Source organism: Ranitomeya variabilis, chromosome 1 (genome assembly GCF_051348905.1).
Source record: "Ranitomeya variabilis isolate aRanVar5 chromosome 1, aRanVar5.hap1, whole genome shotgun sequence".
Classification (NCBI taxonomy): Eukaryota; Metazoa; Chordata; class Amphibia; order Anura; family Dendrobatidae; genus Ranitomeya; species Ranitomeya variabilis.
Window position 1 is genome coordinate 659136356 of NC_135232.1, and position 72089 is coordinate 659208444.

A 72089-nucleotide genomic window follows, 5' to 3' on the forward strand; every position below is an offset into this window, starting at 1 on the left:
ATTTTATTTAATTCCCAGTATCAAAAAATAACACAAAAACAAATACATACATGACAGAATACATAAAAAAAATTCCAACATGTGGAAAGGAGGAAAAGCCAACCAGTACACTGAAGGTAGGGCACACATCCGTAGTATGACCTGGGTGAGTATTAAAGGTCCCCAAATTACCAATAATCCTACAATGAGGAATCATCCCTTAGAGACCAAAGCCCCATGTTAACATACAAGCCAATATGTCCCATGTTCATACATATCACTGAGGCAGCATAAACTTAGCCATAAGTCAGGACTCCTGTGTGGCCTTCCCACAGCCCCTGACGCGCGTTTCTCAAAGGGGAGTCCAGGAAAATCCAGGACATAGTAACATAGCAAGGCCGAAAAAAGACATTTGTCCATCCAGTTAAGCCTATATTCTGTCAGAATAAATCCCCAGATCCACGTCCTTCTAAAGAACCTAATAACTGCAAGACACAATATTGTTACTCTCCAGGAAGACATCCAGGCCTCTCTTGAACCCCTCGACTGAGTTTGCCATCACCACCTCCTCATACAAGGAATTCCAGATTCTCACTGCCCTAACAGTAAGGCTATGTGCACACGTCAGGATTTCTTGCAGAAAATTCCTGAGGAAAACCTGAAATTTTCTGCAAGAAATCTGCATGCGTTTTTGCCGCGGTTTTGACGCGTTTTTGCCACGGTTTTGACGCGTTTTTTCCGGACATTTCCCAATGCATTTTATAGTGGGAAATCCACAAAAAAAACCGCAAAATTAATGAACATGCTGCGTTTTTTACCGCGATGCGTTTTTTTCGCGGAAAAAAAGCATCATGTGCACAAAACATGCGGAATTCATTCTAAATGATGGGATGCATATTGTATGCTGTTTTTTTGCGGTTTTATAGCATTTTTATCGCGAAAAAAACTAAAAAAATCAGCAACGTGTGCACACAGCCTAAAGAATCCTCTTCTGTGTTGGTGGAAAAACCTTCTCTCCTCCAGACGCAGAGAATGCCCCCTTGTGACCATCACCTTCCTTTGTATAAACAGATCCTCGGAGAGATATTTGTATTGTCCCCTTATATACTTATACATGGTTATTAGATCGCCCCCTCAGCCGGCTTTTTTCTAGACCAAGGGTGGGGAACCTCAGGCCCCAGGGCCATTGCTGGCCCTCGATGACCTTTTATCAGGCCCCCAGGCAGATTCTCAGGGACCGCATTCTTGGGCAGGGAGGTGTATTTTGATTTCCACCAGCTCATTAATTTCTTCTTGCTCTGTTAGCACACACATGGTGTTCACTAATGAACACTGAAGGGCATGCAATGAAAGATTACATCCTGACACCAGTGCCAGAGTGAGGATGTACTTTGTGGGCAGAGTTTGTACGGCCCCAGGATGGTATATATATCCAAATGGCCCTTGGAAGAAAACAGATTCACCACCCCTGTTCTAGACTAAATAATCCTAATTTTGCTAATCTCTCTGGGTATTGTAATTCCCCCATCCCCTTTATTAATTTTGTTGCCCTCCTTTGTACTCGCTCTAGTTCCATTATATCCTTCCTGAGCACATGGGCTACAAGTGTCGCATTCCTTGTGTCAAGCCATGACTAGTGTTGAGCATTCCGATACCGCAAGTATCGGGTATCGGCCGATACTTGCGGGTATCGGAATTCCGATACCGAGATCCGATACTTTTGTGGTATCGGGAATCGGTATCGGGATTAATATCAATGTGTAAAATAAAGAATTAAAATAAAAAATAGGGATATACTCACCTCTCCGGCGGCTCCTGGACTTTACCGCCGTAACCGGGAGCCGTTGTACCTAAGAATGCGCGCTTGAAGGGCCTTAGATGAGGTCACTGCGCTCTGATTGGTCCGTAGCGGTCGCGTGACCGCTACGCGACCAATCACAAAGCAGTGACGTCACCTAAGGTCTTTCAAGCGCTTGAAATACCTTAGAAGACGTCACTGCTTTGTGATTGGTCGCGTAGCGGTCACGCGACCGCTACGCGACCAATCAGAAGCTGCGGACGTCTTCTAAGGTATTTCAAGCGCTTGAAAGACCTTAGGTGACGTCACTGCTTTGTGATTGGTCGCGTAGCGGTCACGCGACCGCTATGGACCAATCAGAGCGCAGTGACCTCATCTAAGGCCCTTCAAGCGCGCATTCTTAGGTACAACGGCTCCCGGTTACGGCGGTAAAGTCCAGGCTGCGTCGGAGGGTGAGTATATCCCTATTTTTTATTTTAATTCTTTCTTTTACACATTGATATGGATCCCAGGGCCTGAAGGAGAGTTTCCTCTCCTTCAGACCCTGGGAACCATACAGGATACCGTCCGATACTTGGTGTCCCATTGACTTGTATGGGTATCGGTATCGGATTAGATCCGATACTTTGCCGGTATCGGCCGATACTTTCCGATACCGATACTTTCAAGTATCGGACGGTATCGCTCAACACTAGCCATGACCAATAGACAACACCAGAAGCATCTTACCTGGGCCAAGGAGAAAAAGAACTGGACTGGACTGTTGCTCAGTGGGCCAAGGTGTTGTTTTCAGATGAAAGTAAATTTTGCATTTTCATTTGGAAGCCAAGGTCCCAGTAATACCCCACCATCCCAAGAAACGCCCTCACTTGCTTCTTGAAGAGAGGTTGCGGCCACTCCTGAATCGCCTCTATCTACCGTATATTAATACATTTAGTGTTTTAGTTGATGAGTGTATGCACTGTATCCCTGCTTTTTTAGTTTTTAGTATATACTGATTTTATTGCATACTGCATCATTTAATAAAGATTATTTATAGTTTAACATACTCTGTGGTATCCTGGGCCTAATTATGTCTGTGATCTTGTGATAATATTGCTACATTTGAGTTTTTGACCACATCGTTAATATGGCTCCACATGGGAGATGGTTGTACCTAGTAAGAAATCTACAGTAGAAAGGCAAAATTGTAGCATGAATGCAAAGGTGTGAAATCCACAGAAAAAACCTTCTGGGTTCTCGGCTGATGCCTCCTTACTTGCACTGATCTGTTGTAGCTAGTTATTAGGACAAGCGATTTGTTGCTATGTGAGTTGTAGATAAAGCTGTGCCGGTATACTGGGCTCGTCACACCGTACTGCATAATCTACGTGTCTTGTGTCATCAACGACTAATTAGTTTTGTTCATTTAGGGTCTCGTGTTTCCCAACCAAAATTACCCCATGTACTCAATCACATGATCCGGGCAGAAGGCATGTTGCTAAAATGACAAATTGACAGTTCATTGATTCTCTAATAAGACCAATGGGGAATTCCAGAACCTACCCTTTAATTTTATCACAATATGATACTTGTAGAAATAAGATTAATATTCCTCGCTTTTCATATTTGTGATGAGGTTCTGCTCTGTTGTTGTCCTACAGTAAACAATGACCCAAGGGGTGATCTAATAATGAAGGGCATAGAGCAGTCACCAGGAGACCCTCCATCCACTGTTTACAGACAGAAGAGGCCCCTGTGCAAGAGTATAAGGGTCCCATGTGGCCCAATATGCCATCATAGTGCACAATTCCACCTGCTTTGGAGGTGGCAGTGGCCCCGTCACTTCTCGGGCCAGGTTGCATCAATCATATGTCCGCCCCTGCCCCAATCACTAATAATTTAAATAGCAATCATGCTTTCAGACCACTCAAGATCATTGTCCTTGGTTGCACGCCTTGTGGGGTGACCCTTATAGCTTCCCATAAATTAGGTGACAAACTAGGAAGTCACCCCTTCATGAAATGTTGTAACTACTGGAACTTCTAGTCTCAATCATATTATAACTCATGTCATAGTTGATTTTGGATTACATTTGAAGGGATTGTGCTCAGGACATACAAATATACAGGTGCTTCTCACAAAATTAGAATATCATCAAAAAGTTAATGTATTTCCGTTCTTCAATAGAAAAAGTGAAACACACAGACTGATCTATTCCAATTGTTTATTTCTGTTAATGTTGATGATTATGGCTTACAGCCAATGAAACCCCCAAAGTCATTATCTCAGTAAATTAGAATACTTTATAACACCAGCTTGAAAAATGATTTTAAAATCCGAAATGTTGGCCTACTGAAATGTATGTTCAGTAAATGCACTCAATACTTGGTCGGGGCTTCTTTTGCATTAATTACTGCATCAATGCGGCGTGGCATGGAGGCAATCAGCCTGTGGCACTGCTGAGGTGTTATGGAAGCCCAGGTTGCTTTGATAGCAGTCTTCAGCTCGTCTGCATTGTTGGGTCTGGTGTCTCATCTTTCTCTTGACAGGCGAGTGTGCTGGCCAATCAAGCACAGATACTGTTGTTTTTAAACCTGGTATTGGTACTTTTGGCAGTGTGGACAGGTGCCAAGACCTGCTGAATTAAATTTTCATCTCCAAAAAGCTCGTCGGTAGAGGGAAGTATGAAGTGCTCTAACATTTCCTGGTAGATGGCTTTGCTGACTTTGGTCTTAATAAAACACAGTGGACCTACGCCAACAGATAACATGGCTCCCCAAACCAAAGGCAAATAAAATAATGGGATGTATTAAAAGAGGCATAGATGCTCATGAGGAGAACATAATTTTACCTCTATACAAGTCACTAGTGCGACCACACTTAGAATACTGTGCACAGTTCTGGTCTCCGGTGTATAAGAAAGACATAGCTGAACTGGAGCGGGTGCAGAGAAAAGCGACCAAGGTTATTAGAGGACTGGGGGGTCTGCAATACCAAGATAGGTTATTACACTTGGGGCTGTTTAGTTTGGAAAAACAAAGACTAAGGGGTGATCTTATTTTAATGTATAAATATATGAGGGGACAGTACAAAGACCTTTCTGATGATCTTTTTAATCATAGACCTGAGGCAGGGACAAGAGGGCATCCTCTACGTCTGGAGGAAAGAAGGTTTAAGCATAATAACAGACGCGGATTCTTTACTGTAAGAGCAGTGAGACTATGGAACTCTCTGCCGTATGATGATGTAATGAGTGATTCATTACTTAAATTTAAGAGGGGACTGGATGCCTTTCTGGAAAAGTATAATGTTACAGGTTATATATACTAGATTCCTTGATAGGGCGTTGATCCAGGGAACTAGTCTGATTGCCGTATGCGGAGTCGGGAAGGAATTTCTTTTCCCCAATGTGGAGCTTACTGTTTGCCACATGGGTTTTTTTTTTGCCTTTCTCTGGATCAACATGTTAGGTTAGGCTATGGGTTGAACTAGATGGACTTAAAGTCTTCAACCTTATTAACTATATTACTATGTAACTGTCACTGATTGTGGAAACTTCACACTAGACCTCAAGCAGCTTGGATTGTGGCCTCTCCACTCCAGACTCTGGGACCTTGAATTCCAAATGAAATGCAAAATTTACTTTCATCTGAAAACAACACCTTGGACCACTGAGCCAGAGTCCAGTTCTTTATCTCCTTGGCCCAGGTAAGATGCTTCTGGCTTTGTCTATTAATCCTGAGTGGCTTGAAACAAGGAATGTGACACTAGTAGCCCATGTCCTGGATACGTCTGTGTGTGATGGCTCTTGAAGTATTGACTCCAGCAGCAGTTCACTCCTTGTAAATCTCCCCCAAATTTTTGAATTGCCCTTTCTTAACAATCCTTTTAAGGCTATGTTCACACTTTGCGTTTTTTGCTGTTGATCCGCAGCAGTTTTCCATGCAGGGTACAGTACAATGTTTCCCTATGGAAAACAAAAACCGCTGTGCCCACATTGCGGAAAATCCCTTTAAAAACAGCGCGGAATTGCTGCGGGAAAAAAGGAGCATGTCACTTCTTTCTGCGGATTCCGCAGCGGTTTTCAACATGCACCAATAGGAAAGTGCTGTTGAAAACCCGCAGAGGAATCCGCAGATGAAAACGCAGGAAAATCCGCAGTGAAAACCGCAGCGGTTTTTGCACTGCGGTTTTTCCATATCCGCTGCGGAAAAATCCGCAGCAAAATCTGCAAAGTGTGAACATGCCCTAAGGCTGCAGTTATCCCGGTTGCTTGTGCACCTTTTTCTACCACACTTTTTCCTTCCACTCAACTTTCCATTAATATGCTTGGATACAGCACTCTGTGAACAGCCAGCTTCTTTAGCAATGACCTTTTGTGGCTCACCCTCCTTGTGGAGTGTCAATGACTGCCTTCTGGACATGTGTCAAGTCAGCAGTCTTCCCCATCATTGTGGAGCCTACTGAAACAGACTAAAGGTACCGTTACACTAAACGACTTACCAGCGATACGACCTGGCCGTGATCGTTGGTAAGTCGTTGTGTGGTCGCTGGGGAGCTGTCACACAGACAGCTCTCTCCAGCGACCAACGATCAGGGGAACGACTTCGGCATCGTTGAAACTGTCTTCAATGATGCCGAAGTCCCCCTGCAGCACCCGGGTAACCAGGGTAAACATCGGGTTACTAAGTGCAGGGCCGCGCTTAGTAACCCGATATTTACCCTGGTTACCATTGTAAAAGTTAAAAAAATAAACAGTACATACTCACATTCTGATGTCTGTCACGTCCCCCGGCGTCCACAGGGATACGTGCTGCTGCTCAGAGCTTCCTGCACTGAATGTGTCAGCACCGGCAGTAAAGCAGAGCACAGCGGTGACGTCACCGCTGTGCTCTGCTTTATGGCCGGCGCTGACAGTCAGTGCAGGAAGCTCTGAGCAGCAGCGCGTATCCCTGTGGACGCCGGGGGATGTGACAGACATCAGAATGTGAGTATGTACTGTTTATTTTTTTTACTTTTACAATGGTAACCAGGGTAAATATCGGGTTACTAAGCGCGGCCCTGCGCTTAGTAACCCATATATTTACCCTGGTTACAAGTGAACACATCGCTGGATCGGTGTCACACACGCCGATCCAGCGATGACAGCGGGTGATCAGCGACTAAATAAAGTTCTGGCCTTCTAGCTCCGACCAGCGATATCACAGCGGGATCCAGATCGCTGCTGAGGTGTCAAACACAACGAGATCGCTATCCAGGACGCTGCAACATCACGGATCGTCGTAGTTCTCGCAGCAAAGTCGCTTAGTGTGAAGGTACTTTAAGGGACTTTGTTAAATGCTTATGAAGCCTTTGCTGGTGTTTTTTGTTATTCTAATTTACGGAGATAATGACTTTTAGGTTTTCATTGGCTGTAAACCATAATCATCAACATTAACAGAAATAAACACTTGACATAGATCACTGTTTGTAATGACTATATAATATATGAGTTTCAGTTTTTATATTGAAAAACTGAAATAAATTACCTTTTTGATGATATTCTAAATTTGTGAGAAGAACCTGTATGTTTTCTGCACGAATACATTTGGCTCTTTTGGACTATTTGTTCTTTGTTTTCTGGAATGGGTATCTTGTTGGTAAAGGATTAGTCCTGCTACTCTCAAGTCCACACTGAGGAGTAACCAGAGCAGGTGAAGAGTCATGTCTACTGCTACCTACTGTTGCACGTGCACAAGTGGCAGGTATTAAGCAACTTTTCCCATTTTTATAATTTTTTATTTTTTTAAATATCTAGGCTGGGCAGCTGCTGCTCTTTTTTTATATTTTACTCCTGATATTATTTAAGAAGAAATTATTTTCTAATACATGTAATATATGTAACCTCCTGCTGCCATCTATTGGCCACTGTGAGAGTTGTACAATTCAGGCAATTGTCACATTTTTGTTATGTTTCTAAATTATTTTTAAACATGCTTTAGTACTTTATAGTATGGTGTACATATTTTTTATATGTATACTGAAAGTGTAAAAAACAAACAAAAACCCTCAATTTTCAAATTTGTGTTAAAAAGAAAGTGCTATTCTTGATATGCTATTCTCCACAGTAAACAGCATAAATAATAATAACCTAAAGTTTACATTTCTAAAGTTTTCTTTAGTGGGTATTGAACGATAGCATTGAATACAATGGTTGAGAAAGGAGCCCTCCACTTAGCCTATGTATCTGAGGCTCAACGCAGCAGCTAGACAGAGCTAGGGCCAGCATATTGTGTATACATGAAATGGTCGATCATACTGTGTGTGTGGGGGCATTAGGCCGGAGACACACTGGTGCGAGATATACACAATACATTAGTTCCCCAGCTGTCCAACCCATTGTATATAAGATGGTGGGGCATCATACTGTATGTGAGGCAGTTAGGGAACTAGTGTATTATGTGCATACAAGAGTTGTAGGGCTCAGGCTGGGCCCACACAGCCTCCCCCATGGCCAGCACATGAGCCCCACACTGGCTCCCCCATGGCCAGCACATGAGCCAAACACTGGCTCCCCTATGGCCAGCACATGAGCCCCACACTGGCTCCCCCATGGCCAGCACGAGCCAAACACTGGCTCTCCCATGGCCAGCACATGAGCCCCACACTGGCTCCCCCATGGCCACCACATGAGCCCCACAATGGCTCTCCCATGGCTCCCCGTTTGCCAGCACATGAGCACTACACAGCCACCCCATGGAAAGCACATGAGCCCCACAGAGCCTCCCCCATGGCCAGCATATGAGCCCCACACAGCCTCCCCATGGCCAGCACATGAACCCAATACTGACTCCCCATGGCCAGCATGATAGCCCCACTTTATTTTGTGTGGTTAATTAAATAACATTTTCCACATATCTACTTGATGTAAAGCACCATGTTTTAAACATTCTTTTTGTTAGGAAGTTAGAAGGGTTAAAAGTTGACCAGCGATTTCTTGATTTTCCCAACAAAACGTACATTTTGTTTAGGGACCACATCACATTTGAAGTGACTTTGAGGGGCCTATATGAAAGAAAATACCCCAAAGTGACACCATTCTAAAAACTGTACCTCTCAACGGGCTCAAAACCACATTCAAGAAGCGTATTAACCCATCAGATGCTTCTCAGGAATTAATGGAATGTGGAAGGAAAATAAAATGATAATTTTACTTTTCACAAATTTTGCTTTAGCTCCAGATTTTTTACTATCATAAGGGTAACAGTAGAAAATGGACCCCAACATTTGTTGTTCAATTTCTCCTGAGTACGCCAATACCTCATATCTGGAGGAAAACTACTATTCGGGTGCATGGCGCATCCAAGAAGGGAAGCAGCAGTTTGACTTTTTGAACACAAAAATGTCTGGAATTGATAACGGACACCATGTCACAGTTGGAGAGCCCCTAATGTGCCTAAACAGCGGAAACCCCCCAGAAGTGACCCCATTTTGGAAACTAGATTCTCCTCAAGGATTTTAAACCCAAAAGTACTAGACAGAATTTGGTAACATTAGGTTGTCATATTGAATATGGTCATTATTAGTGTTAAGCTTAAGTGCTTGCTCCTGAAGTTTGCATCGGGATGCTCGGGTATGCACTGAGTATTGCAGGTGCTCAAGCGACCCTGATGCAAACTCAAATAGCGAGCGCTTGAGCTCAACGCTAGTAGTTTTTATTTATTTTGAAAAAAAAACAAAACAAAACAAAAAAAAACGTAATGGCAAAGAATGAAAGAAATAAAAATTATAAGATAAAAAAAAGTAAACTAATTATTGGCTTTGGATCACTGATTGGGTCTATCATAGTGATCAAAAAGAAATAAACCAGTAGGAAAAATCCCTGATGTTGCAGGCCGATCTGCGTCAGCTTTTTTTTTTTTTTCAGGAAGAGGAGGGCTGGAGCTGGAGGGACCGGGGGCTAGCAGAGGTACAACATGTCAGTAGAGAGAATGTTTTTAATAGCTTGCACACTTTTTTTTTTCCCTTAAGTGATCGCTGTTATTCAATAAATGACAGCGATCACATGATTGGGGACCGGAAAAAACAGCCCTGATAGTGTTCTCCAGGGCGTCAGCTACACCACCCGGTAGCTGAAATCCTAGAGATTGTCCGACTCTAGGGGGAAACATTCTTATTCCGTCACTGCAGCTTTAACATTTCGATCAGGAATAAGGCCCCTTAGTGGCCACCATTTTAATGCTTATCCGTGGTTGTTAAACCAAGATTTCAGACTTACTGCTGTGTTTTGGTGACAAATCCTAAACCATTAAGTGGTTGTCCACTTTTAGAAAAGTTCTGTTCAGCTATAAATAAAAATAATACCATTCCTTTGTTTCCAATTGGCCACCAGCTTATGTTGCTCCAGCTCGATTTCCGGCGTTGGGCCTGTAGTCAGTGCTGTGTATGAAGGCGATTGGTTCACTACTAATTTCAGTAGCCAAGTCACTTCTGTGTCACAGCCAATGCATAAAGGAGGGAGGAGGCTGGCTTTACCATTAATAATCCATCACCACATGTTTGCTACCCTTTGAGAGCAGCATGATGTAGGGAAGCAGACACTCCAATTCCAGCGATGTGTCACTTACTGGGCTGCTTGCTATCATTTTGATAATATCCCTGTTTTCTCTGCTGCAGATCTAGCAGTTCCCTGAATGCTGAGCTCTGTATAACCCCACCCACACCATGGATTGGCAGCTTTCTGCGTGTGCACTGTGTATAGGCAGAAAGCTGCCAATCCATGGTGTGGGGTTATACAGAGCTCAGGAATATGGAGGACTACATGGCAGCAGGTTTAGTAGTCCTCTAGGTATGTTATGCTGATAAAAGCAAATTTATCAAAACTACACTAAGCAGACCAGTAATTGACATTACTGGAGTCAGGATCTGTGTCCCTACATTGTGCTGCTTCAGATTAGGTCACAAAATCCCTTTGGAACCGACTGACTAGTCATTTTATTCCCAGCCTCGCTCTTAGCGGCTCTTCTTCTGGCCAATACTGGGAGTCAAATGCACGTTATTAAGTTTAATATATTTACATTAGCGACACTAGAACAGAATATTAATGTGTACAATGTATCTCTCAACCGTGTGTTGCTCATTTCTCAATACATTTAAATAAGTAATTAAAATCGGCAAAATAAATATTGTACACGATTTTAAGAAAATTTTGTTTTCAAAGTTTAATCAACCAAAAGCAGAAATAGGAATACAGAACAGATCAAAATTGGACAAACTTGCTTTGAACTACTTTCCCTAGTTTCTAAGCACAAGAGCAAACAAGATCGCTTAACAAATCATCAAATGAAATAAAAATGTAAAGTTACAAAAGTCTAATGAGAAAAAACAACAAAAAAAAAGGTCCTTGAAATTTAGAAAGATCTAAACAAAGCTGGAAATTCTACATTTTGTATTATTAATAGAGGTTTTAGCCTTCACACGCACAACTACTAATGAAGCCAATAAAATGAGACGAATCAAAACCTAGGCTTTGGCTGTAAATAAATGACCTCAATCTGTAACAATGACACCTAACTGATGTAACATGCGCTATTACACCGCTTATGATTTCGTTTCCATATATTTTCACTGATACTTACATTTTCCTGGCAAGAACAATGTAAGTTATAAAGAATAGGATAATAATAGGGCAGTATGTGATGTCAATGACCATATTGACTCCATAAATCTACGTACATAGCTTAATTTAATTTATAAACAAGTCAGAAAATATATCATCAGGCATGCTTCACTCATCTACACGGTGAAACATGGTGAACAGGGCGAGTTGTATTACTCCTGCCAATCCCCTGGTCTAGGCAGAAAAGCCAGATCGAATATTTACAAAAAACAAAACAAAAAAGCATTAGGACACCTTTTAATGCCGGATTACTTTACAGGCGCTTTGGTTACATAAAACAGTGAAAACCTTTCATCCCCAGCATCTTCCTCTTGGGGCACATAACCTTCATTCAGCATTTCGACATCTACCAGGCGTCAGATTAACCGCGGCTCTCAGCTGAACTGGATCGGGACTGGCGTTTGGGGGAGCTCTGGGAGGGTTCACCGCTGGATTTCTGGCTGTATTTCTTTTCAGGCGTACGGCTAGGAGAACGAGATCTGCTTGCTGACCTAGAAGATCCACGGGACTTGGACTTGCTGCGTGATCTGGAATAGCTGCGGGATTTGGATCTACTTCTGGAGGAGAAAACAGAAAGTCAGTACAAAATGCAAGCGCTGGTTACAGCATGTCTGAACCCGGACGAAACCTGCAAAACTTTGTCATGGAGAAATCCGATGCCTTATATTTTAGAGTTTCAATGTAATCTGAATAAACTGGGTGTCAATCAGCAAAGCGCCTGTCCTTCTGGGGTGCACTTATATAATGTTGGGCATCTCACAGATGTAGTGCAGTGCCCGGTGCCCTATACAGGCCTCGTGTGCATTTATATACTAGGCACCCACCCCCCTCCATGAACGGTCGGCGTGCGAGTGGTTGTTCTATTAATATTGTGCACCTATGCTGCCTCCTCCTTTATCATGGGGGTCTGCTACATACATCCAGTATTGCATTAGTACTGTGACCTGGCGTTGATAAATGGCCTTTTCGGTGAGTCATCTTCAATAGGTGCAAGGTTGGCACAAATTAAAAAAATGGTGCCAAATCTGAGTGAAAGCAGAAAGACGAGAGAAAAAGACTGAAAGAATAGAAATTCCTTAGATGACATTTTCCACGTACCTGTGTTTTTTGCGATCTTCAATCAGTTTTATTTTGCGACCGCTCAGTTCCATGCCATCCAACTTGTCTAAAGCGCTCTTCATATCACTGTAGGATGCAAACTCCACAACCCTTAGAAATTTAAAAAAAAAAAAAAAAAAAAAAAAAAAAAGGTCTTAAAACTCAATTTAAAGGGAAGGTACCGCATTTGTAATCATTAATAAATCAATGTAATGTAACATAACATGCTGTTATAACCAAGTTTTGATTGCATTTGAAACATACTGTGTGTTATAGGAGTTTAAAGAAGGCACTGGAGGCTAACATCTTGCTTTCACAGTAGCAGCACGACACTTTCAGTGTCATCAAACGGCACCCCATGGTCATAGGAGATAACAGAGGGCCCCCATCCTATCTATTGTAATAGAACTGTCACTGCTATGAACTGGGCATGAATCTGTGGGCTGCACAATTCACAGTAGTGGGAGTGTTCTGCTGCCATATTCATGGAGCCCGCGGATCTGCTAACATAAGCAGTACTGCTTCTAGCAGAACAGATCCTAGATTGACGGCTGATGGGAGTAAAATGCAGGAGAAAGACATGGACAGAATAGTAGAGACATCAAGGAGGAACAGTGTATGATCAGCATTATCCCAGCAGGAGCTGTCAGCTGCTGGGCAGGAGCTGTGACTCATCCCTCAGTAAAGATAAGGAGCTGCTGGCCTGCAGTGAACTTGTGGAGGGGGGTGAGAGAATCATGTAATCTGGGTGAGAGGGACTGATGGTAGAGAGACAGTAAGGGTACCGTCACACAGTGCCATTTTCATCGCTACGACGGCACGATTCGTGACGTTGCAGCGTCGTATGATTATCGCTCCAGCGTCGTAGACTGCGGTCACACGTTGCAATACACGGCGCTGGAGCGATAATTTCATGACGTATTTGCGATGTAGAAGCCGTTGGTTACTGTGCGCACACGATGCAATCATGCCGCCACAGCGGGACACTAGACGACGAAAGAAAGTTTCAAACGATCTGCTACGACGTACGATTCTCAGCAAGAATCCGGATCGCAGTAGCGTGTCAGACACAACAATATCGTAACGATATCGCTAGAACGTCACGAATCGTGCCGTCGTAGCGATGAAAATGGCACTGTGTGACGGTACCCTTACTGCTGGTGATAGCAGATCACAGGGCAGTCACCCACAAAATGGCGCTGCCTTGTGATGCTACTCTTCATTCTGCCCCAGGAGTACAAGAACACCCAAAAGGGGAGGGAAATGGTGCTGTCAGCAGTTACCAGCTTTACTGTTAGCAGCAAAACTGGGGCAGTAAGTCTTACTATAGCTGCTTGAGGTCTAAAACGGAAAATGCTCTCCCTAGTGGTAAATATATATATTTGTAAGAAAATATATAATATTTTTCATAGAGAAATGTTTGCAAACAGTGCAAACATGGCATTAATACATTTAATTACTATTTTAAGCTTAATTTCACAAAAAACAAGCTACAAGAAAACTGGTGCCACCTTCCCCTTTAAGCAAATCTCTCATCCCCCCAAATACCTCCCTTGAACACAACATGCGCTTTCGGTAACAGAATGACAAATCTGAAATCCAAGTGTTTGGACCATTGGCAGCATTTCCCTTATGAAAGCGTCGATCAGGTCGTACCCTTCGTTTCTGTTACTCCTGTGGGCATCCACATATGTCACCTCTCCAGCTTTTCTCATGAAGTCTTTCAGATCCTGAAACAAGAAAGGTTGGTTAACGTTTATCTAATCTGCCCCTTGACAAAGACGAACTGTACGCAACGTATAAAATACTGATCCTGCGCTGAGAAGACCTGAGCTAAAACGTTTATGATAAATCAGTGTTAGTGTCATGTATGGAAGCTGAGCTACATAATATGCAGATACATTAAGTGATGTGTAACATTAAGCATTTTTACACAAAGTCTACTAATGTTGTTACAGTAGGATCGGGAGCATATGTGGTTATAGGGCGATATTACTCTATATGTAACCACTTCACTGCTACATATGCTTAACTGTTCTGACTATTACTTGGTGTTATATTATTTCAAACCCAAGTTACTTACCACAGAATATAACCAGTGGTCGGAGGTACCTTAAGCAAAGAGTCGCTTGTCCATAACCTAGATGACCTTGTGAGCAACTCACTTACATGAGAAGGGTGGAAGGCGGCAGGGGAGCACCAGAGTCTCAGTAAGTGAGTGACGTTAAACCTGAAACCACTGGATGCAATCACTGGAAGTGGCTAGAGAACCTGAGGCTGACCTGAGCTAGCCACTCTTGCTCAAATCTGGGCAAACCAAGATCTAGATCGGCAAAGCGGGAGGGTGATAGGAACCAAAAGGAAACTTCAGAACAGGCCCAGCCCTAGAATTTCAGCCATTAGCAAACCAAAAACTCTTGGGCACTCCTCCACACAAGAGAAACGAGGCTTAACCCAAAGAAAGGCTGTTAAAAGAGGTTCAAAATGCACGTGGTTAGAAATATGTCTGTAAAAAAATATTTACTACAACACAGGATGGAGCAATATCAGTTTAGTACTAATAATAAAAAGTAGATGTGCAACTTAACAGAAAAAAAACAAACAAAAACAAAACACAACCACACACTTAAGGTGTCATTATGCATGGCTCTAATACAGTGCCATCCACAGACCACATTTTCTGAACAGTGATTTAGTTACATTTCTCAAACATTGGCACATTTTACACTATAGAATAGATAGAGCAACAGAGAAAGCATGTGTGTCCCATAAAACTCCAGAACTTCTGAACTTTTCCAAACCTCAGCAGCCTGACAGACGCTGTCACGTTAGGACATCTACGATGTGTCCGCGGTATGTTCACAACCCAATATAAGTAATTGTAAAGGATTTTTACAAATGTGCACAATCCTGCAAATGAAACCAACAGCTGCACATAATATGGGAACTGTCTGCTGCAGGCCCAGGAGCCGAGCACGCAGCCTCAATATCCAGGAGGCACATTGGCCACTTAGCCCACTGCTCTTGTAATCGGAGCCAGCCCTCCTGATGACACAATCATACTTCTTTCAGTTAGCGTATATAGGTTTGACCTGACTAGTAGGACACATGGACACGGGCGTGGAAATAAATGCAAGTCATGTCACCAGCACTTTCTGACATTTCCAGTGTGGAAGTAAAGCACCTGACAAAATCTCTTCTGCATCTTTAACTGTATCAGCTTGCTGTGAAAGGGGTGGTCCAAAAATAAAATGCATTTTAATCCTACATGCCTATCGATATAATGTCAATCTACATCTCTTTTCTAATATACTGTTTAATTAAAAAGTCCCCACCGTTCCCTCACTACTCTAATTGCTTTATTTTATTTATTTACTTTATTATTTCCTTAATATGTTTTGTTTGAGAATCCACAGTGCATGCTGGCATAGTCAAACGAGTTGTCATCAGCGGGCAGGGGTTACCTCTGCAGCCTCGGCCCCCACCCTGAAATATTCATCAGTGACGCCGGTTTCAGGGCTAAGTAGGCTAGTCCCTGCTGTGAGAATGTGGCCAGTGTCAACTCCAATGGATGCTCAGTAGGTTCTCATCACTGCAATATGCACAGTGACAGTGCGCTCCCTCGCCGGCTTGGATCAGGAATGACGAGCCGGCAAGAGAGTGCACTGTCAGCATGTGTTTTAAGACGAATACCTGGCGTGCAGTAAAAGCAGAGACCAACCTTGCCCATGCAAGCAGCTTCACGTTTGACTATTCCAGGATGCAGTGTGGATTCTTAAAGGAAGTGTCAAAGAAGAAGTAGTAAAAAATTAAGTAGTTAGAGCAGCGAGAACGAGAAGAACTTTTTATTTAAAAGTAAATTAGAGAAGAGATTAGTACATTAAATAGATAAAGAATTAGGATTAAAATACATTTTAGTATATGACCACCACCTTATGCAATCTATCCCTAGTTTCTCAGAGAACCCTCTAATTCCAGTTTGTCCACATTAGCTCCTTTCAGAGACAACGGCTGTATTGCTCCAAGAAATGGCTATATAACAAACAAGTCATGGTGATCTGTCCATACACACACAATGTATGAGCAACACAAGGAGCAGATGTATACTATTGTGCAGGAGAGGCAGCAATGGATGAATACGCATGGTGACAACAGTATCCGTTCTTTAGCAAACTCCTCAGTCAGCCACATAGCTCCACTACATCTAGTACCGTCCAGCAGTCTCTGCCTTGATCAGATATCCTGTTAACACTGAGCTCGTGGGTCAATAATAACCTGAGTGATGCGTCAAAACTCCAACTGAGTGACCGTAAGGGGAAAGTCAAATGACCATATTGCAGCCATATTTACTAGTCTGTATTATGGTTGCAATTCCAGGTTCAACTAGAGCGCTCATGACCTATCTACCTGGCTCACATATGCCTGTGGTTTGGTTAGATGGGCTCACGAGACCCATGGTTGAACTGAATTGCAGCCGTGTGAATTAGGGTGCATGTCCATCTCACTATTCCGTGCCCATTTTACAAACTGTCAGCAGATGATGTATCCACATACAGTGCACATATTTCCAAATGAGCCCAGTAGGGCACCTAGCTTTGTGGTGTAGGGGCAACTGTAAGATGCCATGTTACAGTATGTGTGTCACGCTCTCTACCTAATCATTACATAAGCCAAGACACAGCCACAAAAGCATCACAAGTAGCAGACAAGGCTTTAACCACAGCACACACTAATAAACGGTCACAGGGATCCTTTATCACACCTTCCTTCTGATTAACCCCCATCCGTACAGTTGGGTGCTGGAGAACATGCAGTGCCAATAACTTCCATATAAGAAAAAGCCCCACTCAGCGGCAGCACTTACAGAAACCTTAGTTATGAACTGTGTGTGGATGGTCAGGTACAGAGTGACAGCATCCTTGGCATTGCTGTGACCATTTACACTAATACTTAACCTTATGGCAATCTATACATGAATTCATAGTAGAAGATATAAAAATGCCCACCTGCCAGCTGACCCGCGAGGAGAGGTTTTCCACAATAATTCTATGCTCGGTGCGCACTGGGGGTCCATACCTACTGAAAAATACAAATGGTAAGTGAAAAACAACATTAAAGATCGGATACTTCTCTTTCTGCAGCAGAGAATAGCAGTATTGGGATGAAAGAACATTGCCAAACTTACAAAAGTGAACGGGAAGAAGAAAATATTTTACTAAAAAGTCAAAACTAGGGTTGAGCGAAACGGGTCGGCCATTTTCAGAAGTCGCAGACTTTTGGCAAAGTCGGGTTTCATGAAACCCGACCCAACCCCTGTGTGGGGTCGGCCATGAGGTCGGCGATCTTCTGAATCTGGTATCAGAATTCCGATACCGAGTTCCGATATGTTTGCGATATCGGAAATCGGTATCGGAATCCACATTTAAGTGTAAAATAAAGAATTAAAATAAAAAATATTGATATACTCACCTCTCCGGAGGCCCCTGGACATTGCCGCTGGTAACCGGCAGCGTTCTTTGCTTAAAATGAGCGCGTTTACGGCCTTCCATGACGTCACGGCTTCTGATTGGTCGCGTGCCGCTCATGTGACCACCACGCGACCAATCACAAGCCGTGACGTAATTCTCAGGTCCTAAATTCCTAATTCTAGGAATTTAGGACCTGAGAATTACGTCACGGCTTGTGATTGGTCGCGTGAGCGGTCACATGGGCGGCCGCGACCAATCACAAGCCGTGACGTCATCTAAGGCCCTGAACGCGCTCATTCTTAAGAAGGAAGGCTGCCGGAAAGAAGCAGGGCGCGTTCGAGGGTGAGTATATACCTAATAGGAATATACTCACCCTCGGCTTCTTTCCGGCAGCCTTCCTTCCTAAGAATGAGCGCGTTCAGGGCCTTAGATTATGTCACGGCTTGTGATTGTTCGCGGCCGCCCATGTGACCGCCACGCGACCAATCACAAGCCATGACGTAATTCTCAGGTCCTAAATTCCTAGAATTAGGAATTTAGGACCTGAGAATTACGTCACGGCTTGTGATTGGTCGCGTGGCGGTCACATGAGCGGCACGCGACCAATCAGAAGTCGTGACGTCATGGAAGGCCCTGAACGCGCTCATTTTAAGCAAAGAAGGCTGCCGGTTACCAGCGGTAAGGTCCAGGCTGCGTCGGAGAGGTGAGTATATCAATATTTTTTATTTTAATTCTTTATTTTACACATTAATATGGATCCCAGGGCCTGAAGGAGAGTTTCCTCTCCTTCAGACCCTGGGAACCATAGTATCCCATTGCACTGCATTGGGCTTCGTGTTTCGGCCGACCCCGACTTTTTTATAGGATCGGCCGATTTCACTCGACCCGACTTTTGAGAAAGTCGGGTTTCGTGAAACCCGACCCGATCCTATAAAAATAAAAGTCGCTCAACCCTAGTCAAAACATTTTACAGTGGCCAACACATCCGGATTACTATGTCCAGACACCTCTATACAGTGACTGACAGTGATACAGATATTGCCGTCATACACAGCCCACCTAAGTCCAGAATTAGAGGCGTGAATGAAATACTACACCGAGACCCCAAAACATCAAGACTAGTGGGATGCTTTAAGTGTAATCTCTGGGGAATCGTAGCCCAAATCTTTGCCCACAAGCCTAGGACAAGCCGCTCAGCTCTTGTTGCTCCATCACATCCTGACCGCAGGACTAGAGCCCAAAGGGTCCGAAACCTATAAGCACTAAATAAGGGTCTGCTTCTGAATGATCATTAGGTGAAGATTGGTGGGACCGGCAGACTATATTATGTCATCATGCCCATGGCAATGTAAGGGAACTGAAGGATAGGACATGTGGGAGATCAAATGGGCCAATTCTCTTTTCCAATGGGAGACAAGTCATAATGAGTGACATATTCCCCTCTCCCCATTGAAAAGACAAGAGTACTTGGTTGTATATTAAAGGGAACCTGTCACCCCCAAAATCGATGGTGAGGTAAGCCCACCGTCATCAGGGGCTTATCTACAGCATTCTAGAATGCTGTAGATAAGCCCCCGATGTATCCTGAAAGAGGAGAAAAAGACATTAGCTCCGATGGGCGTCTCAGGTCCGCTCCGGCGCCTCCCATCTTCATAGGATGACTTCCTCTTCACGCTGCGGCTCCGGCGTACTTTGTCTACCCTGTTGAGGGCAGAGCAAAGTACTGCAGTGCGCAGGTGCCGGAGCCGCGGCATGAAGAAGACCAGAAGAGGACGTCATGGAATAAAGATAGGAGGGAGCGGACCTGAGACGCCCATCGGACCGGACCGCAGCGGGACCGCCCCTGGGTGAGTATAATCTAACCTCTTTTTCTCCTCTTTCAGGTAACATCGGGGGCTTATCTACAGCATTACAGAATGCTGTAGATAAGCCCCTGATGACGGTGGGCTTACCTAATCATCGATTTTGGGGGTGACAGGTTCCCTTTAAAATATTTGGAATCGAGAGTCCTCAGTGGTTGATACCTTTTAATGGCTAACTGAAAAGATGGTAACATTAAAAGGTATCAACCACTGAGGACTCTCAATTCTAAATATTTTTCTATTTACTGGATAACACGGTACCAAGATATACATCTTTCCTGGTTGCATATTAAAGTCACGCACCATAAAATAGACCGAAAATACCAATATCAGTTGACAGTATGTGTATGGGACCTCCTGCCCCTTTCCAAACAAATGACTCTTGGGGAGAGAAGGATTAGGCCTGTGGAATTTCAGCAGCCTATACTTTTGTATTATCTGGGCAGCTGAAGTAACCAGGCTTTGCCTGAGGTGACGTGATTCACCATGTGATCTTCTTACAGGTGTCGCATCAGAAGAGATTTATTGGATATATTTAAAGGGAACCTGTCTCCAGGAATAACACGACCTGCAGAGAAGGGGTTAATCTGCAGGTTAACAATATTATGACGCAGCCAAATGCAGAAGGGAGAAAATGATCTTTATTCCGCCCCGCCAGCATTCGGCATTCAGTCACGGCTGAATATACAGAACGGCGGCTGTAACCGTGCCCCCGGCCCTGACTGACAGCCAGCCTCAATGCAGAGCCAGTGTTAGTCAGGGTCGGGGGCATGGTTACAGGGCATGGTTACAGCGGCCACTCTGTATACTCAGCCGGGACTGAATGCCGAATGCTGGCGGGGGGAATAAAGATCATTTTCATAATGTTGTTACCCTGCAGATTAACCCCATATCTGCAGGGTAACCGTCTTAGTCCTGGTGACAGGTTCCCTTTAAAGGCTATACTGCCCAAGAATATCATTACCTTGGTCCGCCACTGTTTGACTGTCGATAGCCAAAGCGCATAGGATAACGTCCTCCGCCACCCATCATGCCTCCTCCTCTTCCTCTTCGATTTCTGGCATGTTCTATTGTGACTCTGAATAATTGGACACAAAACACATTAGTAAGATCAGTGTTCCCCAAGCACCCATCTGTTTGTATTATCTGCACCCTTTCTTTTAGGTTTTACCTTTAATAGATTCACTCGGCTACAACATACTCACATTTCCTAAAAAATGCATATTACTATTTTTGTGGTTAAAGGAAACCGGTCATCATTTTTTACACATTAAACTGTTCCCACTGTCTTGTTAGTGATGCCCATTGTATCGCTATTTTTTTATTTTATTTTTAAAGCAAAACATATCAAATATCAGGTTCTAGCCCAATATGTAAAGTAACTAGCTAACCAAACATTTCCTTTAAAGGGGTTGTCCACTACTGGATCATGAGTTATGAACAGCCCCAGAGTGCTCTGACGGCATTGTAAAAGCTGCAGTTGATCTGACTGTTGGTGACTGGCTGCAGTGGTCACATGACTGTTTATATCAGGAGGCCAGCGGAGGACAAAGGATGTAAGGCAAAGGTTTCTTTTTTTTAACAAATATAAGTTTATGCAATATTCTGGTGTTGTTCACAAGGAGTGTATCCAGCAGTAGTCAACCCCTTTAAACTAGAAGTCCTTGGTAGTAGGAATAATTGTCTTTTACATTTTTCAATGTGAATAAAACACATACGAGTCTGTATCTTTAAAGGTGTAGTCCTGTGAAAAAACACCAACAGGCAATAACTAGATGAGGGACTACTGGGACCCATACCGATCACCAGAGGAGAGCCCTTCTATCCCTGTTTGCATGGAGCAGCAATGCATATAATTACCCGCCACTCCATTCTCTATGGGACTAAGTGAGCACAACCCTAAGCAATATTGACAGACCTCACAGGGAACGAATGGAGCGGTGGTCATGCACGTTCATTGCCGCTGTAATTTAAAGGTACTAAAAGTGACAAGTTCTGGCTCTGTGTGGGCTGTAGTTGTCAGACCCCCATCGGTCTATTAGCCATCTTGTGGATAAGCCATAAGCGAGTTTCACCAGACAATCCCTTTAAGTTTAAAGGAATAATCTTTAATAAATATTACTTCCATAGCGACAACATATTGCAAAGCACTTTCCATTTCAGAGGGGACTTGTACAGACACCAGGAGTGAGGGCCCTGCTGCTCGTGAGCTACAAGCTACGATGTCTAAGTAAACTGATCAGGATTTATATGAGAACACAGCTCTTACCTTTCATTACAGAGTTCCTTTCCATTCAGTTCATACACAGCATCATCTGCGTCTCTGTGGTCTTCAAATTCCTATTGTAAAGAAAAAAAAAAACCCAGTGTGGATATTATGTACTGCTTCATTGCAAAGACTTCACATATAAGCAAAGAAACCAAAACCATTCTGCCTCCTGTTCCCGAGAACCCCCACAGATGGAGTAAAATACTTGACATGCATGTATACTCATTAATTTACAATGCAGGTGTGGCAAGTATTTTGAGTGATCAGTTTGGGATCTCAGGACCCCCACCCTTAGCAGTATGCAGATCATTTCAGGCTGTCAAATATTAGAAAACAGTGTTAAATATTCTTTAACCCCTTAACGTCCAATGACAGATATATCCGACATTGGATGCCTCCCCCTGCCCATCACGGGAGCCCGCACCTTTTCCAGCACATTGACAGCTGATCTGATCAGCTGTGATGTACCCCAGCAGCCGCGGATGGAATCACAATCTTCCCACGGCTATTAACCCGTTAAGCGCCGCCGTCAAACTCTGACAGCGGCATTTAAAGGGAACCTGTCACCCCCCCCAGGCGTTTTAAACTAAAAGAGCCACCTTGTGCAGCAGTAATGCTGCATTCTGACAAGGTGGCTCTGGTAGTTCTGAGTGGGGGGGGGGGGGTGACAGGTTCCCTTTAACACGCACGCGCAGGAAGCACTTCATTAACCCTGCCCATCAGCGCCCGTGTCACATGACTGCGGGTCACTGATGGGTTGGCATGACAAGCCGGGGTCTGCAAGAGACCCCTGTGGTCATCATAGCTGAACAGCTATGAGTGTCGCCCAGCGGTCGGCGCTCATAGCAAGTGAGCATTTCTGCTGCAGCCCTGCTCTATGTAGTACAAGAGGTCGGATGATCGTAGCTTGTAGTCTCCCATGGAGACCATTGAGCAAGTAAAATTTTTTTTTTTTTAAATATATATATAAAAAAAAATTAAAAAGCTGGAATCACCCCTCACTCGTCCCATTCAAAATAAAACAAAAAACAAACAAATATACAAATATTTGGTATTGTCCCGTTCAGAATCGCTTGATGTATCAATATATAAAAATAATTAATCCAATCGGTAAACAGCGTAGCGAGAAAAAATAACGGGCAATTAAAAGATCATATACACACCAAAATGGTATCAATAAAAACGTCAGATAGGCAGACAAAAAATAAGCCCTCACCCAGCTCCAGTTCCCGAAAAATGGAGACGCTACAGTCTCGGAAAAAACGGCAATTTTTTTTTTTTTTTTCACCACTTACATATAAATGAACCTAGACATGTTCGGTGTCTGAACTCGTAATGACCTGGAAAATCATAATGCCTGGTAAGTTTTAACTTTTAGTGAACATGATAAAAAGAAAATCCAAAAGACAATTGCAGAACTGCATTTTTTTTTTGCAATTTCACCGCATTTGGATTTTGTTCCCCGTTTTCCAGTATGGTAAAATCAGTGGTGCTGTTCAAAAGTACAACTCATCCTGCAAAAAAAAAAAAAAAAAAAAAAAGTCCTCACATGGCCATATTGACGGAAAAATAAAAGTTATGGCTGCGGGAAGAAGGCGAGCGAAAAATGAAAATACCCCTGGTCCTTAAGGGGTTAAATAAGTTGGCAATGACGTACATACACCTAGAAAAACTGGTCTAAGCCCAAGTTATCAATTCATTTAAGGTGTGTGTGTGTATGTATATATATATATATCTATCTCCGCTAGAGAGTAGAGCAGATAGGGCAGGACGACCACGCCTCTAGGGTGCAAGAGGACCTTGACAGCTGCCATGACCCTTGCGATCACTCTGGGTGCGGTAGCAAGGCCGAAAGACAAGGTCGTGATTAGAAAATGCTGTTCGCGAAAGGGAAAGCGAAGGAATTTTTGAAGAGGGGATAACATAGGATTGTGAGGGTAAGCATCCCGAATGTCGGTGGATGCCAGAAACTCCACCTTTTTCCATTGAAGTAATGGCTGAGTGGATGAACTCCATCCGAAGAAGGAGGACCTTGTCAAGCTTGGTTCAGGGTCGGTCTTACTTTTCGGTCACTGATCCACTGCTGGTTGGGTCTATAGGAAACATGCGATCCTTTGTTCCTGCGTAGGGACCGCTCCCAACTTCTCACCGAATAACCGAACACTCTAGTAAGGGAGTAATGTCAGAGGCCTTTTGAACGCAGAGTATGCTTCCATTCTCTGAGCTATAATGTCCTTCTGAGTGTAATGGCATTTGCTGCTGACAGCGCAGCGAAAGTAGACGCATCCGAGAGGCGTGAAGCAGCTAGTCTCCTCCCTCAAGAAATTTGATTGACCAGCTGTACCGTCTTCAGGAGGGTACTGTTGGAAATCAATGTAGTTAAGGTCTCTGACCAGGAGACCATTGCTCTAGCAACACATGCGGTGGCTAAGGAAGGGTAGAGCGCTGAACCGGAGGTCGCAAGACGGAACAAACCAGATTTGCTATCTGACAGTCCGTTGTATTTTTAATTGATGACCCATCGGGCAGGGATACTGGTAGGTATACCACAGGAGATTCTACCCCCTTAATATGCCAAGTGGCAGAATGCGCGGCTGCATGCAGAAGGTGAGGAAAAGCCGTCTCTTGCTATCGCCACTCTCTTTTGATGGTGCGGAGTTAAAATGATGAACCCTCGATCCACCATGCTCTTAACAGGGAAGTGGAGAGGGATCGTCCGCCTTCTGTCACCATCTGCTAAAAAGTGGTGATGCAGAGGGTGGGGGGTGTTCGGACGTCAAAGGGAGCCTCTGTACATCCACAGAGTTAAGGTCCCTGGGTGGACAGGGCTGGTTGTCTGGCGTTAGGCCTGGCTGTAGAAGAGGATACATGGAGGTGACACTCTGTGTGCTCGTCTATTGCTGGTGTGGGGAGATCGGTGTCCTTAAAAAAAGAGCCGTCATCCCTAAGAATCAGACCAGGCCTGGCATCTCACGTCTTAGGTGGGTATACGTGGAGGGGACACCGCACATGTTTGCATATTGGCTGAAAAGAATACAGCGCTTGCAGAGGTTTCTGTCCAGTGGATCGCTTATCAGGACGCTCCCTGTGAGGGTGAATGGCAAATGCTCTGCGAGGGAGTTTAGTCTCCTTATGAGGGACACTGCGTGATCTAGAGAAGAACCGAAGTCCTCGTCAATCTACAGAGATCCTTTTCTGAAGTTCTGGAGTCCAGAACCAAGGCAATATCCGATCAATATTCAGAGACTTGTTCTCAGCAAATCATTGGTGAGGGATCAGGAAATGAAACTTCCGTTTTCTAGACGCCTGTACGTTTCTAGAAAACTTGTGGCTCCTACTAGCTGATTGCTCACATGAAGGAAAGGGACCATCTATATTGGTCCTGCGAGTACTCCGAGCCACAGAGGGTTCACGGAGGGATTCAATCTCTTGGTCAGAGAATGCATGGGTTGCGGCAGTGACGAAGCCCACTCAGGGAACTAAGTACTCTGGGATAAGCTGGGATTGGTGGCGGAGGGTTCCTGAGCTCATTTAGGGTGACCGGCTTTGGACTGGTCATGAGCCTTTAACCCCTTCCCGACATCGGACGTACTATACCGTCCGATGTCGGGTCCCCTGCTTTGATGTGCGCTCCGGCGGTGAGCGCACATCAAAGTCGCGACGTGTCAGCTGTTTTTTACAGTTGACATGTGCGCGCAATAGCGGCGGGTGAAATCGCGATCACCCGCCGCTATTAACTAGTTAAATGCCGCTGTCAAACGCAGACAGCGGCATTTAACTACCACATCCGGCCGGGCGGCCGGAAATGAGCGCATCGCCGACCCCCGTCACATGATCGGGGGTCGGCGATGCTTGTATATTGTAGCCATAGAGGTCCTTGAGACCTCTATGGTTACTGATCGCCGGTGGCTGTGAGCGCCCCCCTGTGGTTGGCGCTCACAGCACACCTGCAATTCTGCTATATAGCAGCGATCTGATGATCGCTGTTATGTAGCAGAACCGATCGGGTTGTGCCAGCTTCTAGCCTCCCATGGAGGCTATAGAAGCATGGCAAAAGTAAAAAAAAAAAAATTAAAAAAAAATGTGAAAAAAATAAAAAAAAATATAAAAAGTTTAAATCACCCCCCTTTTGCCCCAATCAAAATAAATCAATAAAAAAAAAATATCAAATCTACACATATTTGGTATCGCCGCGTTCAGAATCGCCCGATCTATCAATAAAAAAAAAGCAATAACCTGATCGCAAAACGGCGTAACGAGAAAAAAAATCGAAACGCCAGAATTACATTTTTTTAGTCGCCGCGACATTGCATTAAAATGCAATAACGGGCGATCAAAAGAAGGTATCTGCACCGAAATGCTATTAAAAACGCCAGCTCGGCACGCAAAAAATAAGCCCTCACCCGACCCCAGATCACGAAAAATGGAGACGCTACGGGTATCGGAAAATGGCGCAATTTTATTTATTTATTTTTTTGCAAAGTTTGGAATTTTTTTTCACCACTTAGGTGAAAAATAACCTAGACATGTTTGGTGTCTATGAACTCGTACTGACCTGGAGAATCATAATGGCAGGTCAGTTTTATCATTTAGTGAACCTAGCAAAAAAAACAAACAAAAAACAAGTGTGGGATTGCAATTTCACCGCACTTGGAATTTTTTTCCCGTTTTCTAGTACACGCCATGGTAAAACCAATGGTGTCATTCAAAAGTACAACTCGTCCCGCAAAAAATAAGCCCTCACATGGCCAAATTGACGGAAAAATAAAAAAGTTATGGCTCTGGGAAGGAGGGGAGTGAAAAACGAAAACGGAAAAACGAAAAATCTCATGGTCATGAATGGGTTAAGACCGGGGAATGCTGGTCATGTGCCCTTAAGACCGGGGAATGCGGGTCATGTGCCCTTAAGACCGGGGAATGCGGGTCATGTGCCCTTAAGACCGGGGAATGCTGGTCATGTGCCCTTAAGACCGGGGAATGCTGGTCATGTGCCCTTAAGACCGGGGAATGCTGGTCATGTGCCCTTAAGACCGGGGAATGCTGGTCATGTGCCCTTAAGACCGGGGAATGCTGGTCATGTGCCCTTAAGACCGGGGAATGCTGGTCATGTGCCCTTAAGACCGGGGAATGCTGGTCATGTGCCCTTAAGACCGGGGAATGCTGGTCATGTGCCCTTAAGACCGGGGAATGCTGGTCATGTGCCCTTAAGACCGGGGAATGCTGGTCATGTGCCCTTACGACCGGGGAATGCTGGTCATGTGCCCTTAAGACCGGGGAATGCTGGTCATGTGCCCTTAAGACCGGGGAATGCTGGTCATGTGCCTTCAAGGCACATGACCCGTATTCCCTTGTCTGATCTTAAAAGCACATGACCTGAATTCCCTGGTCTTAAAGACCAGGGAATACAGGTCATGTGCCTTTAAGACCAGGGAATATGGGTCAAGTGCCTTTAAGAACAGGAATACTGGTCCTGTGCCTTTAAGACCAGACGAGGGAATGCTGGTCATGTGCCTTCAAGGCACATGACCCGTATTCCCTTGTCTGATCTTAAAAGCACATGACCTGAATTCCCTGGTCTTAAAGACCAGGGAATACAGGTCATGTGCCTTTAAGACCAGGGAATATGGGTCAAGTGCCTTTAAGAACAGGAATACTGGTCCTGTGCCTTTAAGACCAGGCAGGAGATACTGGACATGTGTCTTTAAAGGGAACCTGTCACACCCCAGGCGTTTGTAACTAAAAGAGCCACCTTGTGCAGCACTAATGCTGCATTCTGACAAGGTGGCTCTTTAAAGGGAACCTGTCACCCCGTTTTTTCGGTATGAGATAAAAATACTGTTAAATAGGGCCTGAGCTGTGCATTACAACAGTGTAGTTTGTGGACCCCGATTCCCCACCTATGCTGCCGAAATACGTTACCAAAGTAGTCGTTTTCGCCTGTCAATCAGGCTGGTCAGGTCGGATGGGCGTGGTGTCTTCCCCCAGATCTTGCGTAGTTTTCCGTTGGTGGCGTAGTGGTGTGCGCATGCCCAAGGTCCCGAATCCTGCACAGGGGAGTGAAAATAGCAGCGATGTCCGTTATTCCATTGGTGATCGGTGGGCGCGGCCATCTTGCTTTGGCCGCGCGTGCGCAGAAGCGGCGCTCTGCTGGCCGCGGCTTCAGGAAAATGGCCGCGGGCATCCGCGCGTGCGCAGATGGCTATCACGGCGGCCATTTTCGTGAAGCCGAGATGCGAACTCTGCTTCACGAAAATGGCCGCCGCGATAGCCATCTGCGCACGCGCGGATGCCCGCGGCCATTTTCCTGAAGCCGCGGCCAGCAGAGCGCCGCTTCTGCGCACGCGCGGCCAAAGCAAGATGGCCGCGCCCACCGATCACCAATGGAATAACGGACATCGCTGCTATTTTCACTCCCCTGTGCAGGATTCGGGACCTTGGGCATGCGCACACCACTACACCACCAACGGAAAACTACGCAAGATCTGGGGGAAGACACCACGCCCATCCGACCTGACCAGCCTGATTGACAGGCGAAAACGGCTACTTTGGTAACGTATTTCGGCAGCATAGGTGGGGAATCGGGGTCCACAAACTACACTATTGTAATGCACAGCTCAGGCCCTATTTAACAGTATTTTTATCTCATACCGAAAAAACGGGGTGACAGGTTCCCTTTAAGGCTAGGCTCACATTGCGTTAATGGGTTAACGCTAACGGACTGCGTTGCATGGCGAAATTGTCGCAATTAACGCCATGCAACGGGTCTGTTAGCGCACCCATTGACGGCAATGTGAATCTGCTCTCTAGCGCATCGCTAGCGCATGCCATTTTCGGCACGCGCTAGCGATGTGCCGTCATTTTCTGGTGCTCCCGAGGTCCGTTCCTCGCTAGCGCAGATCGGGGATCGGCAAACGCGATCCCTATAGACACATTGCGTTAGCGCAATCCGCTAGCGCTTAACGGATTGCCCTAACGCAATGTGAACCTAGCGTTAGTTATGCTCCCTGCACACGCTGAAATAAACACTTATAAAATGTGCCCCCTCATACCGTGAAATTGCCAGGGAGGCGGGACTTTCCCCTCTAATTAGACGCAGCACAGCCGTCATTCATGTCCCCTTGGCGCCGCCTCCTCAGCGTTGTTTGAAACTGTCCCGTAGCCTGCGCTGTTATGTTATCCCTTGGCCATGCGCAGTTAGCGCTGCCAGTCTTCTGACATCATTTGATGTCAGGCTGACTGCGCCTGTGCGGCCGCGCTGCCCGAGATCCCGCCCCGCAGTGTCTTCTGATTTATTCATACTGCGGGCCTGGGATTCATGGGCATGCGCAGTGCATGTCTTCACCTCTCACTCATCTCCCTCTGCCTTCTTCAGACTGTGCGGCGTCAGCTGATCCCTAATCACATGCCACAGAATTTCTTGCCTTATAAATGGGGTTGGGACCATCAGTTGTGTTGTGCAGAAGTCTGGTGGATACACGGCGGATAGTCCTACTGAATAGACTGTTAGAATTTGTATCAGGCAAGAAAAAAGCAGCTAAGTAAAGAAAAACAAGTGGCCATCATTACTGTAAGAAATGAAGGTCAGTCAGTCCGAAAAATTGGGAAAACTTTGAAAGTGTCCCCAAGTGCAGTTGCAAAAACCATCAAGTGCTACAAGGAAAGGAAAGGAAGACCAAGAGTCACCTCTGCTTCTGAGGATAAGTTTGTCCAAGTCACCAGCCTCAGAAATCTCAGGTTAACAGCAGCTCAGATTAGAGACCAGGTCAATGCCACACAGAGTTCTAGCAGCAGACACATCTCTACAACAACTGTTAGGCCGGAGACACACTGGAGCGAGATACGGCCGAGTCTCACTGGTTAAAAGCAAGCTGTGGCACCGGCACTCCGGAGCGGAGCGTGCAGCTCCATGTATTACTACGCAGCTGCACGCTCCGCTCCGGAGTGCCGGTGCCACAGCTTGCTTTTAACCAGCGAGACTCGGCCGTATCTCGCTCCAGTGTGTCTCCGGCCTTAAAAGGAGACTTTGTGCAGCAGGCCTTCATGGTAAACTAGCTGCTAGGAAACCACTGCTAAGGACAGGCAACAAGCAGAAGAGACTTGTTTGGGCTAAAGAACACAAGGAATGGACATTAGACCAGTGGAAATCTGTGCTTTGGTCTGATCAGTCCAATTTTGAGATCTTTGGTTCTAACCACCGTGTCTTTGTGCGACGCAGAAAAGGTGAACGGATGGACTCTACATGCCTGGTTCCCACCGTGAAGCATGGTGGAGGAGGTGTGATGGTGTGGGGCTGCTTTGCTGGTGACACTGTTGGGGAGTTATTCAAAATTGAAGGCATACTGAACCAGCATGGCTACCACAGCATCTTGCAGCGGCATGCTATTCCATCCGGTTTGCATTTAGTTGGACCATCATTTATTTTTCAACAGGACAATGACCCCAAACACACCTCCAGGCTGTGTAAGGGCTATTTGACCAAGAAGGAGAGTGATGGGTTGCTACGCCAGATGACCTGGCCTCCACAGTCACCAGACCTGAACCCAATCGAGATGGTTTGGGGTGAGCTGGACCGCAGAGTGAAGGCAAAAGGGCCAACAAGTGCTAAGCATCTCTGGGAACTCCTTCAAGATTGTTGGAAGACCATTTCCGGTGACTACCTCTTGAAGCTCATCAAGAGAATGCCAAGAGTGTGCAAAGCAGTCAGCAAAGCAAAAGGTGGTTACTTTGAAGAACCTAGAATATGAGACATAATTTCAGTTGTTTCACACTTTTTTGTTAAGTATATAATTCCACATGTGTTAATTCATAGTTTTGATACCTTCAGTGTGAATTTACAATTTTCATAGTCATGAAAATACAGAAAAATCTTTAAATGAGAAGGTGGGTTTAAACTTTTGGTCTGTACTGTATATTCCAGCTCATGTTTTTCAGTTTTGTTTTCCAATAATAGAGGAAATCTCAGTGTTTTTTGGTTATGTTCACATTGATGTTGATTTTGAAATGCAAACAAGAAAAACTCCATAGCTGAAGTGTTTTTTTGCAGGTCTGCTTAAAAAAATTCACATTTAAAATAAAAAATTCCATTTTCAAACCTGTCTGGAGCGCAGCAATATGACAAGTGGGAGTAAAAACCAAACTCTCTAAAGCAGCCACAGGGAAACTAAACTTCTCACTGCGACACCAACTGTCAACATATCAGCTATGAAACTAATGCTCCCTAACATATGACAGTAGTGCACTTTAAAATAGGGGCCAAGACTAAAGTGGATTTTAATCCTAAAGGTCTATTTCATGTAATATGCTAATAGCTTTTTTAATATGCTTTAATTATAAAGTCCTTACTAGTTCCTCTCTCCTCCGTTTTTTTTTTTTTTTTTTTTTAACACTTCGATACTCATTTTCAGCACCATCTGTTTTGGGGGCTGGGCTATGCTCACTGCATTCTCACCTTTTCAATCTGCACTGACAGTGCGCTCACTTGGCACTTCTCATTAGAGCTAGCGAGGGGAGTGCACTGTCACTGCGCATTGTAAAAAGAATATTGCACAGTGGCAAGGGAGCTTGTATTGAGCATACGTTAAAATTGACAACCAAAGCAGGCTCAGAAGAGCAGGGACTAGCCCAACTCCTAAAAAGTGTCACTGATGACACTTCCATTTCAGGAAGGGGAAGCTGCTGGAGCACTGACCTCAGAACCTGTGCCATGATGAGTATCAAAGCATGCACCGGGGAGTCTCAAATAAAACATCAAAATGGAAGTGTTATACAGGAAAAACAAACAAGCAGAGTAAAGTGAATGGTAGGGACTTTTTAATATTAGAAAAACTATGAAATTATTACATTAAATAGATGGAACATTTAGGATTGGCTGCAGACCAACCCTTTAAAGGAAATATTCACACATTCATGTTTTTGGTCAAGATTTGCATGGCAAAACCAGGAGGGTTTAAAAAAAACAAAAAAACAGACCAAATTTGAGTCTTTCAATTATAGATTTTCCCTCTGCAGATTCTACTTCTGACAAATAATGTGAATAAAACGTAATTGATCTTGCTGCATACAGCGGCTTCACTGCACAACTCTGTAGCTTTCATCCAAGAAAAGATAAATCTTCACAGATTTTAGCACGATGCTTATTATTTTCTGAGATTATTTAGCGGTCCTGGGAAGAGGAGCCAATATGACAAGTATGGAGTGTTATTAGGAATGTGATGTAGCGCTGAAACATCACACCCAGTGGATGCAAATGTGGAGAAGACAAGTCACTAATTTGAGCTCTGGAAAAGGTCTCACATCTACACCCAGCTTCACACGTACTGGCATCTCCATAAAGCCTGGTCCACAATGGATACCAGGAACATGAGTGGTAGAACAGCGAGGCTGTTGTTCTGCCAACAAGTCTATTTTTCCATCTCCCCAGAGTTTATCATGGAGGACACTTATCCAACTGTCACTTGCAGGAGAACCAAGTTAACACTTACGTGGATAATCTAACACAACACTTACCACAAAGCCGAATCCACTTTTTAAGTTAATCTCTCGGATACGTCCATATCCCTTGAAAAACTTCTCCACGTCTCTTTCACGAGCATGAGGACTAAGCCTCCCTATAAACACTCTGCAACCGCTCATCTTATCTGGAGAAAAGAAGAAAAAACAAAGCTACATTTGCAATGCTCTAGTTCTAGAAAGACACAAATGGTTACATGCAGCACAATACATAGGACCAATGTGAGGACTACCTAGTGAAACAGACATGATCTCCCTAAAATATCAGTGGACATCCACTTGGAGACGTACACGATATAACATGCAAGTATAGCCATTATAGTCACCAACGTACACAACCCTAGAATATCATATCTGCGTTTCATATACCCTGAGAGTTTCCAGGTTTCCAGCTCCAAGCAGAACAGTGCATGTCTTCTTCTGTCAGTGTGAAGACCAGGAATAACAGGGGGAACTCCTAGTCTCACCACAAAGGAGGAGACAGAATTCCCAGGAGCTTGGCTCCCGCGCAGATGTCATATACCCCTGAGATGGGAGATTACAATTATATGTCGTTTTTCACTTTTAACCTCTTGTTATTATTTCTTAGTGGAAAGATGTGAAGATAGATGTTTGGGTAAGCAGTCAACTACACCTACCAGCATATAATGGCAGCCTGCCGCTGATGGATTTTATACTCGCTTATATAGTGCCATCATATTCCATGGCTCTTTACAGACATCATCGCTGTCCCCATTGGGGCTCACAATCTAGATTCCCTATCAGTATGTCTCTGGAGTGTGGAGGGAAACCCGAGAACCTGGAGGAAACCCACGCAAACACAGAGAGAAAATACAAACTCCTTGCAGGTGTCCTTGGTGAGATGTGAACCCCTGGAAGTGGAATGATGCAAAGTGCCTTACAGAACGTAACTTGAAAGAGTTGTCCTCTCTCAGAAAACTTTTCCTGATATGTACAGCTCGTTGTAAGGGATAAAACTCCATAATGTTCTCCAAACAACCAGGGGCCAGCAGCTGGTCTCCGGGTGACTGCAGACAATCACTGAGCTCAGACAATCAATGTAGATGGCACGAGCTGCTGTGCTCACCGATTAGCTGCAGTGTTGCCGATGCTAAGTCTGCACTGTGGCCAAACAACAGAGATGAGTCGGCTGTGGAGACAGTGCTGGACCCAAAAAGAAAAGAACAGTGTAGATCAGGAAAAGTTTTCTGAAAAGTGACAACTAGTGATGAGCGAGTATACTCGTTGCTCGGGTGATCTCCGAGTATTTGTTAGTGCTCGGAGATTTAGTTTTTGTTGACAGAGCGCCATGATTTATGGCTGCTAGACAACCCGAATACATGTGGGGATTCCCTAGCAACCAGGCAACCCCCACATGTACGCAGGCTGGCTAGCAGCCATAAATCATGCAGTTGTGTCAACAAAAACTAAATCTCCAAGCACTAACAAATACTCGGAGACCACCCGAGCAACGAGTATACTCACTCATCACTAGTGACAACCCCTTTTAAAGCCCACTGCTAAACTTACAGATGTTTGCCAAAGTGATGACCATCTTCAATGCAACTGATCACTCATTGGCAGTAAAAACAAAATCAGCAGCAGATTGTGACGGTGTGGAGATGAAAAAGGAGAACCCATGGGAAGGACAGCCAATGGAGATCCGACATCCTGTGAGCACAAATATACTAGGGAACAATGTATGGCTCCCTACTTGTGAGGACGAATCTAGGAAGTAACATGTACTTACTGCATACGACAAAGGATCTGTTCCACTGCACTGACGCCTTACTCTTAGGCAGTTCTATTTAACAGTCCTCTAAAATCACACAGATCATCAAAATCAGATGGTAGGGGTGATCCAGGCTCTTAGTTTCAGAAATAGTGTACATTTGGGTCATTACAATGGTGGAAATAATAAGAGTATAGTTAACTTGGAAAAGCTATTCTGTATGATAATGAGCACACATCAAATATAGTACATGGCATAATGCCTGGGCAAGGTATCACCGATCAGAGCGCCCTGTACCCTCCATACTCTCTCCCCTTGAGCGCTCAACCAAAGTGCTGTGATAGAAGATGGTAAACATTAACATTGGCACACTGCTGCTGTGCAGAAGCTGACTGTCCTCACACCGCCATCTGCTGGCCAAAGGGAAAACTGCAGGAGAACTCCTTATCTTGCTGATTCTGCGTGTGGTACACTACCCTACAAAGAGGAGCTCCAATAACCCCTTTATGGATGACCTCTGTAAGCTCCTGCCAACTAAGGGTACATCTGTAAGAAGCATGAGAACGTACATCGTGTGCCTCTGTGCAAGCGAAAAAATACACTGGAATGCATAAGAGAGGCAAAACAGACCCCATACCGCAAGGCCTCCAGCTAAGGAGGCTCCACATGGCCAACAACAAATGTGTCCGTTCATCTATTGAAGCAGATGGATGTATAATGAGGGCAGATCCCATGCTACTGAATTTTTTTTCAAGAAATTTTTGCTACTAAAAATTGCTCCCATTCCCCTGAATAGGGTCATGTCAGATGAATGGGAGAGTTACAGTTTTAAAAAAGGATCAACAAAAACCAGTAACAAATAAATAAATTACCGTAATAATAATCAGCTAGAATGTCCACGTTATGTGCATGGGCAGCTTTAAAGGGGTATTTCAGTTATAACCAATCATTATCCACTAAACAACTAGTAGATGGATGATAACTAGTCCTAGAACGAGGCAGGTGCTGGCTGCCGGGGCTGCGTTATATATGGACACTGTGCGCTAAGACGTATGGCACTATGGCCATGCGGACTGTACTTATATGGCTGCGGTCATTCATTTCCCTACAAAATCACTATATCTGGCAGGGAAACGGACGTTTAATCACAAGATTAATCGATTGTGCAATTAATTTTTAAGTTCACGCGACAAAATAAAAAAATGAAGATTTACATATTAAAAAAAAAAAAAAGAATGAAGGTGATAGATGGCAACCAAGCAGGTGGGGAGGTGTATATCAATGACTGGAGTCCCTTTAATAAATTAGCTGGCAGAAGTGATACTCTGGTAGGGGACTGGGGTACATGTCTGGAAATTTTCACCCCTGAAGTGGCATACATTTTAATGAAATTGACAAGGCGGCTTCACCCCAGCTCCGCTCACTTTGGAGAAACTGGCCAGGATTGGTGTAAAAATGGCAAAAGTCACCACATTGTCGAGCAACTTCGAGTTGTGCAAAAAGTTTGCAACATTTCTTAGCGCTTCACACCAGAATTCTTCTACAAACACCTTGATGGATCGGACCTATAGACTTGTATAGGCGAGTCTCATCCTCAATTTAGAAGCGAATAATGTATGCTGAAATTTTTCTCATGCGAACATTTGGTCCGTGTGAGGTCAGCTTTATCCACAGACCGCTCTCAGACCCCAAAAATATAGTCGTGGGAACGAACCCAAACAATGGAAAGATCACAGCAACTCACTGCTATGGCTTTCATCTGCCTAAGGGAAGAGATAGACAGCTGTATAACTGACGAGGATCACAGCGCAATGCTCGGACTGGCTGGCAGCTCTCCTGACCTGAGGGTGACAGCTGCATAGAAATCAGGAGAGCTGCCAGCCAGTCCGAGCATTGCGCTGGGATCCTCGTCACAGTTATACAGCCAAACAACTCTTCCCTAAAGTTGGCACACATTCATCAATTAGTTTGTGCACATCAATTACAAGTCATACTTTTTTCTTTTTTACTCTTTCTGAACGCAGTCTTTTAGCCATTGGTATAATATTCTGCAATAACTGGAACGCTCCTTTAAATGGGCTTTTTAAATGAGTAAAATTGCAAAGTGCTGGTAAAAACGAGCAGCTTTGTAATTCACTCCTTATTAAAATTTTTGGAGTATCCTGCAATCAAAGAACAAACTAACATGCGATTATCAAAATCAAAGTAAAAATGCTGCACACAGTGATTGGTTGCAGCAAACCCGAGGAGAGGTAGCAGTGGGGGATCAAAGGAATATAATTTTTTTTTCTTATAGGGCTTACATGATCCTGCATTTGTCATAATTCCTAGCCAGAACATGTGATCCTGGGTAAAGGTTGTGCAGTGTGTTAATTTTTGGACTACTGACCCGGAGGCGATGACTGGTTGCTTGTCCCCCCAAGCATTATTTACTATGTGTTCTCATAGAACACAGTAAGAAAATGACTGCACTACAGATACACTCCATGTACCAGGAATGCTGCAGAAATCTCTGACAATGACACTGAAATGGTGCAGCTGTCTGGCCAAAAAGGTTTCCCACTTTTTCAGTACATTAAATGGTAAAAGGCCCGTTAAAATGCACAAAATAAATAAACATATATATTTACATAATATGGATTTTGAAAGATGATGAAAAACAAACAAAAAAAAAGGAACATAAATAAAAATAAAATCACTTGGGTGCCCTTGGCCGCCATGTCTGACAATGAAACAATGATGCGGGCTAACAATGGCAACCATTTTGGCAGCCATGTGAAGCCCTGGATGCATTCGGTATTGCTTTTGCTCAATGCATAGGACAGCAGAGTTTACAATGTTTGACATCCCGGCAGCCACTAAATGTACGAAGATGCGGTGTCTGGCGCCAACTCACTGTTCACACCTAGCAGCTAAGAGGCCATTAGCGTGCCGGGATGTAGGACCCCCAATCTTATAACCCAAGAATGCGTCATTAATATTGTAGTTGCAGCAAACACCTTTTGGGTAAGTTCACACAGGGCATTTTTGTTGCTTTTTTTTCTGCAGCAAAACCTGATCTTCTTGGCAGGAAAGAAGCTGCGTCAAAAACTCAGGTTCAGGTGCCTTATTTGTTGCGCATTTGTTGATGCGGTTTTTTCTTCTCTTTGTTCATGCTTATGTCCTTGGATTTTCAGCAGCAAAAACGCAGCAAATAATGATCCAACGTAGTCCATTTAATACAGAGTGTCCCACGACAATCTCGCGTGTAGAACAGTCACATTGGGAGATGTGACCGCTCTACCCGGCCTCCAGCAATACACTGTAGGAGCGATTACCGTATTTTCCGGCATATAAGACGACTGGGCGTATAAGACGACCCCCCAACTTTTCCAGTTAAAATATAAAATCTTCTTAAAAGTCGGGGGTCTTCTTATACGCCGTATGTCATCTTATAGGGCCGGTGAATATGTGCTTTTTGGCGTGGGGAGTGGTCCCGATGACTAAGAAAGGGGGCGTCTCACAGTAAAGTATGAGTGGAGTATATCCCCCTATTACCTCAATGCGGCAGCGTGGGGGTCTATGTGCTGGGAGCGGCAGCTCCTCTTCGTGCCGTGGGTGCTCTGTGCCGTGGGTGCTCTGGGTCCACCGCTTGTCCTTGACACCGCGTCAGAGAGGATCACTCACCACAGCGGTTTCCCTCCAGCCGCCAGATCACATGACCGGCCGCTCTTGGAGGCCATCACCTCTAAATTTCTGACATTATCAATTAAGTGATAGCACTACCTGCCTCATAGTCACTTCATGCTTCCACAAGACGGCCATTTACTGTCACACGCATGAATTGCGTTTTAGTGCTAAATATTGTCGATACACTTCGAAAGACATAGCACGTGACTGATGAAAGCCTAGTTAAGGCTGAAACGTTTCTCCAGTGCTACTCCAGTACTAGTAAATCTGCAAAAATATTTAAGTTGAGTGCGAGACTTTCTTTACTGTTCATAGAAGGATTTGGGTACCTAGTCTCTGCACCATTTGATAGTAGTGCACACGGAGTTTTTCCATAGAGCTCCCAGCACAGAGACCCCCACGCTGCCGCAATGAGGTAATAGGGGGATATACTCCACTCACACTTTACTGTGAGAACGCCCCCTGTCTTAGTCATCGGGACCACTCCCCCCCCACCCACCATATGCACATTTTATCTGTACCCGGCGTATAAGACGACCCCCGACTTTTAAGAAGATTTTGAGGGGTTAAAAAGTCGTCTTATACGCCGGAAAATACGGTACCTCCCGTCAGTGTATCACTGCGCCGCCTTGAGAGTTCACCGGAGTTCATCAGCTGATCAGCTCCGGTGCTCTCACTTACGGCACTGCTGCGTGGGAAAGTTCTCACGCAGCGGTGCCGTAAGTGACAGAACCAGAACTGATACACTGCAAGAGTGATTATCTCCTGTCAGTGTATTGCCGGAGACCGGGTAGATTAGTCACATCACCCGATGTGACTGTTCTGCACGTGAGATTGTCGTGGGACACTCGGTATTAAATGGACTACGTCGGACAGGGAGTATTATATGCTGGTTTATTATTTTATTTTTTTGGCAGGAGACGATGGAGTCGGGGATTAGGCGTTCAGTAAGTATGGTAAATTAAGATTCAATAAAGGAGTCTGTGTGATTATTTCAAATAAAGGAGTTTATTCAGGCTGGGTCTATCATGTAACTATGGGGTCAGTAATGGAGAGGTGTCTTACAGATGCTTCTCCATTACTAACCTGTGGGCTTGATGTCAGCTGACAATACCCCACAAATATGAACCACTTGTCACCGCTACAGGGCAAGTGGAAAGAGCGAGGCTAAGTGCCAACACTGGCGCATCTAAAAGATGCGCCATTTCTGGGGCGGGTGTGAGCTGATGTTTTTAGCCTGGGGGGTGCCAATATCCATGGCCCCTTCCCAGTCTTAATATCAGCCCGCAGCTGTCTGCGCAGCCTTTGCTGGTTTGATTTTACAGGGGGACCCCCATGTCAATTTTTTTCTGGTGTTCCCCTGTAAAATAGCCAGTAAAGGCTAAGTAAACAGTTGTGAGCTGATATTAATAGTCTGGGAACCTTTATGGCTATTGGCTCCTTTCCAAAACAACATCTGCCCTCAGCCGCTGGCTTTCCCTCTGCTGGTTATGAAAATTATGCGGAAGCCGACGCAATTTTTTTAACATTTAAAAAAAATAAAAATAAAATAAACATTGCATTTCACGCAGATTTCTGACAGTTGCTTTTTTGCTACAGCATATGTCAGTTAATTATGTTATTGCTCCTACATAGTGCTGGTGTGTGGGTCTTTAATATTAATGAGGGTATCTGGCTGAAGAGTTTGAACAAGGAAATTACATCACTTTTTTTTAAAAAATAATTTATCTTTATTTAGCTTTATGGATCTACAAAAACGCATAAAAATCTGCATTAAAAAACCATGCGGAATTTACACTGCATTTTCTGCCAAGAGATGCAGAATCTGTGCAGAAATTTCCCCAAGCAAATCTGCAACGTGTGCACATAGCCTTAGGATCTTTGTTCTCGGCAGCACATCATCCCATAAACAGGATTTTAGCAGTCGAGAGCAATGCAACTTACAAGCGCCGGTCACTGTGTCCATCTGAAGTGCGGTCAGCCAGTGTAGACGGGATATTAAACTACAGCCGACTGGCAGATATGCCGGCGATTTATGGTTATTGAACAGCACTGGTTGGTAATGTAAACCTGGGCTAACAGAAGGGAAGCGTCTCTGCCCTCTACTGATCGGTCCGGGCGGGGTGGGGGGGAATTGGGGTTTAGCAGTTTCTAAACTTTGTGTTATTTTATAGAACAGATCACACACAGATTACGACCTAGCAGAAAGCTGCAGTCAATCATTGCCTATGGCAACGATGTTCCCTCCAGACTAATCTGACACATGAGAACTAATGGTACAACGTGTCTGCAATCTGTCTGCCAATAACACCAAATATCCAGGGGCAGCTGACAAACACCAAAATATCCAAGGCTCACATTTTTGCAGTATAAAAGTTCAGTGAGGATCATTAGTGTAAAATTGTGGGCAGCTTAACCCCTTCCCGACCTTTGACGCATACGCTGCGTCATGAAAGTCTGTGCCAATCCGACCTATGACGCAGCGTATGCGTCATGGAATGATCGCGTCCCTGCAGATCGGGTGAAGGGGTTAACTCCCATTTTACCCGATCTGCAGGAACAGGGGGAGTGGTGCTTCAGCCCAGGGGGGGTGGCTTCACCCCCCCGTGGCTACGATCGCTCTGATTGGCTGTTGAAAGTGAAACTGCCAATCAGAGCGATTTGTAATATTTCACCTAAAAAACTGGTGAAATATTACAATCCAGCCATGGCCGATGCTGCAATATCATCGGCCATGGCTGGAAATACTTAAGTGACCCCCCCCACACCCACCGATCGCCCCCCCAGTCCTCCGTTATGGGGTCCGGTCCCCTCCGTCCGCCTGCCGGCTCCCCCGTCCTCCTGTCCCTCCCTCGTTTGTATTCACCCCCCCTGTGGTCCGATCACCCCCCCTGTACTCCAATCCACCCCCCCTTCATACTTACCGATCCTCCCGGTGTCCGTACGTCTCCTCGCTGGGCGCCGCCATCTTCCAATATGGCGGGCGCATGCTCAGTGCGCCCGCCGAATCTGCCAGCCGGCAGATTCCTTACAAGTACATTTTGATCGCTGTGATAGGTTCTATCACAGCGATCAAAATAAAAAAAAATAATAAATAACCCCCCCCCTTTATCACCCCCATAGGTAGGGACAATAATAAAATAAAGAAAAAATTTTTTTTTTCGTTTTCCACTAGGGTTAGGGTTAGAACTAGGGGTAGGGTTAGGGTTACAGGTAGGGTTATGGCATGTGCGGATTTGGCTGCGGATCCGCAGCGGATTGGCCGCGGATCCGCAGCGGATTGGCCGCTGCGAATTCGTTGCAGTTTTCCATCAGGTTTACAGTACCATGTACACCTATGGAAAACCAAATCCGCTGTGCCCATGGTGCGGAAAATTCCGTGCAGAAACGCTGCGTTGTATTTTCCGCAGCATGTCAATTCTTTGTGCGGATTCCGCAGCATTTTACACCTGTTCCTCAATAGGAATCCGCAGGTGAAATCCGCACAAAAAAACACTGGAAATCTGCTGTAAATCTGCAGGTAAAACGCAGTGCCTTTTACCTGCAGATTTTTCAAAAATCGTGCGGAAAAATCTCACACTAATCCGCAACGTGGGCACATAGCCTTAGGGTTGGAATTAGAGTTAGGGTTGGAAATAGGGCTAGGGTTGGAAATAGGGTTAAGATTAGGCTTGTGGTTAGGGTTACGGATAGGGTTAGGGGTGTGTTGGGGTTACAGTTGTGGTTAGGGTTGGGATTAGGGTTAGGGTTGGGATTAGGGTTAGGATTAGGGTTGGAATTAGGGTTACGGGTGTGTTGCGGTTAGGGTTGTGGTTAGGGGTGTGTTGGGGTTAGGGTTGTGATTAGGGTTATGGCTACGATTGGGATTAGGATTAGGGGTGTGTTGGGGTTAGTGTTGAAGTTAGAATTGAGGGGTTTCCACTGTTTAGGCACATCAGGGGTCTCCAAACGCAACATGGCGCCACCATTGATTCCAGCCAATCTTGCGTTCAAAAAGTCAAATGGTGCTCCCTCCCTTCCAAGCCCCAACGTGCGCCCAAACAGTGGTTTACCCCCACATTTGGGGTACCAGCGTACTCAGGACAAACTGGGCAACAACTGTTGGGGTCCAATTTCTCCTGCTACCCTTGCAAAAATAAAAAATTACTTGCTAAAACATAATTTTTGAGGAAAGAACAATTGCTTTTTATTTTCAGGGCTCTGCGTTATAAACTTCTGTGAAGCACTTGGGGGTTGAAAGTGCTCACCACACATCTAGATAAGTTCCATCGGGGGTCTAGTTTCCAAAATGGGGTCACTTGTGGGGTGTTTCTACTGTTTAGGCACATCAGGGGCTCTGCAAATGCAACGTGATGCCCGCAGACCATTCCATCAAAGTCTGCATTTCAAATGTCACTACTTCCCTTCCGAGCCCTGACATGCGCCCAAACAGTGGTTTACCCCCACATATGGGGTACCAGCACACTCACAACAAACTGGGCAACAAATATTGGGGTCCAATTTCTCCTGTTACCCTTGTGAAAATAAAAAATTGCTTGCTAAAACATCTTTTTTGAGGAAAGAAAAATGATTTTTTATTTTCACGGCTCTGCGTTGTAAACTTCTGTGAAGCACTTGGGGGTTGAATGTGCTCACTACACATCTAGATAAGTTCCTTGGGGGGTCTAGTTTCCAAAATGGGGTCAATTGTGGGGGGTTTCTACTGTTTAGGCATATCAGGGGCTCTGCAAACGTAACATGATGCCCGCAGACCATTCCATCAAAGTCTGCATTCCAAAATGGCGCTCCTTCCCTTCCGAGCCTTGCCGTGCACCCAAACAGTGGTTTACCCCCACATGTGAGGTATTGGTGTACTCAGGAGAAATTGTCCAACAAATTTTAGGATCCATTTTATCCTGTTGCCCATGTGAAAATGAAAAAATTGAGGCTAAAATAATTTTTTTGTGAAAAAAAAGTACTTTTTCATTTTTACGGAACAATTTGTGAAGCACCTGGGGGTTTAAAGTGCTCACTATGCTTCTAGATAAGTTCCTTTGGGGGTCTAGTTTCCAAAATGGGGTCACTTGTGGGGGAGCTCCAATGTTTAGGCACACGGGGGCTCTCCAAACGCGACATGGTGTCCGCTAAAGATTGGAGCCAATTTTTCATTGAAAAAGTCAAATGGTGCTCCTTCCCTTCCGAGCCCTGCCGTGCGCCCAAACAGTGGTTTACCCCCACATATGAGGTATCAGCATACTCAGGACAAATTGGACAACAACGTCCATGGTCCAGTTTCTCCTTTTACCCTTGGGAAAATAAAACAATTGTTGCTAAAAGATCATTTTTGTGACTAAAAAGTTAAATGTTCATTTTTTCCTTCCATGTTGCTTCTGCTGCTGTGAAACACCTGAAGGGTTAATAAACTTCTTGAATGTGGTTTTGAGCACCTTGAGGGGTGCAGTTTTTAGAATGGTGTCACTTTTGGGTATTTTCAGCCATATAGAACCCTCAAACTGACTTCAAATGTGAGGTGGTCCCTAAAAAAAATGGTTTTGTAAATTTTGTTGTAAAAATGAGAAATCACTGGTCAAATTTTAACCCTTATAACTTCCTAGCAAAAAAAAAATTTGTTTCCAAAATTGTGCTGATGTAAAGTAGACATGTGGGAAATGTTATTTATTAACTATTTTGTGTCACATAACTCTCTGGTTTAACAGAATAAAAATTCAAAATGTGAAAATTGCGAAATTTTCAAATTTTTCGCCAAATTTCCGTTTTTTTCACAAATAAACTCAGAAATTATCGACCTAAATTTACCACTAACATGAAGCCCAATATGTCACGAAAAAACAATCTCAGAATTGCTAGGATCCGTTGAAGCGTTCCGGAGTTATTACCTCATAAAGGGACACTGGTCAGAATTGCAAAAAACGGCAAGGTCATTAAGGCCAAAATAGGCTGGGTCATGAAGGGGTTAAAGAGGGGAAAAAATTAAAAATGTGGTGTTAAAAAAAAAAAGGCGCCACCATTTAACATGCATTTGGTATCAGACCTTCGGGACCACCAGAGGCCCTGAAAATATAGGATCCACAGTGATAAAACTGTACAAGGGGTGTCAAACACGCGGCCCCTGAGGCTGCTTCATGCAGCCCACAGGTACTGAAGACCCCTTGACTATCGCAGCCACAGGCGCCAGATATATTTCAGCTGAATGTGCTTCCTTGGACCAGCTGTCTGCAGAGCAGTAACAATGCCAGCCAGAGGGTGCCAGCGCATGGCAGTAATGTCATAAGCCAACATCGGCGGCACCGTACTTCAAGAAGGGGGCCGGGATAAGGGCACGGTACTCCAAGGAGGGGGCCGGGATAAGGGCACGGTACTCCAAGGAGGGGGCCGGGATGGGGGCACGGTACTCCAAGGAGGGGGCACGGTACTCCAAGGAGGGGGCACGGTACTCCAAGGAGGGGGCCGGGATAAGGGCACGGTACTCCAAGGAGGGGGCACGGTACTCCAAGGAGGGGGCCGGGATGGGGGCACGGTACTCCAAGGAGGGGGCCGGGATGGGGGCACGGTACTCCAAGGAGGGGGCCGGGATGGGGGCACGGTACTCGAAGGAGGGGGCCGGGATGGGGAAAAAATTTATATAAAACAAAGCATGAAAAAATATTTTGCCACTAAAAATGCTGTTTTTATATAAACTAAACAAAAAAAGTTTGATATCACAACATCCTTAACGACCAGAGCTATAAAACTGTACCATAACTCATATGATAAATGCCATTTAAAAAAAAAACTACATTAAAAAATGTTAGTAAAAAAAGATCAAAGGTGTATAGGAAAAAAAGTCTGGCTTCACTAAAAATGTCACTGTGTCCTGCAATGAATGTGCCCTCCCAGTTCAAATGTTTTCTATGTGGGCCCCATATACCCAGCAGAGTTTGAGACCCCTCCCCCCAAATTTACAGGATCTCTGGGGGGACTGGAGGTGGCCAATGTTCCCCCACCCTAATAACAAGACAGTTCAGAGGAGAGGATACAGGCCACTGAATGTAAAATCGAGATGAGTGCGTCCCCTACAGGAAGGGCTTGGTATTTCTACACACTGTTTGGAGACAAGTACTTGATTGTTACACTATAACATGAGGCGATCGCTGGCGGATCCTATAGATGGAGGAGCCCGGCCTTTCTTCTGCCTTAGGCCTCGGGGCTGTTAGTACAGCGGCCTCCCCGGCATCTGCTGCCATCATGTGGGCTTGTGATTATGGAGGGAACACAAGAGGCAATGGAGGCCCCGGCCTGGGCCACATGACACCCGCAGCCATACAGATCACATGTCCCCAGACAATACTAAGGAGCAGGCCCATCACCCGCCTGTGGGCACACTACAAATCCCAGCGTGCTCTGGCGGGCTGCAGGCACACACCGTGCACAGCCTCCATTTTCCCCGCTCCCTGCAGCCCGGAGACACCGGACATGCGTATCACAGAAGCCTCATATCCAGCCCCGGGGGGAGGTGTAATAACGGCCCTCGCCCCACTCCCACTGCTCCCCGAGCGGCCCCGCGCCCTCTCCTGCACCCACCGCCGCACACTCACCAACGCCACCGCCGCTTCCCGAGAATGAAATGGCGACCGAGAACCTCCGGATATGACTCTAACAAGATGGCGGCGCGGGGAGAGGCGTGTTGTCATGGAGACCGCAGGGCTCAGGCCGCGGCCGGCCTCAGTTGTGTTCACTTTGGTAGCTTTCCCCAGGTTTCCTGGCCACTTGTAGGAAATACTGCTAAAGGCAAAATATCCCCTCCTCGTGTTCGCTGCTCTGCTCCCCAAAAATGGAAAAAAAAAAAAAAAAAACCCCACATAAAATTCTGTGCCATTGCAGCAAGATTACCCACCTCCTGCGATGTCTGCAAAGCCCCCAACTAAAGCGCCTTATCCCGCATACGTGCTAAAAAGAATGAAGAAAAGAAATAAACAGAAAGAATGACCATAATTCACTGTATATTATATTCCCTGTACATGTTAGGCTTCTTTCACACTTCAGTTGTTTGGCGTCAGTCTGCTCCGACATAGTGACGGATCCGTCACAATTGTTGAGAAAACGGTTCTAATGGATCCGTTTTTTTGACCGATCTGTTACTTGGGGGTTGTCTGGGAAAAGTATCTACTTTTTGGAGCGGATCCGCCCCCCAAAAATGGCGGATCCGCTATTTGAGGAAAATGGCGGTTTCAGACTGACGCCAAAAGACTGAAGTGTGAAAGAGGCCTTAGGGGGCAATGAACATGGCGTATACATAGATAATAGGGGAATGGTCACATATCCCATGTAATCAGGTGTATATTATATTCCCTGTACTCAGGCGGATTATAATAAAGGCAATCTGGGCTACTGCCTGGGGCCCAAAGCTTTGGGGGGCCCCATCGTCAGATTGCCATCATTGTAATGTTTTGTATGCCGTCATCATCACATATCCCGGCAGGGGGTCTTCCTGGCGCTACAGACGATATAGAATGACGGCACAGTTCCTGGGAAGCCGCCGATGCGTCATCAGCTGGTGCCGACATGAACGCACTGGCCAGACCAGAAGTGGAGCCTCGGGGGGCGCAGCAGAGGGCCAGGGGAACGAGGCAAGTATGTCTGTATGGGTTTTTTAATATATGTTTGGGTTGTGAAGACTCATACTGTATATAGGAGGCTATTTGGGAGCTTACACTGTATCAGTGTCAGACGGGTGTGACAAGGGCCCACCAGTAACATTGACTTTGGGGGGCCCATTTTTCACCTGCTTGCAAATATTATACTATCTTAGTTCACAAATTTATCTATATCTCTATATAATAATAAACTGGGCAGCGTGGTTAATGAATGATGAGATACTGCTTTTTTTCTGTACAGAGTGAATTATGCCAAGTGCTGCCCATACAGTGGGGTTGGGGGCCCAGATCTGCACAGGGGCCCACCGGGTGATTCCCGTTACCCTGTGGGCCAGTCCGAGCCTGCACTGTATATAGGAGTCTATACGAAGGCTCACACTGTATACAGGAGGCTATGTAGGGGCTCACACTGTATATAGGAGGCTATACTGGGGCTTACACTATATAAGAGGCTATGTGGGGGCTCACTGTATAAAGGAGGCTATACGGGGGCTCACACTGTATACAGGAGGCTATACAGAGGCTCACACTGTACACAGGAGGCTATATTGGGGCTTACACTGGACACAGGAGGCTATATAGGAGTTTACACTGTATACAGGAGGCTATATAGGGGCTCACACTGTATATAGGCTATATATGCTCACACTGTACACAGGAGGCTATATAGAGGCTCACACTTTATGCAGAAGGCTATACCGGGGCTCACTGTATAAAGGAGGCTATATAGGGGTTCACATTTTACACAGGAGGCTATACAGTTGTGGCCAAAAGTATTGACACCGCTGCAATTCTGTCAGATAATACTCAGTTTCTTCCTGAAAATGATTGCAAACACAAATTCTTTGGTATTATTATCTTCATTTAATTTGTCTTAAATGAAAAAACACAAAAATAATTGTTCTAAAGCCAAATTGGATATAATTCCACACCAAACATAAAAAAGGGGGTGGACAAAAGTATTGGTGCTGTTCGAAAAATACTGTGATGCTTCTCTAATTTGTGTAGTTAGCAGCACCTGTAACTTACCTGTGGCACCTAACAGGTGTTGGCAATAACTAAATCACACTTGCAGCCAGTTGACATGGATTAAAGTTGACTCAACCTCTGTCCTGTGTCCTTGTGTGTACCACATTGAGCACGGAGAAAAGAAAGAAGACCAAAGAACTGTCTGAGGACTTGAGAAACCAAATTGTGAGGAAGCATGAGCAATCTCAAGGCTACAAGTCCATCTCCAAAGACCTGAATGTTCCTGTGTCTACTGTGCGCAGTGTCATCAAGAAGTTTAAAGCCCATGGCACTGTGGCTAATCTCCCTAGATGTGGACAGAAAAGAAAAATTGACAAGAGATTTCAACGCAAGATTGTGCGGATTTTGGATAAAGAACCCCAACTAACATCCAAACAAGTTCAAGCTGCCCTGCAGTCCGAGGGTACAATAGTGTCAACCCGTACTATCCGTCGGCGTCTGAATGAAAAGGGACTGTATGGTAGGAGACCCAGGAAGACCCCACTTCTTACCCTGAGACATAAAAAAGCCAGGCTGGAGTTTGCCAAAACTTTCCTGAAAAAGCCTAAAACGTTTTTGAAGAATGTTCTCTGGTCAGATGAGACAAAAGTAGAGCTTTTTGGGCAAAGGCATCAACATATAGTTTACAGGAGAAAAAAGAGGCATTCAAAGAAAAGAACACGGTCCCTACAGTCAAACATGGCGGAGGTTCCCTGATGATTTGGGGTTGCTTTGCTGCCTCTGGCCTACTTGACCGTGTGCATGGCATTATGAAGTCTGAAGACTACCAACAAATTTTGCAGCATAATGTAGGGCCCAGTGTGAGAGCTGGGTCTCCCTCAGAGATCATGGGTCCTCCAGCAGGACAATGACCCAAAACACACTTCAATAAGCACTAGAAAATGGTTTGAGAGAAAGCACTGGAGGCTTCTAAGGTGGCCAGCAATGAGTCCAGATCTGAATCCCATAGAACACCTGTGGAGAGATCTAAAAATGGCAGTTTGGAGAAGGCACCCTTCAAATACCAGGGACCTGGAGCAGTTTGCCAAAGAAGAATGGTCTAAAATTCCAGCAGAGCATTGTAAGAAACTCACTGATGGTTACCGGAAGCGGTTGGTCACAGTTATTTTGGCTAAAGGTTGTGCAACCAAGTAGTAGGCTGAGGGTGCCAATACTTTTGTCTGGCCCATTTTTGGAGTTTTGTGTGAAATGATCAATATTTTGCTTTATGCTTCATTCTCTTTTGTGTTTTTTCATTTAAGACAAATTAAATGATAATAATACCAAAGAATTTGTGTTTGCAATCATTTTCAAGAAGAAACTGAGTATTATCTGACAAAATTGCAGGGGTGTGAATACTTTTGGCCACAACTGTATATGTGCTCACACTATATACAGGAGGCTATATGGGGCTCACACTACACAGGAGGCTATATAGGGGATCACACTGTATACAGGAGGCTATATAGGGGCTCACTGTATACAGAAAACTATAGAGGCTCAAACTGTACACAGGAGAATAAATAGGCTCACACTGTACACAGGAGGCAATATAGGGGCTCATACTGTATATAGGAGGCTATATATGTGCTCACACTGTATACAGGAGGCTGTATAGGGGCTCACACTGTATATAGGCTATATATGCTCACACTGTATACAGGAGGCTATATAGGGGCTCACACTGTACACAGGAGGCTATATAGAGGCTCACACTTTATGCAGGCTATACAGGGGCTCACTGTATACAGGAGGCTATATAGAGGTTCACACTACACGGAAGGCTATATAGGGGCTCACACTGTACACAGGCTATATAGGGGCTCACACAGTACACAGGGGGCAATATAGGGGCTCACACTATACAGGAGGCTATATATGTGCTCACTGTATACAGGGGGCTATATAGGGGCTCACTGTATACAGGAGGCTATATAGGGGCTCACACTGTATATAGGCTATATATATGCTCACTGTATACAGGAGGCTATATAGGGGCTCACACTACACAGGAGGCTATATAGGGGCTTACACTGTATATAGGCTATATATATGCTCACACTGTATTCAGGAGGCTATATAGGGGCTCACACTGTACACAGGAGGCTATATAGAGGCTCACACTTTATGCAGAAGGCTATACAGGGGCTCACTGTATACAGGAGGCTATATAGAGGTTCACACTACACGGAAGGCTATATAGGGGCTCACACTGTACACAGGCTATATAGGGGCTCACACAGTACACAGGGGGCAATATAGGGGTTCACACTGTATACAGGAGGCTATATAGGGGCTCACACTATACAGGAGGCTATATACAGTGGGGCAAAAAAGTATTTAGTCAGTCAGCAATAGTGCAAGTTCCACCACTTAAAAAGATGAGAGGCGTCTGTAATTTACATCATAGGTAGACCTCAACTATGGGAGACAAACTGAGAAAAAAAAAATCCAGAAAATCACATTGTCTGTTTTTTTATCATTTTATTTGCATATTATGGTGGAAAATAAGTATTTGGTCAGAAACAAAATTTCATCTCAATACTTTGTAATATATCCTTTGTTGGCAATGACAGAGGTCAAACGTTTTCTGTAAGTCTTCACAAGGTTGCCACACACTGTTGTTGGTATGTTGGCCCATTCCTCCATGCAGATCTCCTCTAGAGCAGTGATGTTTTTGGCTTTTCGCTTGGCAACACGGACTTTCAACTCCCTCCAAAGGTTTTCTATAGGGTTGAGATCTGGAGACTGGCTAGGCCACTCCAGGACCTTGAAATGCTTCTTACGAAGCCACTCCTTCGTTGCCCTGGCGGTGTGCTTTGGATCATTGTCATGTTGAAAGACCCAGCCACGTTTCATCTTCAATGCCCTTGCTGATGGAAGGAGGTTTGCACTCAAAATCTCACGATACATGGCCCCATTCATTCTTTCATGTACCCGGATCAGTCGTCCTGGCCCCTTTGCAGAGAAACAGCCCCAAAGCATGATGTTTCCACCACCATGCTTTACAGTAGGTATGGTGTTTGATGGATGCAACTCAGTATTCTTTTTCCTCCAAACACGACAAGTTGTGTTTCTACCAAACAGTTCCAGTTTGGTTTCATCAGACCATAGGACATTCTCCCAAAACTCCTCTGGATCATCCAAATGCTCTCTAGCAAACTTCAGATGGGCCCGGACATGTACTGGCTTAAGCAGTGGGACACGTCTGGCACTGCAGGATCTGAGTCCATGGTGGCGTAGTGTGTTACTTATGGTAGGCCTTGTTACATTGGTCCCAGCTCTCTGCAGTTCATTCACTAGGTCCCCCTGCGTGGTTCTGGGATTTTTGCTCACCGTTCTTGTGATCATTCTGACCCCACGGGGTGGGATTTTGCGTGGAGCCCCAGATCGAGGGAGATTATCAGTGGTCTTGAATAGCTTCCATTTTCTAATTATTGCTCCCACTGTTGATTTCTTCACTCCAAGCTGGTTAGCTATTGCAGATTCAGTCTTCCCAGCCTGGTGCAGGGCTACAATTTTGTTTCTGGTGTCCTTTGACAGCTCTTTGGTCTTCACCATAGTGGAGTTTGGAGTCAAACTGTTTGAGGGTGTGCACAGGTGTCTTTTTATACTGATAACAAGTTTAAACAGGTGCCATTACTACAGGTAATGAGTGGAGGAAAGAGGAGACTCTTAACCCCTTAACGACCGCCGATACGCCTTTTAACGGCGGCCGCTAAGGGTACTTAAACCACAGCGCCGTTAATTAACGGCGCTGTGGAAAAAGTGAATAGCGCCCCCCAGAGTCGGATTTTCTCTGGGGTCTCGGTTGCCGAGGGTAGCCGAGACCCCAGAGAACATGATTCGGGGGTTTTTTACCGACCCCCGAGTTGCGATCGCCGGTAATTAACCGTTTACCGGCGGTCGCAACAAAAAAAAAAAAAACGCGATGTGCCGTTTAATTTCTCTGTCCTCCGATGTGATCGCACATCGGAGGACAGAGAAATAGGGTCCCCGATGGCCCCCAATAGCCCCCCGATACTTACCTACCTCCCCCGGTGCTCCTCGTGGGTCCCCATGGGCGCCGCCATCTTGTTTCCGGGAAAAAATGGCGGGCGCACGCGCAGTACGCCCGCCACCCGGCAGATCTTTGGGGTCTCGGCTGCCGGGGGTAGCCGAGACCCCAAAGAACATGATCGGGGTCGGTTTGCACCGACCCCTGTTTTGCGATCGCCGGTAATTAACAGTTTACCGGCGACCGCAAAAAAAAAAAAAAAAAAAGCGATCTGTATTTCTCTGTCCTCTGATGTGATCACACATCAGAGGACAGAGAAATAGGGGGATTCGGGGACCCTAACATACTCACCCGGGGTCCCTGGGTCCTCTTCTGTCTTCTCCTGCCAGCCGGCTTTTTCCTTATGGCGGGCGCATGCGCAGTGCGCCCGCCATCTGCTGCCATCTGCTGGCCGGCAGGAGAAGACGAGTTGGGGCTAAAATTAGGGTTAGGGTTAGGGTTAGAGTTAGGGTTAGGGTTAGAGTTAGGGTTAGGGCTAGAGTTAGGGTTAGGGCTAGAGTTAGGGTTAGGGTTAGAGTTAGGGTTAGAGTTAGGGTTAGAGCTAGAGTTAGGGTTAGGGCTAGAGTTAGGGTTAGGGCTAGAGTTAGGGTTAGGGTTAGGGCTAGAGTTAGGGTTAGAGTTAGGGTTAGGGTTAGAGTTAGGGTTAGGGCTAGAGTTAGGGTTAGGGCTAGAGTTAGGGTTAGGGTTAGAGTTAGGGTTAGAGTTAGGGCTAGAGTTAGGGTTAGGGCTAGAGTTAGGGTTAGGGTTAGGGTTGGGGCTAAATTTAGGGTTAGGGCTAGGGTTAGGGTTAGGCTACTTTCACACTAGCGTTTTTTGGCTTCCGTCGCAATGCGTCGGAGAAAAAACGCATCCTGCAAAAGTGCTTGCAGGATGCGTTTTTTCTCCATTGGCTTGCATTAGCGACGCATTGTGACGGATTGCCACATGTCGCATCCGTCGTGCGACGGATGCGTCGTGCTTTGGCGGACCGTCGGCACAAAAAAAGCTACATGTAACTTTTTTGTGCGACGTGTCCGCCATTTCCGACCGCGCATGCGCGGCCGGAACTCCGCCCCCGCCTCCCCTCACAATGGGGCAGCGGATGCGTTGAAAAAACAGCATCCGCTGCACCCATTGTGCGGCGCTTACAACGCTAGCGTCGGTACGTCGGCCCAGCACACTGCGATGGGCCGAGTACGACGCTAGTGTGAAAGTAGCCTTAGGCTTTATCACACTTGCGTCGGTACGGGGCGGTCGCAATGCGTCGGCCCGACGTACCGACGCACGTTGTGAAAATTGTGCACAACGCGCGCAGCGGATGCAGTTTTTCAACGCATCCGCTGCCCAGTCTATGTCCTGGGGAGGAGGGGGCAGAGTTACGGCCACGCATGCGCGGAAATGGCGGACGCGACGTACAAAAAAAAGGTTACATTGAACTTTTTTTGTGACGACGGGGCTAAAGTTAGGGTTAGAGTTGGGATTAGGGTTTGGATTAGGGTTGGGATTAGGGTTACGTTTCGGATTAGGGTTAGGGGTGTGTTGGATTTAGGGTTTTGATTAGGGTTATGGTTAGGGTTGAGATTAGGGCTGTTTTGGGGTTAGGGTTGTGATTATCGTTAGGGTTGTGATTAGGATTATGGATTGGGTTAAGATTAGGGTTAGGGGTGTGTTGGAGTTAGGGTTGGAGTTATAATTTGGGGGTTTCCACTGTTTAGGTACATCAGGGGGGTCTCCAAACACGACAGCCAATTTTGCGCTAAAAAAGTCAAATGGTGCTCCCTCCCTTCTGAGCTCTGCCGTGCGCCCAAACAGTGGTTTACCCCCACATATGGGGCATCAGCGTACTCGGGATAAATTGGACAACAACTTTTGGGGTCCAATTTCTCCTGTTACCCTTGTGAAAATAAAAACTTGGGGGCTAAAAATCTTTTTTGTGGGAAAAAAAAATATTTTTTTATTTTCACTACTCTGCATTATAAACTTCTGTGAAGCACTTGAGCATTCAAAGTTCTCACCACATATCTAGATAAGTTCCTTAGGGGGTCTAGTTTCCAAAATTTGGTCACTTGTGGGGGGTTTCTACTGTTTAGGTACATCAGGGGCTCTGCAAACGCAACATAACACCCACAGACAATTCTATCAAAGTCTGCATTCCAAAATGGCGCTCCTTCCCTTCCGAGCTCTGCCGTGCGCCCAAGCAGTGGTTTACCCCCACATATGGGGTACCAGCATACTCAGGACAAATTGGACAACAACTTTTGGGGTCCAATTTCTCTTGTTACCCTTGTGAAAATAAAAACTTGGGGGCTAAAAATCTTTATTGTTAAAAAAAATATATTTTTTATTTTCACGACTCTGCATTATAAACTTCTGTGATGCACTTGGGCATTCAAAGTTCTCACTACATATCTAGATAAGTTCCATGGGGGGTCTAGTTTCCAAAATGGGGTCACTTTTGGGGGGTTTCTACTGTTTAGGCACATCAGGGGCTCTCCAAACGCGACATGGCGTCCGATCTCAATTCCAGTCAATTTTGCATTGAAAAGTCAAATGGCGCTCCTTTGCTTCCGAGCTCAGCCATGCACCCAAACAGTGGTTTACCCCCACATACGGGGTGTCGGCGTACTCAAGACAAATTGTACAACAACTTCTGGTGTCCATTTTCTCCTGTTACCCTTGGTAAAATAAAAATTTGGAGGCAAAAAGATCATTTTTGTAGAAAAAATGCGATTTTTTTATTTTCACGGCTCTACGTTATAAACTTCTGTGAAGCACCTGGGGGTTTAAAGTGCTCACCACACATCTAGATAAGTTCCTTAAGGGGTCTAGTTTCCAAAATGGTGTCATTTGTGGGGGGTCTCCACTGTTTAGGCACATCAGCGGCTCTCCAAACGTGACATGGCGTCCGATCTCAATTCCAGCCAATTCTACATTGAAAAAGTAAAACGACACTCCTTCTCTTCCAAGCTCTGCGGTGCGCCCAAACAGTGGTTTACCCCCACATATGGGGTATTGACGTACTCAGGAGAAATTGCACAACAACTTTTGTGGTCTAATTTCTCCTGTTACCCTTGTGAAAATAAAAATTTGGGGGCAAAAAGATCATTTTTGTAGAAAAAATGCGATTTTTTTATTTTCACGGCTCTACGTTATAAACTTCTGTGAAGCACCTGGGGGTTTAAAGTGCTCACCACACATCTAGATAAGTTCCTTAAGGGGTCTAGTTTCCAAAATGGTGTCATTTGTGGGGGGTCTCCACTGTTTAGGCACATCAGCGGCTCTCCAAACGTGACATGGCGTCCGATCTCAATTCCAGCCAATTCTACATTGAAAAAGTAAAACGACACTCCTTCTCTTCCAAGCTCTGCGGTGCGCCCAAACAGTGGTTTACCCCCACATATGGGGTATCGACGTACTCAGGAGAAATTGCACAACAACTTTTGTGGTCTAATTTCTCCTGTTACCCTTGTGAAAATAAAAATTTGGGGGCAAAAAGATCATTTTTGTAGAAAAAATGCGATTTTTTATTTTCACGGCTTTACGTTATAAACTTCTGTGAAGCACTTGGGTGTTCAAAGTGCTCACCGAATATCTAGATAAGTTCCTTAAGGGGTCTAGTTTCCAAAATGGTATCACTTGTGGGGGGTTTCCACTGTTTAGGCACATCAGGGGCTCTCCAAACGTGACATGGCATCCGATCTCAATTCCAGCCAATTCTGCATTGAAAAAGTCAAACGGCGCTCCTTCACTTCCAAGCTCTGCGGTGCGCCCAAACAGTGGTTTACCCCCACATATGGGGTATTGACGTACTCAGGAGAAATTGCACAACAACTTTTGTGGTCTAATTTCTCCTGTTACCCTTGTGAAAATAAGAATTTGTGGGCGAAAAAATCATTTTTGTGAAAACAAATGCGATTTTTTATTTTCACGGCTCTACGTTATAAACTTCTGTGAAGCACTTGGGGGTTCAAAGTGCTCACCACACATCTAGATAAGTTCCTTAAGGGGTCTAGTTTCCAAAATGGTATCACTTGTGGGGGGTTTCCACTGTTTAGGCACATTAGGGGCTCCCGAAACGCGACATGGCGTCCGATCTCAATTCCAGCCAATTCTGCATTGAAACAGTCAAACGGCGCTCCTTCACTTCCAAGCTCTGCGGTGCGCCCAAACAGTGGTTTACCTCCACATATGGGGTATCGGCGTACTCAGGAGAAATTGTACAACAAAATTTGTGGTTAAATTTCTGTTTTTACACTTGTGAAAATTAAAAAAAATGGTTCTGAAGTAAAATGTTTGCAAAAAAAAGTTAAATGTTCATTTTTTTCTTCCACATTGTTTCAGTTCCTGTGAAGTACGTAAAGGGTTAATAAACTTCTTGAATGTGGTTTTGAGCAGCTTGAGGGGTGCAGTTTTTAGAATGGTGTCACACTTGGTTATTTTCTATCATATAGACCCCTCAAAATGACTTCAAATGAGATGTGGTCCCTAAAAAAAAAATGGTGTTGTAAAAATGAGAAATTGTTGGTCAACTTTTAACCCTTATAACTCCCTAACAAAAAAAAAAATTGTTTCCAAAATTGTGCTAATGTAAAGTAGACATGTGGGAAATGTTATTTATTAACTATTTTTTGTGACATATCTCTCTGATTTAAGGGCATAAAAATACAAAGTTTGAAAATTGCAAAATTTTAAAAATTTTCGCCATATTTCCATTTTTTTCATAAATAATCGCAAGTAATATCGAAGAAATGTTACCACTAACTTGAAGTACAATATGTCACGAAAAAACAATCTCAGAATCAGTGGGATCCGATAAAGCGTTCCAGAGTTATAACCTCTTAAAGTGACAGTGGTCAGAATTGTAAAAATTGGCTCGGTCATTAAGTACCAAATTGGCTCTGTCACTAAGGGGTTAAAGAAGAAGTTACAGGTCTGTGAGAGCCAGAAATCTTGATTGTTTGTTTCTGACCAAATACTTATTTTCCACCATAATATGCAAATAAAATGATAAAAAAACAGACAAAGTGATCTTCTGGATTTTTTTGTCTCAGTTTGTCTCCCATAGTTGAGGTCTACCTATGATGTAAGTTACAGACGCCTCTCATCTTTTTAAGTGGTGGAACTTGCACTATTGCTGACTGACTAAATACTTTTTTGCCCCACTGTATGTGCTCACACTGTATACAGGAGGCTATATAGGGGCTCACACTGTATATAGGATATATATATGCTCACTGTATACAGGAGGCTACATAGGGGCTCACACTGTACACAGGAGGCTATATAGGGGCTTACACTGTATATAGGCTATATATATGCTCACACTGTATTCAGGAGGCTATATAGGGGCTTACACTGTATATAGGCTATATATATGCTCACACTGTATTCAGGAGGCTATATAGGGGCTCACACTGTACACAGGAGGCAATATAGGGGCTCATACTGTATATAGGGGGCTATATATGTGCTCACACTGTATACAGGAGGCTGTATAGGGGCTCACACTGTATATAGGCTATATATGCTCACACTGTATACAGGAGGCTATATACAGTGGGGCAAAAAAGTATTTAGTCAGTCAGCAATAGTGCAAGTTCCACCACTTAAAAAGATGAGAGGCGTCTGTAATTTACATCATAGGTAGACGTCAACTATGGGAGACAAACTGAGAAAAAAAAAATCCAGAAAATCACATTGTCTGTTTTTTTTATCATTTTATTTGCATATTATGGTGGAAAATAAGTATTTGGTCAGAAACAAAATTTCATCTCAATACTTTGTAATATATCATTTGATGGCAATGACAGAGGTCAAACGTTTTCTGTAAGTCTTCACAAGGTTGCCACACACTGTTGTTGGTATGTTGGCCCATTCCTCCATGCAGATCTCCTCTAGAGCAGTGATGCTTTTGGCTTTTCGCTTGGCAACACGGACTTTCAACTCCCTCCAAAGGTTTTCTATAGGGTTGAGATCTGGAGACTGGCTAGGCCACTCCAGGACCTTGAAATGCTTCTTACGAAGCCACTCCTTCGTTGCCCTGGCGGTGTGCTTTGGATCATTGTCATGTTGAAAGACCCAGCCACGTTTCATCTTCAATGCCCTTGCTGATGGAAGGAGGTTTGCACTCAAAATCTCACGATACATGGCCCCATTCATTCTTTCATGTACCCGGATCAGTCGTCCTGGCCCCTTTCCAGAGAAACAGCCCCAAAGCATGATGTTTCCACCACCATGCTTTACAGTAGGTATGGTGTTTGATGGATGCAACTCCGTATTCTTTTTCCTCCAAACACGACAAGTTGTGTTTCTACCAAACAGTTCCAGTTTGGTTTCATCAGACCATAGGACATTCTCCCAAAACTCCTCTGGATCATCCAAATGCTCTCTAGCAAACTTCAGATGGGCCCGGACATGTACTGGCTTAAGCAGTGGGACACGTCTGGCACTGCAGGATCTGAGTCCATGGTGGCGTAGTGTGTTACTTATGGTAGGCCTTGTTACATTGGTCCCAGCTCTCTGCAGTTCATTCACTAGGTCCCCCCGCGTGGTTCTGGGATTTTTGCTCACCGTTCTTGTGATCATTCTGACCCCACGGGGTGGGATTTTGCGTGGAGCCCCAGATCGAGGGAGATTATCAGTGGTCTTGTATGTCTTCCATTTTCTAATTATTGCTCCCACTGTTCATTTCTTCACTCCAAGCTGGTTGGCTATTGCAGATTCAGTCTTCCCAGCCTGGTGCAGGGCTACAATTTTGTTTCTGGTGTCCTTTGACAGCTCTTTGGTCTTCACCATAGTGGAGTTTGGAGTCAAACTGTTTGAGGGTGTGCACAGGTGTCTTTTTATACTGATAACAAGTTTAAACAGGTGCCATTACTACAGGTAATGAGTGGAGGAAAGAGGAGACTCTTAAAGAAGAAGTTACAGGTCTGTGAGAGCCAGAAATCTTGATTGTTTGTTTCTGACCAAATACTTATTTTCCACCATAATATGCAAATAAAATGATAAAAAAACAGACAAAGTGATCTTCTGGATTTTTTTGTCTCAGTTTGTCTCCCATAGTTGAGGTCTACCTATGATGTAAGTTACAGACGCCTCTCATCTTTTTAAGTGGTGGAACTTGCACTATTGCTGACTGACTAAATACTTTTTTGCCCCACTGTATGTGCTCACACTGTATACAGGAGGCTATATAGGGGCTCACACTGTATATAGGATATATATATGCTCACTGTATACAGGAGGCTACATAGGGGCTCACACTGTACACAGGAGGCTATATAGGGGCTTACACTGTATATAGGCTATATATATGCTCACACTGTATTCAGGAGGCTATATAGGGGCTTACACTGTATATAGGAGGCTATATAGAGGCTCACACTGTATATAGGAGGCTGTATGTGTGCTCACACTGTACACAGGAAGCTATATAGGGGCTCACACTACACAGGAGGCTATATAAAGGCTCACACTGTACACAGGAGGCTATATAGGGGCTCACACTGTATACAGGCTATATAGGGCCTCACTGTACACAGGAGGCTATATAGGGGCTCACACTGTACACAGGAGGCTGTATAGGGCCTCACACTACACAGGAGGCTATATAGGGCCTCACACTGTACACAGGAGGCTATATAGGGGCTCACACTGTATACAGGAGACTATATAGAGGCTCACACTACACAGGAGGCTATATAGGGGCTCACATTGTATGCAGGAGGCTTTATAGAGGCTCACTGTATACAGGAGGCTATATAGGGGCTCTACACAGGAGACTATAGAGGCTCACACTGTACATAGGAGGCTATATAGGGGCTTACGCTGTATACAGGTGGCTATATATATGTACTCACACTTTATACAGGAGGCTATATAGAGGCTCACACTTTATACAGGAGGCTATATCGGGGCTCACCCTGTACACAGGAGGCTATATAGGGGCTCACACACTGTATATAGGAGGCTATATAGGGGCTCATACTGTATACATATAGAGGAGGCTATGTGGGAGCACATACTGTATATAGGGGGTTATGTGCGGGCTCATACTGTATATATGGGGGCTCATACTGTATACAGGAGGCTATGTGGGAGCTCATATTGTACATAGGAGGCTATGTGCAGGCTCATTCTATACAGTGTATACGGAAAGTATTCAGACCCCTTTATACTTGGTAAATTCAAAAAAGTTCATTTTTTTCTCATTAATGTACACTCTGCACCCCATCTTGACTGAAAAAAAACAGAAATGTAGAAATTTTTGCAAATTTATAAAAAAAAAAAAAAAAAGAACTGAAATATCACATGGTCATAAGTATTCAGACTTTGGAAGAAGCAGCAATGCGAAACGTACATTAGGGGGTTCGCACACGTGGTCCTTCAGTCTGATCTGGTGGTATGTCGTCCTAAGGGCTATACTGTATGTATATTTGTTATAGAGATTGCCATGCACCAATGTGATACTGTCACTTTGCATTTTTGAATTTTCTTTTTATGCAGTGTTTGCGGTTATCTATCTATATTCGTCTAAGGGGCATTTCCGTCTGTCTGTGTCTGTCTGTCACGGAAATCCCGCGTTGCTGATTGGTCGCGGCGGCAGGCCGCGACCAATCAGCAACGGGCACAATCCGGCCGCGAATTCGCCCCTTCCTACTCTGTCAGTGCCCCCTCCCTACTCCCCTCCAGTCAGCGCTCACACAGGGTTAATGGCTGCATTACACCGCGTTATGCCGCAGTGTAACACAGTTAACGCTGCTATTAACCCTGTGTGACCAACTTTTTACTATTGATGCTGCCTATGCAGCATCAATAGTAAAAAGATCTAATGTTAAAAATAATAAAAAAAAAAATAAAAAATCATTATATACTCACCTTCCGGCGCCTTTCCCGCTCCTTGCAACGCTCTGAGCCATGCATTGCGGTCTCGCGAGATGATGTCGTAGCGGTCTCGGGAGACCGCTACATCATCATCTCGCGAGACCGCAATGCATTCTTGAGACCGGAGTGTCGCGAGGAGCATCGCTAAACGCCTCGCCTGGATCCGGGAGACGACGGAAGGTGAGTATATAACTATTTTTTATTTTAATTATTTTTTTTTTAACAGGGATATGGTGCTTAAATTGCTATATACTAGGTGGGCTGTGTTATATACTGCGTCTCTGTGCTATATACTACGTGAGCTGTGTTATATACTGCGTCTCTGTGCTATATACTACATGGGCTGTGCAATATATTACGTGGCTGTTATACACTGCGTGGGCTGTGCTACATACTACGTGGGCTGTTATACACGGTGTGGGCTGTTATATACTACGTGGGCTGTTATATACTACATGGGCTGTGTTATACACTGCGTGGGCTGTGCTATGCACTACGTGGCTGTTATATTCTACGTGGCTGTGTTATATGCTACGTGGGCTGTTTTATATGCTACGTGGGCTGTTTTATATGCTACGTGGGCTGTGGTATATTTTTCTGCTGTATCTGTGCATCATGAATCGTGGTATGTGTTAAAGACGGGGGCCCACTGAGACTCTTTCGCCCGGGGCCCTCAAAAACCTGGAACCGGCCCTGGCTTCACTGATTGTTTGCGGCCGGCCAGGCGTGACCAATCAGCGACAGGCGCAGTCCGGACGCGAATTGGCGTGGAATTTGAACCACGCTTCGCTAATTGGTCGCGGCCGGCCGAATCCTGTGTATAAATTGCATTATTCTGAAAACTTCACAAATAAACTACAGTACATACATATTCTAGAATACCCGATGCGTTAGAATTGGGCCACCATCTAGTTATGATATAAATATATATAAATGTATACAGTTATTAAGTGGTGCTTGGCACACTCTGTAAAATATATATGGAGAACTATAAGGAGGATTGCAGCAGGATATACAGTATATTTTTAAATCAACATAAGGATGTAATTCTTTCCATCCCACTAGAGGGCAGTAAAATAATAATAAAAAAAATATATATATATATATATAGCCATCCTACGTACTTCTTTATTTTTGATTGTGGAGATTTCTGACTGCATTTTTTCCTCCTTGTTTAAAAATATTTAAATCCACATGGGTATATAATAAATATAGCTCCATATTTCCATATAAATGAGGACGGCTTTTTTTTTTTTAGAACAATTATATATGTTTAAAGAATTGTTTATTATTGATACCACTTCTTACTTGAATGTACCATGTATTGTCTAATCATGTGCTACCTTATAATTTAGATATATTTTACTTAATGTGATTAATAAAGATTTGTAGATTTTATTATAAGTTCTCCAGTCTTTTTGGTAGGATAATATGGTTGCTGTATAGGAGACTTAGTATTTTGTGCCCAGAATATCGGATATTGATTAGTAATTCAATAGATGTATCCAAAGAAGTATAGTAAAGCGGCCTACTAATGTACCACAACCATGTGAAGGTGTTATTGTAAAAAGGGATACCCAGATCAGTAACAAATTAGTAGAAAGTTCATCTTCTCATATACAGCAATAAAATACATAGTCATGGCAGAAAGTGTAGGCACCCTTAAAATTGTTCAAGAAAATTAAGTATTTCTCCTAAAAAATAAATGCAATTACACAAGTTTTGTTATACACATTTATTTCGTTTGTGTGTTTTTGTGTATTGGAACACTCAAAAACCCCCAAAACAAACTGGACATGATTTCACACAAAACCCCCAAAATGGTCCAGAAAAAATTGTTGGCACTCTCAACTTGCACACCCTTTGGAATAAATAACTACAATCAATCACTTCTTATAGCCATCAACAAATTTCTTACATCTCTCACCTGGAATTTTGGACGCAAACTGCTCCAGATTTTGTCATATTTGAAGGCGCCTTCTCTCAAGAGCTATTTTTTGATCTCTCCACAGGTGTTCGATAGCATTTAGAGCCAGACTCATTGCTGCCACTTCAGAACTCGCCAGCATTTTATTTCCATCCATTTCTAGGGGCTTCTTGAAGTATGTTTAAGGTCATTGTCCTGCTGGAAGACCCATGACGCAAACCCTGTTTTCTGACACTGTGCACTACATTGTGACCCAAAACCCTTTAGTAATTTTCAGACTCCATGGTGCCTGCACACAGTCAAGGCACCCAGTGTCAAAGGAAGCAAAACAACCCCAAAACATCTTTGAACCGCCACCATATTTGACTGTAGGTACTGTGCTCTTTTCTTAGTAGGCCTCATTCCACTTTCAGAAATGATGGAATGATGTGCTTTACCAAAAAGCTCCATCTTGGTTTCATCTGTCCAAGAGACGCTTTCCCAGAAGGATTTTGGCTTACATACATTTTGGCAAACTGCAGTCTAGCTTTTCGATATGTCTATCAGCAGTGAGGTCCTCCCAAGTGTACTGCCATAGCGTTTTATTTCATTCAAATGACAACGGATAGTTTGAGCTGACCCTGATGTACCCTGCAGGACAGCTTGCATTTCTTTTAAACTTTATTGGAGCGGCTTATCCACCATCCGGACTATCCTGGGTTGCAACCTTTTATCAATTTTTCTCTGCCGTTCGCAACCAGCGAGATTAACTACACTGCCATGGATTGTAAACTTGTTGATTATGTTGCGCGCCATGGAAAAAGGACCATCAAGATCTCTGGAGATGGACTTGTAACCTTGAGATTGTTATTATCTTTGAACAATTTTGGTTCTCAAGTCCTCAGACAGTTCTCTTTTTCTGTTCTCCATGCTTAGTGTGGCGCACACATACGCACAATTCGAAGAGTGAGCCAAGTTGTCTCCTTTTTATTTGGTTTCAGGTATGATTTTCAAATTGCCAAGACATGTTACTTGCCACAGGTGAATTTGAACGAGCATTACATGCTTGAAACAAAGTTATTTAACCACTATTTGGGAAAGGTGCCAACAATTTTGACAGGAACACTTTTGGGGGTTGTATGTGAAATAACACACAATTTGCCTTTTTTCTATGTTTTTTTTGTGCTGTTCCAAAACACACAAAGGAAATAAACATGTGTATAACAAAACATGTGTAATTGCAATAATTTTCTAGGAGAAATATAATTTTCTGGAACAATTGCAAAGGTGGAAACACTTTTTGACTGTAAAATGAGTACATACAGAAATGAGGTAGTTACTATGCAGCTCATTTAGAAGACATGAACATTGAACAGCAAAAAATGGAAGAACCCCAAATCCCAATGCAGAATATCAAATTTATACAACTTACCGTCAGACCATGTCACCATGTGCCCCCTTGATGCACGTTTTGCATCGTGCTTCATAATAAGGGGATGAGTAAGTGGGGGTAAGGGTGTCATATACCCCTCTCTTCCCATCTGCCTCCAGTATCTGCACAAGCACATTTGCAGCACGCTCAACGGAATCCTGGAAGTTCCTGGTGCGGAGTCCAGTGACGCACCGCCACACCCCCAAGATGCGTCATTAGGGGCACACCAGTCACGTCTGACAGTAGATTATAGCCCCCCATGCACAATAGACTTACGTTGGCCAAACCTGCCAATAGCCATGGGTTCTCAACAGTCCAATGTGTATGGGGGCACCGGACACATGATGTTGTGGGACGTCTTGTATGTCAGATTTCAAACTGCCGATCCATTTTTTTTTTGTCTACCTAATATATGCCGCCACCAAAGACGTCCGCCAGCGTCTCTCATAGTAGGGCACAGGAGTACTTGATAGTGAGCATTTCTGTATATGGGAGAGACCACCAAGATTGCTGCTGGTTGAACCATTGTTTGGTTGACAGCCATCTAAAACAGATTGGGACTTAAGGCCCACATAAAAATTATACCAAGGGTAAGTTCACACAGGGCATTCTTGCTGCTTTTTTTCTGCAGAAAAACCTGATCATCTTGGCAGGAAAGAAGCTGCGTCAAAAATACAGGTTTAGGTGCGGTTTTTTTTCTTTGTCCTTGCTAATGTCCTTGAATTTTCAGCAGCAAAAATGCAGCAAATAATAACACCTGCGTTTTTGCTGCATTTTTTTCAACACCCATTCAAGTCAATGGGTGAAAAAACGCAGCAAAAACGCTGAAAGAAGTGACATGCTCTATGTCCAAAAAACGCAGCAAAGTACAAAATACTGATCACACGAAAAAAAACAATGTGTGTGCATGAGATTTCTGAAATCTCATAGGCTTTCCTGGTATTGTAAAAAGCAGGTGAAAATTTGCATAAAAAAGCAGCAAAAACGCCCAGTGTGAACTTACCCTAAAGTTATCTGAAACAGTCAGGCTTGGCTGACAATATAATGTATGGAGGCCTCCTGACTTGTCCCCAATCATGTCGGGGGACAGATGGATATGACCTGTTGAATTCCACCATTCGATCCGACTGTTTTGCCTGGAGATTAGCGGGCAGTGTCTCTCTCATAGAGAACACAGGAGCACTTAGTCGTTTACACAGGCCAATTGGACATCCGTTTCTGGTAACGTACGGCCTCATGAAGCTTCAGGGATGCAATTTATAGAGCAAGAGGAACAACACTATTACATTTTAGCATATAAAGAGACCAGCATAATAATTATCCAAATGAATATACTAACTCAAAAATATCATCAATAATTGGAGAAGATTGAGAGTTTAAGTATAAAAGATATATTTTTATTACATATAAAACATTAATTTGAACAAATATTCATAATTACAATAATATTAAGACAATGTATCATTTGTATGGAAATAGACATGATCCAACCAGGTGATAGCGCAGCGTGATCGCTACCTCAGAAGCTGACAATGTACCAAGTCGGCATTAAATACACATTAATTCCGGTCACGTGGTCAGAGACCGGCCAATAGTATCTCATACCCTATCATCCGCGTGAATGCCGTTCCCAGGTCTTTTTCTGGCGTCTTGGTTTTATGTTTTTTGTGCTTTTTATTAATTCTTTTTTATTCATTTAGAAATATGGCGATCGTTGAATATCTATGACAGGAAATCCACTGCTTCCAGCAACTGTTGTTCACCATGAAGATCATGCTCATTAATACTACTCACTGTTATACTTGCACATTTTATATATTGCATATCATGTTTCCTATTTGCACTGTATATCACGCTGTATTGTAACAGCTTTATATTTATTTATTCTTTATCGCATTACCATTCGTATTATTTCACGTTCACTTATTTCATATTTAAATAGTATTGCTGATCATATTTATCGATCGTTCTTTTAATCTTTTTGTATATATTTATCTTACATATATCATTGGAAATAGTGTCAGCATAGATTGATTTTTTCCTCCGCGTGGATCTGCTGTTGTCCGGCTCTGTACTTGCTCTCTGTGGTCTCCTGTTGCATGTCGGGTGGTATGCGTCTCGGCGCCGGCCGCTGCTCCCGGTGTGTGCATGGGGACTACTGATTGGTAACTATGGAGCCTGGGAATGGCATTCACGCGGATGAGGATATGAGATACTATTGGCCGGTCTCTGACCACGTGACCGGAATTAATGTGTATTTAATGCCGATGCTTATCGTTTTAAGACCACACCCCCTTGAGGAAGCGAGAATCATTCTCGCGAAACGCGCGTTGCGGAGAGTGACCGCTCCCAGGTCTGACACCTTGAGAATATGGGTAATTAACCTCTTTTATCACAGTACCTATTTGTGCATTGTTTCAATTGATTATATGTGCGATATTTACTTGTGTTATATTACCATTGTTGGGATTATTACATCCTTATTTAAGTTGCACATGCATGAATAAGAGTACCCTTTCTTTATTTCATGCTATTTGATAAATGCCTATTCGGCGGTAACCGCTTTGAAACTTGGTACACTGTCAGCTTCTGAGGTAGTGATCAAGCTGCGCTATCACCTGGTTGGATCATGTCTATTTCCATACAAATGATCCATTGTCTTAATATTATTGTAATTATGAATATTTGTTCAAATTAATGTTTTATATGTAATAAAAATATATCTTTTATACTTAAAAACTCTCAATCTTCTCCAATTATTTAGACTATTACATTTTATTTATTTAATCCGAAAAGTAGGCAGTGTTTATAAAAATATACAAAAGATGTTACAAAAGGGGACAAAACCATATGGTATATACTGTACAATCACAAAATAAGAAGGGATAACAAAAGAGAAGTACTAGACCTGATGTCAAGGAAATGGAACAGACCTTAGTGGAGGGGAGCGCTCTGGTTGAAATATTGAATAATCCTACAGCGAATTGTATCTCCCAGAACTGAAGAATAATTATAAGTCACTAAGTGAATTTGGTAGATAAAACGTCACTCCCACCTACCTCCACTTGATGACCCCAGAGAGGGAAGTTAAATGGCCCAAACAAATTATCCACAACCTTCAATATATCTGCCCACACAGAGGTCCCAGGCAGGAGATATTAATTCCCCCTTTCCCATCATGATTTTAGCTTTTCATAGATATGAAACACTGCATATACAGCTGTGGCAAAAATTAAAGGTACCGTCACACTAAGCAACGTCGCCAGCGATCTGTGACGTTGCAGCGTCCCAGGGAGCGATATCGCTGTATTTGACACGCAGCAGCGATCAGAATCCCGCTGTGAAATTGCTGGTCGCTGCTAGAAGGTCTGCACATTATTTGGTCGCTAGGTCGCCGTGTATCGCCGTGTTTGACAGCAAAAGCAACCATACCAGCGATATTTTACACTGGTAACCAGGGTAAACATCGGGTTACTAAGCGCAGGGCCGCGCTTAGTAACCCGATGTTTACCCTGGTTACCAGCGTAAAATGTAAAAAAAAAAAAACACTACATACTCACATGCTTCCCCCGGCGTCCGCTTCCCACACTGACTGAGCGCCGCAAATTGAAAGTGAAAGCACAGCACAGCGGTGACGTCACCGCTGTGCCCTGCTACTGCCGGCGCTCAGTCATTACAGGAAGCGGACGCCGGGGGACGCATGTAAGTATGTACTTACATTTTACGCTGGTAACCAGGGTAAACATCGGGTTACTAAGCGCGGCCCTGCGCTTAGCAACCCGATGTTTACCCTGGTTACCCGGGGACCTCGGCATCGTTGGTCGCTGGAGAGCTGTCTGTGTGACAGCTCTCCAGCGATCAAACAGCGACGCTGCAGCGATCGGCATCGCTGTCGCTATCGCTGCAGCGTCGCTTAGTGTGACGGTACCTTTAGAGACCACTACACTGTATATAAAAATCAGCTTCTCTACATGTCTGACAGCCAGTCCATTCCAGTGTCAGTTGAATGCCAACCAGAGTACACCTCATTCTACTTAATGTGGAAAGTATAAAAAACATTGCTGTGGTGTTAACAATCCTCTTGCAATAGGACAAGCTGGATGGCAAAACAAGTGCTAGTAATATCCTAAAAGTAATAGGAATGAAAAAATAACTTTTAACCATGCCAAAGGAGTTGAAAAGAGTCTTGTGTGAGGAAAAGAAGGGCTCAATTCTGGCTTTGCTATCAGAAGGACACAGTGAGCGTCATGTTGCCTCCATCCTTAAAATTTCTAATACAGCAGTCCATTACAAGGCCAAGCAGCAGACATTGGGGACAACAAAGCTACAGACCAGCAGAGGGCGAAAACGACTCTCCACTGACCGGGATGACCGTCATCTTATTCGAATGTCACTCAGCAACCGCAGGATGACATCAAGTGACCTACAAAAGGAATGGCAAATGGCAGCTGGGGTGAAGTGCACGGCAAGAACAGTTCGTAACAGGCTCCTGGAGGCAGGGCTCAATTCATGTAAAGCTAGAAAAAAGCCTTTCATCAATGAGAAGCAAAGGAGAGCCAGGCTGAAGTTTGCCAAAGTCCATAAGGGTCGGACCTTAGAGGACTGGAGTAAGGTAATCTTCTCTGATGAGTAATTTTCAGCTTTGCCCAAAACCTGGTCTAATGGTTAGACAGAGACCTGGAGAGGTGTACAAGCCACAGTGTCTTACACCCACTGTGAAATTTGGTGGAGGATCGGTGATGATCTGGAGATGCTTGAGCAAGGCTGGAATTGGGCAGGTTAAACTTTGTGAAGGACGTATGAATCAAGCCGCATACAAGGTTATCCTGGAAAAACAGTAGATTCCTTCTGCTCAGGCAATGTTCCCCAACTCTGAGGACTGTTTTTTTCCAGCAGGACAATGAACCATGCCACACAGCTAGGTCAATGAGGGTGTGGATGAAGGATCACCACATCAAACCCCTGTCATGGCCAGCCCAATCTCCAGACCAGAACCCCATTGAAAACTTCTGAATGTAATCAAGAGGATGATGGATAGTCACAAGCCATCAAACAAATAAGAACTGCTTACATTTTTGTACCAGGAGCGGCATAAGGTCACCCAAAAGCAGTGTGAAAGACTAGTGGAAGCATGCCAAGACGCATGAAAGCTGTGATTAAAAATCACGGTTATTCCACAAAATATTGATTTCTGAACTCTTCCTGAGTTAAAACATTAGTATTGTTGTTTCTAAATGATTATGAACTTGCTTTTTTTTTTTGCATTAATTGAGGTCTGCAAGAACTGCATTTTTTTGTTATTTTGACTTTCTCATTTTCAGAAAATAAATAAAAAATGTATTGCTTGGAACTTCAGAGACATGTTGTCAGAAGTTTATAGAATAAAAGAACAATTTACATTTTATTTAAATATACTTATAAAGAGAAAAATCAGACAAACTGAAAATTTTGCAGTGGTCTCTTAATTTTTGCCAGAGCTGTATATTGTTATCCATCTAGCCAATATTATTTTGGGGCTGATGCGCAGACCACACAGTGATGTAAATGGGTTATGTTCGCCACGACACCGAAAATAGACCTCCCATAAATCTGGGACCTATGACTGTCAAAAAAAAAATATTCATAGCTAGAATTTTTAGACGTCTTGTCTGTTCTCAGTCAGATAACCCAGTTCAATTACCTGTTCACAGCAGGTAATCATAATTGAACAGGGGGTCATGTGGAGTGTTTAACGTGCTAGCTATTATTGAAGCCATGCTTCAATGTTCAATATGAAGGGGACACGTCCCCTCACAAGAGATGGTTTTGATATTGCTCTCATTTTACCATTACATTTTTGACATAGATGTAATTTTTTTTTTAACCATGGAGAACAATAACTAGCAATCTCTGCTGACCACTCCTGCTGACGTCAACGGAGACAGAGCAGCTGCTTCTCTTCTACTCTGCACTGTTGACACGGTGTGACTGCCAATGCTATGCTGATTGAAAGCCAGCATCCCGCTGCATAACTGAAGGGAGCTGGCTGTCAACCAGCATGACGTCAGCAGTCACGCATTGTAAACAAAGCAGCCCGGAAGAAGAGCTGCTCTGTTGATGTGGAGCAGCTGACTCGCCAGCAGGAGCAGGCAGTGACTGTTCCAAGCAGGAGCAGAGTAGAAAAGGCAGGTAATTAGCAACCATCAGCCTGTTTTTGTTTGTTTTTTTACTATGGGCCTAAAATTTAAGATAGTCCTAGAAACCCTTTTAACGCTTTTCTTTCATTTACAGCTCACTGCCTTGGAGACCGACCACCGTTGCTAGAAAAGTAGAACATGCACAGTGCTTACATGCTCTGGTCTACTGACCTTGTAAGCACGGTATTGAAGCTGGCCATTATTGCAAAGGTTATCTCCTATTCCTGACAACATTCATCGCACTGCTTAATAGCTAGACAGCAAGCTGTTAACAAAAGAAAAATGTTAATATTTTAAGAATGGCTGAAAATCTGAAAATTTTAATAAAGTAGTAAATTGCAAAAGTGCTTGTGACAAGCCCTATGTAACAGCACTTATCTATGACGATGGGAATAACCCTGTAAGTAAAGGAATTGGCAGCCTGTATAACAATATTAGCAGAGCAAGTAAAGGGACATATTAACATACAACAACAAATCATGTGGTTATGGATCCTCACCTGACCATGACATCTGTGCACATAAGCCAAAGTCGATGCACGATGGTCACGATGCAGGCGCTGGATAGAGCTCAGATGCAAATTCAACATTTAAAGAAGAAAAAAAATGACACTCGAGTAATAGCATAAAATTGTATTATTAAATGTAATTTATTTGAAAGTAGCCAATAACAGATGATTAAAATTTAAACAAGAATTTCTTTAATAAGGTTTGTGACAAGCAGATATTGAGGACAAACAATCATTGAAGCTTCATGTCTCTAAACAAACCATGTTTAGCAACATTAAAAATAAGATGACGAGCTGGTGACGGGACGCGGCATTCCTTATATAACATTAAATATTGAAAAAAGACTAAATGTTCTTACTTAGAAAAATACGGACCCTCCCCATGAGGTCGCATTTCCACCTTGACATCGTTCACTTTAACTCAGTTTGTCAAAAAAATTGCATTTGGTGGAAAAAAAAAATATATATATATAGATCTGGCTATACCACGGCTACTAAAACAGTCATTGCCCTCCTCCCCCCCTTATGTGGTAGCAAAAAAGACGGTTGAAGGAGCCGAAACCTTCAACTATTCTCGTCAGACACACTACAAAGAAAGGTTAATTGCTCTTTTATGTTGGCAGAAAAATACATTTCACCTTTTTAACTCTCATAATAAAATATGCATTTAAAGGTCTTTAGTAAAAACTTTTATTTGTAAACCATTGCTTTAAGGTCAAAGATGGTTACCCCTTCCGGTGGCAGCAGCAGAGCGATAAGGGCTCCGCACACTAGAGGGGTGGAACGAGTGACTTTTCATCTGGTGAGCTATGGAGACACAGAAAAGGCGTGAAAGCTGAAACCACGTTGCGTACAGGAGTGGCGGACAGTCAGCGCTGCGGTGACATCGGGGCGAGTAGTACAGAGTTAAAGATCGCTTTCACCGTACAGTGCTGTAGAGAATGACATATAGTCCAGAGCTCCTGGGGCGGCGTCATGTCCCATGTAAGGTGCCATCCTGGCAATGCAATACTCTGCTTGGTCTGGGGGAAGCTCCCGGCGCAGCTCGTCAGCAGTGATGTAGTTCTAGAATAAAAAACGCAGATTATAGGTTTCTGATTCCTGGGCATCGCCCACCACCATCTACATCTACTTTCACATATGACTGATTCACAGATTAAGAACGGAACTCTACAGGGGTTGACCACTACTTGTGGAGGAGGAATTGAGCATTATGATATGTTGGACTGCAAGGGCACAAACACTGTTCTTGCACGGGCTCCAATTCAGTCTGTGTCCATCCCTGGGAGTACAGAATGTTATTATTTTATAAGGTTGATCATAGTAGGCGAGAAGGGGATGCAGCGCTAACTCCGTGCTGTGCCTCCCTTCAGTCTCCAGATCAGTGGATACTCCAAAAGGTCAGAACACCACCAAAAGGAATAAACCTAGCGATATGCCAACAAAAGCAAAACATCAGTGATCGAATAAATGCCGTGCTTTG

General features: G+C 44.2%; 2 protein-coding genes across 11 annotated transcripts in view; both read right to left on the reverse strand.

Moving 5' to 3' along the window:
* Positions 1–10933: 10933 nt before the first annotated feature.
* LOC143775067 (serine/arginine-rich splicing factor 5-like) lies at positions 10934–45748 on the reverse strand. 7 transcript variants are annotated; one of them, XM_077262930.1, is made up of 8 exons: positions 45599–45748; positions 32621–32751; positions 22115–22185; positions 20810–20923; positions 17522–17591; positions 14172–14245; positions 12516–12626; positions 10934–11974 (listed from the first exon to the last, which is right to left on the reverse strand). In XM_077262930.1, exons 2-8 carry the CDS (start codon positions 32744–32746, stop codon positions 11779–11781), a joined length of 762 nt encoding a protein of 253 aa, XP_077119045.1. In that variant the 5' UTR covers positions 32747–32751; positions 45599–45748; the 3' UTR covers positions 10934–11778. The 7 variants fall into 7 exon arrangements, with proteins under 7 accessions (XP_077119045.1, XP_077119041.1, XP_077119022.1 ...); XM_077262926.1 differs by having other exon boundaries at positions 17522–17594; positions 45599–45747; XM_077262907.1 differs by having other exon boundaries at positions 32621–32776; positions 45599–45709.
* A 25027-nt stretch (positions 45749–70775) lies between these two features.
* Positions 70776–72089, reverse strand: part of ACTN1 (actinin alpha 1) — a 118082-nt gene continuing 116768 nt past the window's right edge. For all 4 annotated transcript variants that reach the window (XM_077262945.1, XM_077262943.1, XM_077262950.1 and 1 more), the window contains one exon: positions 70776–71671. In XM_077262945.1, coding sequence (XP_077119060.1) covers positions 71513–71671 — 159 coding nt within the window. In that variant the 3' untranslated portion in view covers positions 70776–71512. The remainder of the gene's footprint in view (positions 71672–72089) is intronic.

What these genes read in the sequence shown, in the direction of transcription:
- LOC143775067 (XM_077262904.1), bottom strand. Translation starts at nt 45,694, where the DNA reads ATGACAACACGCCTCTCCCCGCGCCGCCATCTTGTTAGAGTCATATCC. An exon ending in AAAGTGGATTCGGCTTTGTG is followed by an intron (nt 22,186 to 32,620) that starts GTAAGTGTTGTG and finishes TCTTTACAATAG; the next exon opens with GAATTTGAAGACCACAGAGA. An exon ending in AAGGAACTCTGTAATGAAAG is followed by an intron (nt 20,924 to 22,114) that starts GTAAGAGCTGTG and finishes CCAATTATTCAG; the next exon opens with AGTCACAATAGAACATGCCA.